Source organism: Physcomitrium patens, chromosome 10 (assembly GCF_059467195.1).
Source record: "Physcomitrium patens ecotype Gransden chromosome 10, ASM5946719v1, whole genome shotgun sequence".
NCBI lineage: Eukaryota > Viridiplantae > Streptophyta > Bryopsida > Funariales > Funariaceae > Physcomitrium > Physcomitrium patens.
The window spans coordinates 13,629,691-13,701,779 of record NC_143419.1 but is presented as its reverse complement, the minus strand read 5'-3'; the positions used below and the strand labels follow the sequence as shown (position 1 = coordinate 13,701,779).

General features: G+C 33.6%; 2 protein-coding genes and 1 pseudogene across 8 annotated transcripts; 1 reads left to right on the top strand and 2 right to left on the bottom strand.

Moving 5' to 3' along the window:
* Positions 1–7,920: 7,920 nt before the first annotated feature.
* On the bottom strand, positions 7,921–14,853 carry LOC149988294 (DNA polymerase I B, chloroplastic/mitochondrial-like; annotated as a pseudogene). Its single transcript, XR_016505206.1, has 12 exons — positions 14,789–14,853; positions 13,307–14,592; positions 12,851–13,039; positions 11,671–12,368; positions 11,223–11,421; positions 10,743–11,009; positions 10,306–10,404; positions 10,047–10,139; positions 9,734–9,900; positions 9,076–9,381; positions 8,832–8,921; positions 7,921–8,602 (listed from the first exon to the last, which is right to left on the bottom strand). The product of XR_016505206.1 is annotated as a DNA polymerase I B, chloroplastic/mitochondrial-like (transcript).
* A 26,158-nt stretch (positions 14,854–41,011) lies between these two features.
* On the top strand, positions 41,012–61,297 carry LOC112287626 (callose synthase 9). The gene is made up of 50 exons (XM_024530811.3): positions 41,012–41,586; positions 42,227–42,324; positions 42,821–42,990; positions 43,289–43,499; positions 43,630–43,737; positions 44,155–44,289; positions 44,617–44,721; positions 44,908–45,002; positions 45,294–45,405; positions 45,802–45,954; positions 46,137–46,213; positions 46,389–46,464; positions 46,693–46,848; positions 47,062–47,176; positions 47,462–47,585; positions 47,788–47,977; positions 48,128–48,180; positions 48,377–48,437; positions 48,613–48,694; positions 48,831–48,880; positions 49,253–49,339; positions 49,776–49,865; positions 50,220–50,323; positions 50,577–50,676; positions 51,006–51,232; positions 51,492–51,612; positions 52,027–52,121; positions 52,275–52,365; positions 52,602–52,795; positions 52,940–53,103; positions 53,515–53,667; positions 54,251–54,319; positions 54,729–54,903; positions 55,127–55,247; positions 55,454–55,573; positions 55,955–56,070; positions 56,319–56,402; positions 56,549–56,661; positions 56,839–56,891; positions 57,318–57,494; positions 57,632–57,679; positions 57,859–58,017; positions 58,260–58,373; positions 58,500–58,588; positions 58,798–58,956; positions 59,133–59,235; positions 59,459–59,578; positions 59,847–59,897; positions 60,375–60,566; positions 60,849–61,297. Exons 1-50 carry the CDS (start codon positions 41,151–41,153, stop codon positions 61,083–61,085), a joined length of 6,333 nt encoding a protein of 2,110 aa, XP_024386579.1. The 5' UTR covers positions 41,012–41,150; the 3' UTR covers positions 61,086–61,297.
* Positions 61,298–61,847: 550 nt separating this feature from the next.
* LOC112287627 (mitotic checkpoint protein BUB3.1) lies at positions 61,848–64,899 on the bottom strand. Of its 6 annotated transcripts, none has more exons than XM_073536691.2 (8): positions 64,358–64,899; positions 63,860–63,942; positions 63,447–63,673; positions 63,143–63,218; positions 62,919–62,999; positions 62,628–62,706; positions 62,298–62,382; positions 61,848–62,072 (listed from the first exon to the last, which is right to left on the bottom strand). In XM_073536691.2, exons 1-8 carry the CDS (start codon positions 64,681–64,683, stop codon positions 61,986–61,988), a joined length of 1,044 nt encoding a protein of 347 aa, XP_073392792.1. In that variant the 5' UTR covers positions 64,684–64,899; the 3' UTR covers positions 61,848–61,985. The 6 variants fall into 6 exon arrangements, with proteins under 6 accessions (XP_073392792.1, XP_090109929.1, XP_073392797.1 ...); XM_090253803.1 differs by having other exon boundaries at positions 63,143–63,205; positions 63,533–63,673; positions 64,358–64,859; XM_073536696.2 differs by having other exon boundaries at positions 61,930–62,072; positions 63,143–63,231.
* Between the last annotated feature and the right edge of the window lie 7,190 nt (positions 64,900–72,089).

Sequence of the window (72,089 nt, the reverse complement as noted above, 5' to 3'; positions counted from 1 at the left end):
GTATTCAAGTTAGATATGAAAAAGTTGTAATTGTTCTCTCCAATGATGATGCTACAATTTCATATTTTCTAAATGTAAATCATGTAGCAAAGATCGATAGTCAATCTAAACAACCACTGACTTCTCTAATAGATAATATCGCCACACCTTTATAGCGTATATAATTGCTAATTGCTCTCGATCAAGTGCAGTGTAATTATGCTGTCGTATTACGTATTATTTTTCTCAAGAATGCACCGGGCACATAGCTGTGGAAGGTGAGATTGTGTGTTTCATAAGTAGGTAAAAAACCCTAATAGATTTTGTCCATACAAAAAGAATATAAACTGAATTTCAATTCAAAAGTGCTTAAAGCACTCTTCTAAGTATTCTTAACCATACATAAATCCCAATTACCTTATTACTTTCATATTTAAGTAATTTAGATTTTTCTAGTAAGCCCCAATCTTAATTAGTGAGCTTTAACAAGCTGTAACATCCAATCCGACTATCCACTTGATATGGAATTTTGCAAACAATTGTCAATATAAGTCTTCTATATGCTCAAGAATTTTTAGCTCAATCCAACTTGCAGATTGTGGAAAAATCTCCAAAAATTGTACTAATGTCACTTAGCCGCCAACTTAAAAGGTGAAGCAGAAATCCCAACAATGTTTTCTCCCTTTCCAATCGTTAACTTTGTCTCAAAATTGGTATATAGCTTGATCTTCAATTCTTTCAATACCATGCCAATTTTTACCTTAATCTAACTAATATATCTTCAGATATCATAGAAACCCTACCCAACCTCAAACTGCCGCCTTCCAAAACTTTCTTGTGCTAAAAACTAGATATCTCTAAACCATGCTATTAGATTATCACAAAATTTTGTATAAACTTAGTACACCCAATAATCCAAATATTTTCAAGTTTTCAATTGTAGATGTAACACCAATTGCACAAACTAGCTAGAATTACTAGCCTTAATTATATTATATAAAACCCAAATCACTGATACAAACCTTGATTTTGAACAACAATTTTTAAGTCCTCCAAAACCCTCTCAAAACAATTCTTATGTCTTTGAAAAGAAATTCAAGCTAGCTCTCAAATCTTAACCTTCGATCTTCAAATGAATCCCTAACTTGCCCTTGGCAATCATTTTAGTGACCAAAGTTCTGATTTCGACATTGTCTCACAAATGGTCGACCCCCAGGTATCAATTTAACTTATCTTAAGGATTTTTTGGCCCAATTCTACCCTTAACTTGACCTTAGTATCAACCATACTAACTATTTATCTATTCTATCATAATTTTATCAATTTATGGTCTTTCTAAGGTAGTAGAAGAGTCTCTACAACCTAGAAGGTAAAATTACTAACTAACCTTAAACCTACTAACTATTAAGATAAAAAAATAACCTAAGAGAATTTTATAAAAGCCATGTTAAGATACCTCAAATTATAATTGAACTAAGATAATTAGATATTAATTAGAAATTTAATTTTAATTATAATTTTACTATATAGTCGTATTACATCACGATAGTGCTCTGCCTTTTTGGGCTTCCGTGATTCATATTCCAAAGATTGAAGGCCCTTACCAAAGTCTTGTTAAAAGACCATTTTAATAGCAAAGTCGAAAGCATCAATATCAAATGTACAAAGAAGATTAGAATCATACGGTTGCAATATTAGAGCAATAATGTGTGCCTCCTTGAACTTATTTAAGGCATTTTGTTGCTCCAGTTTCCATTCAAATTGGGCACCCTTCTCCAATAGATTTTTCAATGAGGCAGCAATGTGAGCAAGTTGTCGAATAAAATAGTAATAGTATCCAATAAGGCCTAAAAATGAGTGAACTGCAGAAGCATCCTTGGGAATTGGCCAATCCTCCAGTGCTTTTATCTTATCTTATTCCATATGCATGCCTTCGGAGGACATCACATGGCTCAAAAAAGTGACTTCCAACTTTCAAAGTTTATATTTTGATTGCTTGTAATAGAAGTGGCTATCTTGTAACTGACGTAACACTTTTTGTAGGTATTGCTCATGTTCTTTAGGAATTTTACTATATACGAGGATATCATCAATAAAAAAAATTACATACTTGTCCAAAAGGTCTTCAAATTCTTTTGGTGCTAGGCAATAAATTGGTCGACTTCTTGGTTTGGCTCCAAGTAATAGTTCTATTAGAAAGGACACACCTCAATCAAGAGGTACACCACTAGATAGGTCGATTGGAAAGACATTCTGATATTCTCGTATGAGTTTCTCTACTTGTTCTATCACTTTGGCTATCTTTTTCACCACTAATGCAAGATTTGGAACTACCATATAAATCGATTGCTCATATTGTATTTGTTTCTTCATGAAGGTTGTCTCTACGAGTAAGTCTTTGGTTACACATTATCTTTTCTCTTCACTTGATCTAGAGGTGCAAAGAGCCATCTTACATCCTCCATCTTCAAAAGATATTGTCTTTTTTATCCAATCAACTTGATTATTTTCCATCTTTAGCTATGGCATACCAAAGATAACATCATACTTTAGATTTGTCACCTTCAAACTCTCTCTTAAGATGTAGGCATCTATCAATTTCAAGTTTTTTTCTTCATATGTTTCACTCAATACATTCTCACGGTCATTTGCAAGGTACATACTTTCTCCTTTGATTTCCTTAGTTTTAATTGTAAAATAATTGGCAATTTCAGTTGAGATGCAATTTTTTGTAGATGCACAATCTACAAGCACTTGACATGGTTGTCCTCTTAGTAGTCATGTTAGATGCACTAGTTGACTCTTTTTATAGTTGTTCAAGGCCATACCATTTGTCTCTATGAGATCGTACCTATTCCTAGTACTAGCCCTTGATGCCTTTACTTATTTATACCTTGTCTTATTACCTTGGACTTTCTAGAATGTTCCTAAGTGGTGGATTCCACCTAAATAATTATCTTAAACCTCTTTTCTAGAAGGTTTTATGGTAGACCCCATCTAAATAACTGCCCCAAATTCTTTCTAGAATATTCTATGGTAGATTCTACCTAGTCCACTAACTTAACTTCAATTCTAGAAACTTCCATGGTTCTAACTATCTACACAATTATCTTATCTATACCCTACTTGAATATAGGTAGAAATTATTATCTACCAATTAATATCACTATTCACTTCAAATATTTCTTTTATTTATATTGCAATCTAATTCAAATAATCTAATTAATTAAAAAATAATTTTTGTATTAATATATATACAAATTGGTTAAAAAAATAGAATAAATAATTATATATGACAAGAAATATATTATGTAAAGGTTAACGAGCAAGCTTAGATTTATTTATTTGAAATAAATTCAATAAAAAAAAAAATTAAAAACCAATATTAATTTAAATTTGGTTTTAAATATTACATTCTTGAAAATATAGACAAAAAGAAAATTGTATTAAGGTGAAATTAATCTAAACTAGCTTAAATAGATCCAAGTTTATTTTTAAATTAATTTTGATGAAATAGAATCATTCTTCAGAGAGAAAGAATTAAATAATTATTCATAGAATGATTTTGGAAGTTATAGTCTATTTATCTTATCTACATTTTTTTTGAGTTTTAGTTTTTTCTGATCAACTTTATTTTTAAAAACATTGATTAAATAAATTTTAAAACATAGAAATTATAATCTTACATTAAATTTTACTAATAATATATATTTATGAATTAAATAAGAAATTTAAAAAATATACTTTAGTCATGATATATTAAAAGCTATAGACCTAACTTGTAAAATTTTTGAACAAAAATAACAATTATGCTCCAAATCTGGCATTAAAAAAATATTTAATCGTATATCAATTTATTACTAATGATACAAGTATTACTACAACTAGAAATTAGACTGAAATTCATGCACTTCAACAATTTCAACAAATTTTAAAAAAGATTTAATCAATGCAATTTTTTTTATTGGACCATAAGATTTAAAATAGGATTTAGAATATTTACATTTATATACATATATGTGTATATTTATATAAACAAAATAATTATATAGGAAATTTCATATAAATATTTAAAAATAAGATATTAAATAATTTACTTACAAAAGTATAAGTTAAAAATTAATTAGTCAAAATTAAAAGTTGAATTATTTATTTTAAAACATACAAATCAATAGTTCCATAATAAAATTATAATTAAAAATTTTCGGAATATTTATTTATTTTAATTAAAATTTTATTATGGAAAATTAATAAAGAAATTTATTAAATAAATTTAAATATTTATTTATTATTATAATATAAAAAAAATATTTACGCAATTGCCTCTACAAATTAATTTCAATTGTTGGAGAATTAAAATATTAATGATTAAAGGTTCATAAATTCTAGTTGAAGACTTTTACTAAAAATTTGATAAATTATTGGGAGTTATTAATTTTTGGAAGATTAGTTATTGAGGGTACAACTATGTATATATATTTAAATACATCTAAAAATTGTCTTTTGATATAAAGATAGATTTTTAAAAAATATAATAAAAAATAGAAAAACATTCAATAATATAATTATAAAAAGGTCATTTGTATTAAATAACAGTCTTTTAAAGAAGACTTATATTTATATTTTAAAAAATTAATAAATTAAGGTTGGTATTTCTACTGGTATTTAATATTAAGTGTTAAAACATACTAACTTAGTTTGTACAGTACAATCTACAAATTGGTCTTTATTATTAAATAACATGTATCTTTTTTTTTAATGATAGAAGATTCACTTCCAAAGAAAAATTAATTTGGATATTATGGCTAAAAATAGGTTTAAAATAGTTTTACTATTTTATGTTTCTTATTATTACTATTTTTTGTATCTTACCACTAAATTAACAGAATTTCTTTGAATCTTGATTCTGAGATGTTAAGTTGATTGAAGTGCAAAAATAACAAAGTCTTATATTTGTAAAATATAAAAGATTTTTGTTTTTTTTTTTTTTGTAATATATGATATATATGAATATTTAAATCTAGTTTAATGCAAGAATTTAATAATTAACACACTTGATGTAAATCACATTGATATATTTTATTTTTTTTAAAACAAAATTGATAAAAACATTACATTGCAATAATGTGTAAATACTTAATTAATTTTGAGTTGTACCTTTTTAAATACCAGAGGTGTAGTATATTTCTAAATGAAAGATAAAATACTTTTTTTATACGAATGTTTTACTAAAATATAAAAAGAAGTCAAAAATCATAAATAAATTTTATAAAGAGAATTCCAATCAAGCTTTTAGAGATGATTTATAAAAAATGATAAAATTGAAATTTTACACACTTGATTTGATGTACATGTCATAAATTATTAGTCAAACAAGTAGACATTGAATATCAGAGAGAAAAAAATTATGTAATAATTCTTCATTAAAATAAAGAGTGTTGATAGGTCCAAAACATATTTAGTGTCCATGATTAAGTTGGTACCCTGTATGTTACACATGTAAGAGTGACTCAAAGAAAGACATGATAGTTTAAATAACAAAGATAGTAATTGTTCAAAAATAAATAAATAAATAAAATAAAAAATAAATTGTTCACAATGTTTTAGTGTAGTGAGTGTCATTACTTGAGCTTAAGCTTGGATTTTGAGAAAGTGAAGAACAATGTAGAAGCCTTACTAATTCTGAATTCTTTCCTAAAACATATAATTGTCTATTTAAAATAGTAGTTTGATCAAAGTTCACAGCCTACTTATTATTGCTAAACTCAAGACAACAAATAAAACAAATCCAAACTTAATTATATAGATAATAATTTGGTAGAAAACATTCATCTACAAATATGGTGTTAGATAAAAGAATAAATGAAGGCTATTATATATATTTATATATATATATATATATATATATATACGAATTTGTTGAAATATTAGTAAAAAATTCTTTAAAAATCATAGATAATAGATAAATGAAAGTAGATTTTTTTTGTTTGTATTCCATTTTTTTATTAAAAAGATATCTACTTACTTTATAAATCTACAAATAAGGCAAGACATAGTAGAATAGACATAAAATTATTACAAACATCTTTATATGGAATTTTAATGTGGTTTTTAGCAAAAATAATCTAAGAGAAATTTAGCGTGATATCTAAGGAGGACCATTAGTGAAACTTAGTCAAAATCAAGTCCTATGACACAAAAAAACATCCATAGATAATGTGGATTTTTTTTGTTGATTAGAAAGTAGGATTAGAGAGGATACTTGAGAAGAGTTTTAAAAAAGATACATTTGCAAATTCTTAATTTGAAATGAACTTGTAAGAACTAATCAAAGTTAGAAGTTATTTTTGATAAAAATGTTATCTAACAATAAATTAGAAGCTATATTTTTGGCAATATTATAAACTTTGTAGTTAATCCATTGTTAAAATTTTGTGAATTTGTGCATATACTTGATTTGAAAATGTCTTGAATTTTAACATAGTTGATTGGTTAAATATGAAGCTATCAAGTTTTAAGTGTGTTAAAATATTGAAAATTAGTAGTTTGAAGATCAACAAATATATGAGCAATTTGTAAAGATCTACCACATAGATTGAGCCAAAACTGTGTGAGCTAATAACTAACATGACATGTAAGATCCACCCTACATTAAAATACAAACTAACTATAGACAAAAGAGAGCTTGGTGCTAGGAGTTTGACATCTAAATTACAAAGAGATATTAGGAGGTGTAATTAGTCTTTTTCTTAATTAGTTAATTTAATTCTTATCAAATATTGTGAACTTATTGACAACTAGCAAATTTAAAGGCATGATTTTTTATTTTTTCAAAATCAACAATTAATCAAAAAGTTACAAGATTTTGAAGTTATTTAACATATAGGATTTTGTCAAAATTTGATAAGATTTCTTCAAGGTTTACCTTGGACTTAATAAGATTTGATCAAGATTAATTTATAGCTTACCTAAGATTTTTTAGATTTTTTTTAAAGTTTGCTTAAAATTTACTTGAAATTTATTTAAGACTTATGTAAGATTTGTTTAGGTCTTTATTAAAATTTGTTAACAATTTCACTAAGTTGTTTATGATTGATTGGATTTGTATTTTAGAGTTGATAGAATTTAAAATTGATTGATTTGATACTTCTAAAAATATCAAGTTTGTAAAGGAAAGTATTCTATTCACCTTAGTTACAAAAAAAAAAAAAAAAAAAAAAAAAAAAACTTTAGGATTTAAATAAATCTCTTTCACAATGAAATGCCCAAATCATTCTCAAGCAAAAATTCACTTAATACAACAACAAAGTGGAAGTGAATTAGCAAAATCAAACAATATCCAATATGTGGCAATCCAGCATTGTAGAAGGTTATGACAAGGGTCATTCTAAACTTCAAAAATTAGATGAAGACTCTAATTAACACCAAACACTTGATAATAAATTGAACTTAGAACCATAAATCTGGACGGTTCCTGGAACATAGAACACTAATTCAGGGTCACCTTTTATTTGTATAATTTTAGTTGCAGCATAAAGTCAAGTATTCAGACCTTGTGTTTCTCCAGATCTTGCGTCTCCAACTCCAATCTCAAGCTATTTTCACATTCTGAGTAGGTGAGTGAACATCACATTCATGAAATCTTAGGACCAACCCAACGCCATAAACAAAAAAATTCCGGACAATACGTCCCTTGTACGCCAATGAATCTGACGACACCTCTGGTGTGTCAAGGCACACCCATCACCAACAACAAGGCTCATCGGAAATATCTATTACCTGGTAACCGAACAATGTAAGTTTCGGCAATCACTACAGTAGCGTCGAGCTCCGCTGCAGACCTTATTCGGCAAAAAACGAGTACTGTCCAAAGGAATGGTTCACATTGTCACGAACGAGATTTGACACATTCATCCACTCAGACACAATTCAATGCACACCTCCTGCGTAATCGACTCGAGAATTTGGATTAAATGAAACAAAAAGTAAAACAGAGTCCACCTACAATCCACTAATTCGCCAATTGTACTCTTTTCCAGGCACAATATCCATTCCTAACGTTAAGTTCACAGCTGCTGTGAAATGGGGGTATTTTCCTACTTGGGAAAATTCACAAAAATCTTCCAACTGTGATAGCAAGCCAAATAAAGTGGGCACTTACAATGACCCTCAACTATTCTAGAGGACTTGTAATATATATACAATCGATGCTCCAGAAGGGTTCAGGGTATTCATGCCTAAAAAATCAAGCAATAAATCAACCTCAAGTAAAGATACAACAAATCTCGATGACTAAATCCGGGTCTGTCCACAAACCAGTATAACACCAAAACCTTGAACTGGCGAATTTGAGCAAAAGATATTTTGTGTTCTTCTTCGCTACGACCACGCGTCAGATTACAATATACTACAGTTGAGACATACAGGATGTAATATGGGCAGATAGCTTCGACGAATCCTGTCACTTCGCAGCATACCAACTCTCAGCGTATTTGCCGTCCACAGCCAGCTCAACATCCAGAAAATTTTCACCCTCGAAAGGATACATCATGGATTGTATTACCAGTTCTTTGGCTTCTTTGGCAGACTCTGACGGCCCTTCGAGGATGACTTCGTCATGTACCTGCAGGTTTATACACTTCAAGTCATTCCCATGCAAAAATGTAATGAAAAAACGTTAACACATTAATGTGCCTCGAAAATTTAACCTTACTACCAATCTCGTTAAGTTTTCACTACGAAAGTTGACTACAATAACGGTCTTGTCTGTAGAAGCTCCTGTTCTAAAAAACTAAGAAAATCCACATGCAACCCTCTAAATCTCGACAAGGATACGGTATCAAATCCCTGACCTGTAGTAGGAGTTTCCAACCAAGTTCATGAAGCTTTGCATTCCGTTGTATCTCAAGCATAGCGCACATTGCGACGTCTGCCGCACTTCCCTGATGGAACCAAACACAAAACCAATCTAGCTGTTGAAATTTTACTGTACTTCAATTTCGATTTTCAAGAACTACATTATGCAGTGATACAGAAATACAAATATAAATTCATATACAGATATCAACGCAAATGTAGAAACAAACGTTAACCTACCTGAACGGGTGTATTGATAGCAGCGCGCTCCATATGAGACCGAACTAATGAGTTGGAGGAGTTTACATTAGGAAGATGGCGTGCCCTCCCTAACAATGTATGTACGCAGAGGGTTTCGTGAGCCTCCCGTTTCCGCTCCATTTGCCAAGCAAGCACTTCGGGTCTATCACTGTACCAAAGGTCCACTGTGGCCTTTGCATCAGCCAGATTTACCTTCCAATCCTTGGCAAGTCCCATGGCTGTTTTACCGTAAGCAATCGAGAAATTCAGCATCTTGGCTTTTCTTCTTTCTGATCCGAATACGTCCTACAGTACACACGCCAAACATTCATGCGAGTGATTCAGAATGAGCACCTGTGTTCAATATTTGACGAGGGTATCTAAGTGCTTGCAATTTTTACACTAAGTTCGATGTTTTGATTGTTTAGTTCTGCGATCAACAGCTATGGCTATAAACCGTGGCTCCCTTTGCTCAGTGCCATTTTTGCGCCATGGTCACTTTGTAAGTTTTAGGTACACAAAGACAATTTAAGATTTGAAGCTTGTTGGTGACTATGATAAATATGAAAGGAACGCATTCTTTTTAGGTTTCGTATTCTGGAGGATCGAGATGTTGACAAAATTTTGTGCTTTACAACTCAGGCTGAAAATGCCTTACTTTCAATAGTGGAGCAGGTGGTTCCCCTTGACCTTCCCATTCCAGCAGCACCCACGAACATGAGGATACATGTTCATCGCCGTCCTTGAATGAAAATCACCACCAGCTTTGAATGCTGCTTTCATGCTCTTGCAATCAGCTAAATGAGCAAGTAACCGTAACTCCAGCTAAGGCAGGGAAAAGCATAATTCAGTTTTAGTTGGTGTCGTCAAAGACAGCAATGGGATCAACTAATATTCCATTCAATTGTCTAGATTGTAAGAGCTAAAGATGAGAAATCAATTAGCTAGGCACTAATGGTGTAAAATCACACCTGCCCATAATCAGCCACAACAAGACTCTTTCCAGGAGCAGCAACAAAGGCTTGACGGATCCTATAACGATCTTTCTCAAGAGCTGGTTGATTCTGTAGCAGGAACAACACATCAGAGTACCTCCAGAATGCATTTAGAAAATCACCATAACCTTCGGTGGATAGCTGGTGTACAGTCACAACAATCTAACGACCAAATTAGAGTTTTAAAATCAGAATACACTAGCTTCTTAAAACTGACGACACAGTACTCACTAACCTGCAGACTTGGTCTTCTTGCAGACAACCGCCCAGTTTCAGTGTTGATGTTTAACGAACAATGCACCCGACTATCAGAGGCACTCTTAATATCATTGCCCTGCAAATTATCTTTCACGTCAAAATGGAAGAGTCTGGCGGGAAAAAAACTCTTAGAAGTATATACAAGCCGAGATCTATCAATGTAGCTGAAAGGTTACATTGTCTAACAGTATTCTATTCTATTAAGTGTACTTCATGTACCTTTAATTGGTGTTTTAGCATCATGATACATAAATAATATTCTGTTGCGAAGTAGATGTCAAGGATTACGACCTTTAGACAACACTTCAAGAGAAAGACATACGAGATCAGAACTGATGTAAAATGTTGAAATTAATGATTTCTTCGGTTCCAGTGAAGTCGAGACCAAAAAACAAAAACAAACAACCCATGTACCTGTAATGGCTCTATGAAGTTGGACAACAATGTGTTAATCGCAGCAACTTCACACAACGCAGCCAATGCCATACATGCCTCCTTGCCTACTCGACCTTCCCCAAAGGCCTTATAAGCCTTGCCATAAACAGACAAATCTTCTTCGAGTTCCGCTTCCACTCCAGCTGAGGTTAGTAAACCCTCAGATTCTTCGATATCCACAAGAACTCCTTCCTCAGAATCAGCTTCAAGGGCAGAATAGTCAATTGCAACTTTGCCTGCAAGTACCTTCGGTATAACAGACATCACAACTATTCAAAGGTGACCACAATAGATAAAACCATTACATAACGCTAATCCAACGGTAATCAGCAATTCCAAAAAACTTCACCAGAGGATACAAAGGATGACCGAAAACTAACGCTACAACTTTCACCTAATTGTTCGTACATTCATCAACACTAGAAATCATCAAAAAAGATGCAAGAAACGTCTTCTCACCTTAATTGCTGCACCGCCAACTGCTGGCCAGCCAGAAGACGTATAAGTTTCAACAGGTAATTTGATACCGAAATTTGCCAGCCCGGATATCACTATGGGTTTTGTCTTTTTGGCAACCTTTTTGCCCTCCTCAATAAACCCATCGGTGTTAGGTACACTGAAGACGCGCTCCATAGGCAGTACTTGATCTTTATCTTTCCTGAAATTACACGAATTCTCAATATCCTCACTCCTAACGTAATGAAGTCAAGCTAACTTTAATGCAATGACCATACCTCTTAAGCACGATTAGATTACATCAAGGAATGTGATGTCAAAACTCATTTGCAAGAATATCTAAATTATTTGACCTAAACACTTGAGATGTAACTGAAACACTCAAATTCACTACTCTCTTTTTTTAAGCAGCAGCCATGGGAAACAACCATAGGAAAACAATGGCAGCTACCTGTTCGCAGTGCCTCCATATAAAAACTGGCGAATCTGAGCATCACTACCAACATTCATTTGGGCAGCGTCAGCACAATATTTTGCAGCCCACTTCCGAAAGCGGCTAACTGATATTTCTTGTTGAGCCTTTGCAACTTTCTCAACAGTGGCAAGGTGATTACAATCCACAAGCATTCCATCAGCCTCCATTTGGACCAAAACTTCCCCAAATGGCCTCCAGTACTTCTCATAGAAGTCATACATAGATCCCTTTTTCTTCAAGTCTGCTACATTCCATGGAGTACTACTCAACTTTTGCTGAAGACTTAGAAAGAGACGCCATGTACATACTGCATCAAATGTAGAGTAGTATATCCAAGCATCTCGCAATTCCTCATCTCTTTGCAATTCGTGAACCGGCGGTATCGTCTTAATTTTACCAGGTGTACCATCTTTTTTCAAATTGGCTTTTCCAAATAACTCTTTCATGGACTTCTTCCCCGCTAACACAGACTCATCCACTTCAGTCGAATGCCTTATGTAACCATCCATCACTTTCTCATCTGCACTCAATACCTCAAGCGAATAGCCACCTTTGGCGCCTCTCCTTGCTGAATCATATAGACGAGCCAGATGTATAGTGTCTGCATGGAAACCTTGAGGGTGTATTCCATGTCTACCTAGTACATGTTTGTCAAAACTATAATTGTGCCAAACCTGCGCACACCAATCATACAGAATAAATATCTAATGCCAACTACCTCAAGTCCTGAATCTCCTAAAAACACAAAGTTTATCCTAAAGAGTCAGCCAAGGAGAACGCTATTAACCACAATTGCCTAGATTATTGATCAAATACAAGGATATCTTAAGGACTGCAAATGATGTTCATGTAGCTGAAACGTGAGAAAGAAGAGGAAATCAGGTCTAATCAGCAAAGCCTATGTATTATAGATTTGTACAACACAAACAACCAGCATGCAAAATACTTCAAGATCACCGAAATACAAGTCAAACGACTCTTTCCAAAGGAAAATTAGACAATCTGATTGTTGTGTAGAATCCGAGTCTCATTCTGCTTCAAACCAACAGGAAAGCGCTAATCAACTCATTACTTTTACATTTTGTAATCTGCGATGTTACTTTATCACTCGCAGTCCATACTACATAAGCGAAGTGCAGGTAGCAGTAGGACCTACCTTTTTGATGGAGGGACTCTCAAAATAACGCTTAAAGACTTTCAAAACATCCTCACCACCATCTAGCACATCGATCCAAAGACGGTTCTTGCCATCTCCAAAATCCGCGGTAGGTCCACAATAGATACTGAAACATGTGATTCGCCCGTGTCCGACTGGACTCTCGTTTTTCACATCTATTTCTGTAACCTGGAGCATCAAATCACTGAGTTTACAATCTCGATTGACGGTACTTAACAAGAAAAAGAAGTACTAGAGCTGGTGTAGGAAGATTGTGACGACACATGAGAGAACAGTCAATTCTAAATCAAAGGCCCAGCGGAGACCAACCGTCAAATAGCAGACGTAATCAATTACGCAAGGGGATTGGGGTAAAAACAAAACCAGCTCAACATGACCAACAAAAACGAGACACTAAAACAATATGAAATCATTCCAGAATTGGTAAAAGCACACCTCGGTATCGCAAGCATGCACCACATCCTTGTACTTGCTCATCAGATGCTCAACAACCATCGAAGCCTTTTCAACACTATCAACGACCATAACAAGGTCATTGGAAAATGTCTGTCGTTCCTCGGGCTGCTCCGTGCTGGGAGATTCTTCTGAAGGCATTGCCGGAACAGGCACATCATCTCTGACATTTACTTCAACCAAATCCTTCTGTTCAAGTTGTACGGGGACAAGTTTCTTCCTCCCCTTAGTTTTGGGCTTTCTTTCACCAGAGATACCATCGGCACTAGCTTTCTTGAGAGTGCTTCGAGCCTTCTCAACTTTGCAACCCAAAATTCGATCAGCACGACGCCTTAATTGATTTTCCTCAATTACTTGTTCTGCTGAATTAGGAGGTTCTGACATTACCTTGGGTTCATATTCAATCGACTTCAGAGGCTCTGACACATTTTGACGCTCTCTCACAACCGCCGAATCGAACACCTCCAACTTGGTCTCATGTGTACTATTCGAATTGTCATCTGTATCCACCGCTGTGAAAGAGGACGAATAACCTTTCACAAACTCGACCTCAGGGAATGATGCTCCTGTCTTTAATCCAGATGCACTTGCTGGCTTCGCTAGCACTAATATTCCCAACTTTTGAGCAGCCCTTTCCCATGCTTCCCCAAGACCAGAGTCCACAGCCTTCGAACTCTCTCCAAATGCTCCCACACCCACATCCGGCGTAGGTTTGGATGCCAATAAGGGCGAACCCTGACTTTGAGCATGTATCTTACCGACACGTCGAGCGTACTGAGGAGGGGCAGACCCATTGGTTGAATGAAGTTCTGTCTTAGATACGGCCTTAAGAGCAACTTTCACAGTCCTCAAAACGGAGGGCACAAAATTAGTAGGTGTTGAAGTGAACTGGACTGAGGTATTATGTTGTGCCTGGAGTGATGTGCCTGTTCTGAAGTGCCTGATCTGAAGTGCTGTGTTGATTGTACTTGGTAATTGAACTTGATCCTTTGTGTATTGCGCACTTATTACTGAACTCAGTCGCATTGCTGAAAGAGTTCCGACCCTCGCAGTGTACGGGTTGCTGTTGGGTCTCGAGACGAATTCCTCTGTTACGGGACTTCTCCAAGCACGAGAAAATTGAACATCTGCATGACTAGAAATTAAATAATGTGAACGGGAATAAGGAAGAGAAAATTTGTTATTCGCTAACCCTGTAAAGTCGCCGATTTTGCACGCCGTTAGGACCTGTTCCATTAACTCAGGATCAGCGTCTCGAAGTAGTCCCCCTGAGCAGCCACACAGTCATAAGTGGCTGCCAGAATTCATAAATGGTGTTGCTCAAAAAACTGATACACCTTCAAATATTACCAAACTAAACGTCTACGTGCCTATAATTTGACAAGTGTCCAAATACGAATTGCCGATGTAGAAAGACCATAAGCGATGTGTTGTCTTTCTGCATACTGCAGCAGAACTGCTCACCTATAAAATTGAGTTCTCGTCTCCTTCTATCCCGCTCATTAGGAGGCAGTGACTGTCCTCAAAAATAAAACAAATCCAAACTTAATTATAAAAAATAATTCATAAAAATAATTCATAATAATAAAAATAATTCATAAAAATAATTCATAAAAATATTTCATAATGATTATTATAACATTATAATAATAATAATAATAATAATGATTATTATTATTATTATTATTATTATAATATTTTTAATCAAACTCAAAACTTAAGGCATCCCAATATATATATATATATATATATATATTTGTGGAAAAAAACTAAATAAAAAAAATTCAAAAAATAAAAGTTCTATTTTTTGTATTTTATTCATTTCAGAAATATGGTTACCATCATAAATGCCATATTTTAAAACAATTAAACAAAAACGATATGTTTGAATCAACCAAAACTATAAATATAAGATCTTAAATTTTAGCTAGTTATTACTCAGATATAAATATCCAAGTTTGACTAGGTATGTGTACCGCCTGTTGCTATGTTATGAAACAATAAATAAATAAATAAATAAATAAATATATATATATATATATATATATATATATTACAATATGTTTTGAGAATGATAAAAGTATATAATAGAGAGTTTTTTTTTTTTTTTTTTTTTTTTTTTTTTTTTTTCAAAATATTAAGGAATCTAAAATACACTACTGAAAGAATGCCATAAATGAAGAATTAGTTAATTCAAATGATTTGCAATTGAATACTTGTATCAATAGTTCCCTTGTGGTAAACTTTTTCAGTGAAAAGATAAATTTGAGACTCTTTTGCACCATATGTACATGTATATTTATTTTCTCCGTTAGCTTAACATGTATATGATTATTAACTCATATATGTCTCAGAAAATATGTAAGAAAAAATATCAATAAAGTAACAGAAATTAACTTGAAATGTTTTGAAAAATTCAATAATTATTGTAAAAGAATAAAAAGGTAAAAAAACTATAAACTATAAATTATAAATTTTAATCAATCATCAACTAAAAAAAGAAAAGATACAAAAGACAGAAGGTACAAAAAAAAGATACTGGTGATAGTTTCAATTCTTCCTAGTTTGAAGTAACACTTTTTCCTTAAAATAATAATGTATACTTGAATTGAATATTATTTCAAATATATTTGGTGATATTTAAAGAATCATTAATTTTTTAAAAATAATGTTTTAAATCTATAGTTAAAATTATCTATCAATGTACAATATTTCTTATTTTTAATTATATAATTTGATTATAAGAAGGAATGTGTAAGACTAAAAACATTGTACATAGAATAATTAATTTTAATACGTTCTTACTTTGAAGTAGTTTCATTTAATGTATGTTTATTTCTTAAATTTTTAAAATATATTTTTTAAAAGACCTGTTTATTAAAATTATAAATTTTAAAATTATTTAGAATTTCATATGATCTTATTATATTGGTTCAAAACCTATTAAATTAAAAGGACCACTAGATAGATACTCTTCTTTCATTACATAGACATCTTCTTCATTTCTTCTTGCTATATTAATAATGTACTATTACTACAAGTTTGTTAATAAGCTAGACACTAATGAAGTTGAAATTTAAAAAAAAAAAAAAAAAAAAAAAAAAATCAATTTACAACATATGAATATCAATGATACAAATGTTAAACAAAGCAAATAAGTAAATAGAAGTGTCTACATAGCAATTTGGCTAAGAAGACATTCATCTTTTATTGTATATTTTATATGTTTTAATTAGATAAAATATTGCTAATGTTCTTACATTAAAGATTGTTTTTTTTTTTTTTTTTTTTTCTATTTTTATACTTTCATCCTTATTAGTATACAACTTATTAAAAACTTATAGTAGTAGTATATTGTTGATTTTGCACAAGGGATATTTGCATAGTAAAATAGTGGAGGTATCTACCTAGTGGTTTTGTTAAATTAATTTTATTAAAAAAATACTTTGTTGATACAAAATAGATATATGTTTATAGAATATTGGCTAAAATAATAATTAAAACTATTACTCATCAAATTATTTTTATTTTTTAGTATGAATTTGATTTTTGATTTATTTTTTGTATATAAGATATAGTATTATTTGTATGTTATTTTTAAATTAAAAGTTGTTTACTTAATAAAATTTATTTTGATGTTCATATTAGAATTTGTATATTATGATTTGATTTTTATTAAACTATTATCTTTATATTTTATATAGTATAATAAATATATCAAATTTTATCTTTAAGAGGATTTTTTTTTAATTCTATTTTAAAATTGAAAATTTTAATTTACATTTTCAATTGTATTTTTTTTTTCAAATAAAAAAAAAATTGAACATGAACACAACTTCTTATATAGTGGCTTCATTGCATAATGCAATTAATGTTGTTTCTATAAATACAATACTATTGAATGTAGCATACTTTACCAAATGGCCAAGAAATGTATCACTTATTAGGAATAAAAATAATCTACTTCAACATGTAATTCTAACTTTATCATTATCAGCAATAATTTAGCATTTAGTCCTAATGGCACACCAATGATTCCAAATCAAAGAAAAAACAATTTTTTTGACAACCAACATATACAAGCTTTGCTTAAAAACTAGTATAATATATTTTCTAAGACTAACTAATGTCTTTGATACATGAAAGAGCCATTGGGTACCACACAACATATATACATTATTCTTTTTGGATGATGCTCTATTAGAAATTTCAATGACAAGGTAAAGAATTTTTAGCCATAATAGTTCCAACAATTATCATAAAAAGTAATAATGGTGCTTATATAATACTACTCTCAATATATGTCGCTTTTCCTCTCATTACCTTCTATCTTATGCAATATTAAAATACACTACATAATTATTAATTACATTAATTTCAATAATATAGTGTTCTCCCTAAAAATTGAACACAATTACAATTGATATATAATATTCAAATTCATATACAAATGAATCTCTACACTACAACTTTTAGATGCAATGGCATAAGAAATTGAAGATTAAAGGCATTGCTTCTTCATTGACACCACTTCTCTACATGACCTACTATTCAATTTAATCACTTCAATGGTAATTTCAAAAATCCACATTCAACCAACTAATTTGTATACTAGTGAAGGATCTATTCACACCTTGGAAGCAACCTCATATAAATAATAGAAGCATTAATTCTTGCTTCTTTGAATCTTTAATGTTTGGACTATAAACAAGTTGGCGTCCAAAATCATTGTAAGATCAAGAATTTTTTTGTAAGAACTATATCAAGGTTCACTGTTCTTTTAATCCAAGAACATAAATTTTTAATATTTGAATGTTGATAAAAAAAATACAAAAATTGGATTTCTTCCATGGTACTATTCTCTAAAATCAGGCTTGGTATTCAGCAATAAGGAATTCTTTCACAAGAAGAATCAATAAATTACTCTCTAAATAATTGGTTGCACAAGCAAGTCATCATGAAATTATAGATTTCAAAAAAATACAATATCTCACCTTTCAACTTTCATGTATCCTCAAATTAGGAATAATAAACATATATAAGTACAAAAATACATGTAACTAAGCTAATTTCTAAAAAAAGATCAAATGATATCTACTTTTTTTTTATATATTATATCATGGCAAGAGATTTTAATTATTTGAAGCAAGTAAATAACAAGCATGGTAATACAACTATAATTAATCATGGCCAAAATAAGATCATTATTTGAAACAATCTCATTCTACATCTAAAGCTATAATATTGCTTTCACAATGGTCACTTTAAAAAAGCATGATAAAAATTATTTATGCAAAATAATAGTCATAAAATACTTTATATTATCTACTCTCAACTTAATCAAATCTGCCTTCTAAGTGAGATCTAACACCTTAGCAATCTCATGAAAATATAGCCCTTTATATCACACATTCTTCACTATGTACCTATCTTTGTCAAGATCCACATAGACATACCTCTGTCACCAAAATCACCGTATTTTAATACGAATATAGTCAAAAAAATCAAAGATTAAGTGTTATTAATAAATGCATGGCAATTTATCATCATAGAATTTACCAAACAAAATTAAAACACTTGCATTGCAATTACAATCAAGGTAATCAAATAGACTAACAATTGTAAATCAAATATAAGAAGAGAGAACAAAACACAAATTTAAAAATCAATATATTAATAGCTACAAAGCTAAGGTGGTCCTTAAAAACCATTGGATGATATAAAGGTACATGATAAATTAGATGAAGTCCAAATAAACCTACAATTCATCCAAAAAGCCAAAATAGAATTTAAATATAATAAAAAACTAGCAAACTAAACAAAGGTAGAAGATTGATATAGGAAAGAATTATTTGAATTTTAGAATAGCCTCCAAAAATCAACAATTTTCAAAGCCTTTACCAACAATAGCTAAATTCTTATAGATTCAATCAAAATGACTGTGTATATTGATAACTATTATTCTTAATTCTATTTTTTAAACCTAGCAATAGATAGAAATTAATTAGTGCAATAGAAATATCTTTGCAATGTCCTACAGAAGTGTTGAAGCTCAAAATCAACACATTATTTGACTACTATAACTTTTGGAGTTGTAAGAGACTATTAAAACTATACTTATTAGCTATGTAAGGAGGCCTAATGTAGTTGCAACTAAACTCTACTATAAATTCTTCTCCAAGACCTCAAAAAACCTCTTCAAATTATTTTAGGAATTAAATATATTACATTACATTAATCAAGAATTGGACATGAGCCAAATTGTGTTCATATTCAAATCCAACAACCTTATCTTTATCACAAATTTCTAATCTATCTTATTTTTAGATTATATATATAAAATCTATGCCAAATTATTTGCTATCTATCTTTAAGAAATTTTCTTATTATAGATTCAAAAATCTAAATTACTTTTATTTCTAAATCAATCTATTTTTAATAATAAATTTATAGCCTATGAGACAATGCATTGAGCCAAACAAAGCCAATATGAACTTATTTTATCATTATTGAACTTTGAAAACATCTATGACCAAATAAGTTAGTTCTTTCTCAAAGCCACCTTATTCTATATAGACTTCAATTGATACTGGATTAAAATTATCATAACCTTAGATATCCAAGCATCCTTTGTAGTAGACTTAAACGGTTGACTTGACTCAACTTTTGCATTAGAGTACTTTATAAGGTATAATTGCTCATTAATATATTACTTGTACTTACTTTTGAGGAATTTTCTTAGCCATATACTTAACAATTGGAGCCAAAATATATAAGATCTAATCTTATTCAATGACACAATAATTACCAATATTAGCTAAATTCTTGATAACTTAGCTTTCTATCTATATGGAATATAAAAAAAATAAATTGTACTATAAATGTACTTGATACCTTTTGCCTATTCTTTGGGATAAAACTCAACTATCAATTTTTTTTGATATTTGGTGTACCAAGTCAAGACAAACTTGGCTCTAGCACAAAAATTTGAGCATTAAATGACTTTGTCTAAGAAATAATATCATATATATATATATATATATATATATATATATATTTTTGTCTCAATACTAAAGATTTGAATAACTAAGTTATGTTAATGCTTATACATGCACTCACAACCTAAGAATCCAAATTCATCTCACTTGCATGCAAAATCATGATAATTAATCAAGTCTTCTTCACAACTATTTTGTACATATGTTCCTACTCCTACATGAATGGTGTGACATTTAAAAAAATCTAAGCAATCATTTGCAACTACATCTAAAAAGCTAAATCTGATAATAATACTCAAGCTAAGGTAGCATGGTTGATAATCATCTAAGTGGTCATACACAGAGACACAAAACTATTTGATTTAACCACACAAACTTCAATTTTCTTATTGAAACTAATAATATAAATTCTACAATAAAGCTATGAATCTTAAAAAGTCCTTGAATGTCACAACATCTCTAAAATCAAAATTACTAGGGCTAAAATATGGCTGCCAAACCTACACTAACTCATAAAAATAAGACAACTTCCTAAAAATAACTCTTCTTTATGGAAAATAATTTTTTATACATAAGCACAAATCAAACTTAGATTGCAACAAAAATAACCTTAATAAAATTAAAAAATACTTTGTAAACAGCTATTTGGCAACTTTCTTGTCAAAAACAATTGAAAAATGGAGCGATATATACATTGGGCATTACAATATGGAACATGAAGACTTAACCAAGTATTCCACATAAAAAACTTCTATAATCTAAATATCCAAGGTTGGCTCTTAAGAAATATTTTAGAATATAAAATTAAGTTATAGAATATTCACTTATAGTGCAACAAAATAATAAATAATATTTCATGAATCTCAATGATCATTTTTTCTTGTAGGTCATATGAATGAATCACAATGATAAATATAAGTCTTATCAATATTATACATGACATTCTATAAAGAAAGTAAAAAGCACATTACTATAATCTTGCTAATACAAAAGAACTTGTACAAACATTGAATTGTACTATTCAAATTCCTTCTGGAATCCTCAAATATGTTCATGAAATTTTGACCACTTTTGCATGCAATACTACACTTGCCAAAAATCCTGCCACTTCATCTATTCTACAATAAGTCTAATATTTTAATATTCCACCTATACTTCATCTATCCAGAGATTTTATTGACTAAACTTGGAAATCCATAGGCACCATTAATAGTGGCAATTTCTTCACTTATATTTTAAAATTTAATTATTATATAGGATTAACTAAGAAATTTAGCAATATACAAGCTATATAATACCTCCATGATATGAAATAAAATTCCATAGAAAATCCCAACTTCCTTCACAATGTATAGTATCTAAGGTTTCCACAAAAGATAGCTTTAATCTACTAGCTTACATTAGCAAAATATCTTTCAATAGACCATTGGAGACAATATGTCAGATTATATAACCAATACTAAATTTATAACAACTCTATCACTAAAACTATGAAATGTGTGCTCATGGCATGTATGAACTTTACAAGAGTACAGAAATACTTCTATATATTATACATTAATGCATGCCTCATTGATTTTTATACTACATGAATATGTATGTTATTTGGTCCTTATTATGTGATATGGTATTGGATGCCAAATCCCATTGGATATATGTAGTTTAGTTTAATTAGTGGTTTTTCATCCATTGAAGAATTTTTTATCATTTGATTTTGTTTATGTCAATTAAGATTTGAATACCTGAGTAGAAATTAGGATTTGAATTTTTATCAATTGACATTTTGAATTCTTGTCAAATGAAGTCTTTTGAATAATTTTGAGAGTGAAAGAATTTATTATAAAGATTTGCTTGGTTATGGTGTTTTAGCCATTTTAGTAAAGTTTTAGGATTTTTCTTATTTTTACACTTGTATTCTTAGATTCCACCTTTGTGATATAAGAGATAGCTTGATTTTATTTAGTATAGATTTTTAATCTTTTACTTAATAAAAATCTCTCTTTTTCTTCAATTTATAGTATAAAAAGTTAAAATGAAGTAGATTATACATATATATATATATATAAAATTTAGATTTTTTTTGCTAGGTGTCAAAACCTAGTTGGATTGTACTATTGAATTCTTGTATACAACTATATTAGTCATCACAAATACTTTGCAGTATAGGATACTAGAGTGAAATTATATTAGATTGCATCATTGAAAAGAGTGCATCAAGATAAGGTTGTAATGTTGCATGAGAGGGTCGCAAAAGAGACATAGTTATAATATGGAATTATAATTTGTACAAGTCACTAATTTAGGTCACAAAGCTTGATTACAAAAAATAGTACAAGGCAAGGAGCAAGGCAAAGCTACAAGGGTACAATGTTGATTATTTTATTTTTTGGAAGGTTTATTGGGAGACTTGTTTTGATTATAATAAGGTGCTATATTCTTTGTTTTTGGCATTAGAAGTAACATTGGAATTGTTTTGAGGTACTTTATACTATATAATGTGATGCAAGAGCTTAGTACAAGTTTAAGAAATATATCAAGGATCCGTGGTAGTATACAACAATTCAAATTATCAACATACAATCAAATGTCCAAGGTAATAGATTCTACACAATCATAGATCCATGATGTATAGATTCTCTATAATCATAGGTACATGTTTTATAGGTTTTTTATGATCATAAGACTATGGCAATAGGATTTGTAGTCATAGCACCACAATGATAAATCTATGGTCATAGGCCTCATAATATGCTTATAGGATATTTAAAAAAAAAAAACAAATTATCTAAAATTCTTAAGTATCTTATTTGGAAGCTCACTCCAAGTACATATGGAGTCCAAATTTGATTATTTTTTGATCAATTTTATGTAAAAGAGATTCAAGAAGTTCATGGTCTATTCAATTTTTAGAGTGGAGGTCATTAGAGCATTGAAGTGGCATTTATTGAACCTTGGTTGCTTTTTAAGTAAATTTTTGATTTTCTTTCACTTCTCCATATTTCATTTTATTGAAATTATCTTTTATTGTCATAAGTTCTATAATTTTTGACCATTAACTATAGGCAAATTCTAATTGCTTTGATTCACCTTAATTTTTGCTTATGTTTTATCAATGTATATTTTTGGATTTCATTTTTGGTACCTTTTCATAATTGCAAGTATTATTTTTTAAGATTTTTTGTGGTTATTTTATTTTCGATTTGTACTTATTTGTGTTGATAGGTGTATTATAAGGATGAAGTTGAGTTGATGGCCAACGAGTTATTTATGTTTATAGATATTATGGAATTATAACAATCTGAAAGTGATAGTTGATGAATTACAAAGCTTAATGATTTTGCAAATATAAGTTGCCCTTTTAGCCTTTAGATAGTTGCAAGTACCTAAGTAGTCCTTTTATGGTACATATTAAGAGTCAATATTATCAATTATTAAGGACTTTAAGCCAAAGATAGATACTAACAAGGCTTTTCAGCCTATTTAAATGTTAGATACTACTTGGAGGCTTTAGGTCCCAAGGATGGACACATTTTACAACATAGAAGATGACAACGTAATAAAAGATGGAGTGAGGAATACTTATTTGAATTATTTAAAGTAGAGCATTATTGGAAGGCATACATAGAATTTATTTTAGCTCTTAAAGATGATACTATCTCAAGTTTCATACCTATAGCAAAGAAAGAAGATCCACTCCAAAGAAAAGGTGGTATATCTTCAAAAAATAGCAAAAAAAAGAAGAATAGCTACTTCTTTAAACAAAATTCCAATTACTTTGTCTTGCATGGCTTAAGCAATGAAGGTAGATTTATTTGCAATAAACGAGAAACCATCATTTGAACTTCTCCAAATATTTATTTTACAATATAAATATAGAGATTTTAGGCATGATCAGATGCAATGCATTCAAAACTTCTGTTGTAAAAAAGAAGATATTTTACATATTATATATACTTATTTAGCTTGATTTGTAAAAAAATTAGAGGATGTATTTGCTAACATCCAACTTTTTAAGTTTTTCTTATTTAAGTTTGATAGAAGACTCTTAAATTAAGACACACCAAGAATTATTCTCATTTATGATTGAAGGCAATATTGGCACAAGCATTTATTTAAGTTGAAAAATGTGATAAGATACTTTGTTAATATGATGCTATTAACATAGTAGCTTGGATGATGGATGTGTCTAAGTCGAAGAAGATGGCAACTGTCATAAGTAGCTTGGCAAAAATTCAACCTAAAAAGACTATACATTTTTGGAGGTGTAGTGAATTTAATCAAACCAAGAATGATCTCAATTTTTTCAAAAAAAAAAAAAAAAAAAAAAAAAAAAACCTTACATATAAAGTATTTTAAGCTAAAAGTTGAACTGGCTAAAATAAAAGATAAATCTAAAAAGAAGCAATTAAAGTGTACACATTGTAATAAGCTTAATCACAATAAAGATAATTGCTTCATATTACATCTACACAAATAGTGTCATGTAGTAATATGAATATATGGTAAAAATAAAAACATGGATGTTGTTATAGAAGAGTCTAATAAGAAGATTTAGTTGAAAAATAAGGATAAATGATAGGAAAGTAATAAAAGTTATAATCTTAATGTTGCCTTTCAAAAAAAGAGCTTCTATTTGCTTTGTAACAGCATAAATAGCTCAAATCAAAATAATTGAGATAAGTAATTAATATAGACATGTTTAATAAACCTCAAGAGACAAAACTACTTACCTATAATGACTCTTTGATTCTTTGAGAGACTAAAGATTGGAATTTGAGAGAAAACTTGTAAAAAAAATAATTGGGCATTGGTTTTATATCAATTGAGTTAATATTCAAATTTTGAAAGATTTTCTGAATTAATAATGTTCTTAATTGGATTAATTTTTTTTAAAATAAAATTATATTTACAAAATTGAAAGTCTTTTGAGTTCTATAATGTGTATACAATTGAATTTTGGATAGTGTATTGGTATTTCATTGTTAGTATTTGTAAAAATTTAGAAGTCAATTAAACAATCAAATCAAAGTATGTGAAGGTTTTTATGGATTGAGGTCTTAGAAATTGGAATTTTAAGGTCAATAAGTATTTTTAAGATCTTTAGCAATCTATAAATTGGATTGAAGTAAATTTTTTTGTAGAGACTAGACGTGATTTTCAATAGTTTAGATGAATTTTGGAAGCAATTTAATGTTTCAAAAAGGAAATATTAGCACTAGAAGTTCAACATTTAGATTAAAATAAGAAGCCAACCAATACTTAGGGAGAATATAGGATTGATCTTCTATTTGGTAAATTTGATCTTCTTCAAATTTTGTGTTTTTATTGCCAACTTAGTTATTGAAAGGTATATAAATTCTTAAATAAGATCAATGGTATAATCAATAGATATTGAGGTTCTAAATTAGCTTAGGATTAAGTTAATTTGATTAAAATTTGATTTAGGATTTAAGAATTACTTAGGATTAAAGATTTGTTTGAAATTTAGGATTGTTTATGATTTAATGAAGATTTAATTTAAGATTTAATTAAGAAATATTAGAATTTTAATTAGAATTAAATTAATTTTTGATTGAAATTTATTTAAGATATATTTAGGATTTTATTTTGATACTTTAATTGAATTTTTTTAGGATTTCTTCATACTTCTTTTGTAATTTTTTAAAGATTTTGATTGGATTTGATTAAAGCTTGATTAACACTGTTAAGATTTAATTGGAGTTATTTAGAATTCTATTAGAACTAAAATCTTATTGTTGTAATTTTTCCTCTACCTTTCTTTAGCCAAGTACTTAGTGCATTCTCAAAGAAGGCTTTACATAATATAACAATGACTTGCTTCAAATAAAATAAAGATCTTAGAAGCTAAAATTGCTAAGCTAAAAAAGAGGGTTAATAGTATAGCTTCATTAAGCCAAATCATTGGATGTCGTGTGACTTCTAAAAGTAGAACAAATTCTTCTTTTCCAAAAACTTATATGTTTAATGCATCGAGATAAATGGTAGTTGGAGGTGCCACAAAAGCCCAAACAATTACTAGGAATATAGTATCTATAACAAGTGAAGTACTAGAACCTTTGTTAGGCCATCTAAGTAATCATGTAGATCCTAATACTCATGTATGATTGCCTTTATTTTTTCTCCTTACGGATGTTAATTCTTTACTAAAGCCTTTATTTCAACTTTAATATAAGATAAAAATACTAGTATTAAAAATATGATACATACTTTGGCTTACAAAATATTGGATATGTCTATATTTTCTAGTATTGACTTATTGGATTTAAAATTTAAAGTATCAAGGATCTCTCAATTGGTTGATAAAATGTTGGAAGGCAAAGTGCTTATGCCATCATTACATGGAGCTCAAGCAGTCACAAAGCCTTCAATACAAGAAAATTTAGTTAAGTTACAAACAAAACTTGCAACTAAAGCTATTACTATATTTGATGATAGTCACTTAAAGGCCACAAATATAAATCCTTCAAGTAAGGTACCATTGGCTATAGAGATAACATTTTTATTTGATTTTGTAGCTAGATTTGCTCAAAAACGTCAAAATTTACATCCAAGAGTTGTACAATTAGTTAACGATAATAACATGCTGATTCTTAGCTATACTAGTAGCAATAGCACTTATGCTATATTTTTGGATATTATATTGGATTTTAATGTGTAATTAATTATGATTAATAAGCAGCTTATTCAAAAATTAGGTCTTACTCCTACAGACTTGAAACCTTATTTTTTTGCCATTGTTATTTAAATAAAGGGTATAAAATGAATTACTAGTTACACTAAGCAATCTTTGAAATTAATATTTTGCATTAAATTTGATTCACTTTATTCACACTTATTTCTAAAGTATACAATAACTAATGCCACCAACTATGCTATTTTAGTAGGTCAATAGGTTTTTTTCTCTATTTGATTTTGGCCTAGATAATTGGATTGAAGAAACATGGATTTGATTGAGATGGTCTACTACTGATGAAAGAAAAGAATTAATTTTAATCATATTTGCAGCCAGTGGTATGATTATATCAATTGAAACCGTATTTAATTGTAGTGCATTAGCATTTGATTTACCTTATGGAGCAATTCTATTAGAAAAAAACATTAGCGTTTATATTCCATTCTATAGGACCAACTAATCCACCATCTTTAAAAATTCATACAAAAGATAGAAAAAGATCTATCTCCTTTTTAAAAAACATGTGCAATTTTTTTTTTCAATATAAAGAGATTGTATCTTTATTGAATATATTGAAGATACCAAAATATTTTTTCATACCTATCTTTGTTCAACCTATTTATTAGCATCCACTAAATGAAGGTATTATCCTTATAGATTTTTTTGCATGTATTGGTACAAGTTTGGCAGTAGTATTGAAAGGTAGACTTATTGTTTGATGGTACATTCACATAGATACTGAAACTATACATAATTGAGCAATCCAACACCATTTCTAAAGATTATTGGTTATGTATTTCAAAAAACTAAAACTTCTTATTATTATTGGTTATTTTAGCTAAGTCCCTCATAATGTTACCTTCATTAAAGATGAAGATTTGAAGAGATTATGCCACATAGACTTATTAATTTTTGGATAGCTTTATCAAAGTCATTCACATGTAAGAATATGTCATAGGTTAAACAATCCTTGATCTAGTTTATTTACAAATTTAATGTGACTTATATAATGATAGTTCATACATCAAATTATACCACTTGGATATATTTTTGAAAATGTACCATCATTGAATAACATTCAAATATAAGTATTGAAGTTTTATCAATATATTGATAAAATCCTTGGTCTTTCAACTTTTGTAAATGTTGTGGCTTTAGGCTCTTATGTCCATTGACCTTGTTTGATTTGGACCAACTTGGTATTGTTTTACATGCTTATAAAAATACTTTCTAGAATTAAATGACCTCTAGGATTCTATAATGATGATATCTTGAATGATAACCAAATTTCTAAAATTGTCTTTAATGAACCTTCTTTTGCCTTAGTTAATAAGATGGAGGCACCTTGTGGCATATTTCCTACATTTGTGACATTTCTACTATCATTTGTATTTTAAGCATATGGTCTTGATATAGTTTGGGATGTCAATTTACAAACCCATGAAAAAACTAATGCCAATGAAAGGAAGCATGCTATGGACTTTTTAATTGGTACCATAGCTACTAATGATCTTATTGAAAGAAAAATTTGTTTTTTTCTCTTGGCAAGCTATGGATTTCAATACTTAATTATGAATTTTTTGCATATGCCTTACTGTTCAAAAATATTTTTATGACCACATTAGTATTTTGAAGTCAAAAAATAATAGTTAGAAGGCAATAGATGCTAAACTTACTAAGATTGAAGAATCTGAGTCATTTCTTTGCTTATAGAGGTATACAATTCTCTTAAATAATTAATTGTATACCTCTCTTATGGATTTTTTTTTATGGATTTTTTTTTTAAAAGATACTCTATGTTCTAAAAATATTTCTAATTCACAAAAACATTGTAAAAATGGAGCCCTTCATTTGGTTAAAAGTAAGCATGTTGAGGGTAGAGGAGATGTTTCTTCAATAGATTAGTAGTTAAAGGCCTTATTAATGTCAAAACACAAATGATACAAGCTTTTATTTACTCATATTACATTTATTTTGTCTTTAGTCTTAAAGATCTTAAAGGTTATAAAGGAAAATCTATTCACATCCAATTGAAAGATGATCATCTAATCTTTTGACAATCTAATAAATTTAGAGCCTCAAAGAAAGTGGATGTCTAAAATTGTGATCAAGAATTATTAGCTATACGCTTGATTGAGCTTCCTAATGGTGAGAATGTTTGTATTATAATCATGTCTTTGAAGAAAGGTGTTTTTGGCAATAAAACAAAGAAGCAGATATGTGGAGACTACCATCCAATTAATCATAAGACTACATGTAATTGATATCCAATACAAATGTTAGTAGAAATATTTGATGCAGTAGGATTCTTTTAAGTATCCAACACTTTGGATTTAAGATCCAATTATTACCAATTACCATTATTTGTTGAAAATCAAGTGAAGAAAATATTTTGAAGGAGTAATTAAGATGACAAAGATCAATTCTATTAATAAAATTTCTTTCTATTTGATCTTAAGAATGCACTAGTTAAGTTTCAATATGTGATGGACAAAGTTTTATCTAGCTTGTTATTTATTAGATGCTACATTTATAATGTTATCATTTTTAGTAGCACCTTATAAGATTATGAGAGATATTTATGAATAATGTTTGAACAATTATCGCAATAGAAATTGTGTTTGCATCATAAAAATTATAAATTCGTTTATGAATATTTATCATACTTAGCTCATATGATTATCCCACGAGGTCTTAGCATATAATAAGCAAAGATAGATGTCTTGTGAAAAATCCTGATACTAAGTATTGTTTTATAAATTTGGAATTTTTTAGGATTTGCAAACTATTATCAAAGATTTGTTAAAACCTTAAGCATCATTCCTAAGCCTTTAACTATTCCAACAGATAAAGATCAACCATAGACTTGCAATTATAAGCAACAACATACATTCAATACATTGAAGCAAAAGTTGGATTCAATTTTAGTGCTTCGATGTTCAAATGCCAATAAACCTCTCTAGCTACATACAAATTGGATTGCAATAGGATTTAGAGCAATCTTAATATAAAAAGATGATATAAAATAGAAATATGTCATTGCATTTTCTTTTAGAAGTAATAACATTATAGAGTCAAATTACTCATCTTATAAATGAGAAGCTTTTGCAATAGTTTAGGCCATTATTTATTTAGTATATAAAAAACTTTTTTAATATGCCAAGTATATGAAGAACTTGAGCATTTTAAAATGCATAGGATACATTCTATATTGCATAATTAATATTGGCGGAATAGTATATATCCATAAGTAGCTACATATGTTTCTCAATACAAAGTATGTGATCAAATTAAATCAAGATTTAACACTTTATTACCTCAATTAAAGCTATTATCTATTATGGATTTATATTATTATTGGTCTTTGGACTTTGTTGGACTATTTGTTGTTACTTCATGTAGAACTAAATATGTGTTGGTGATAGTAGAGCATTTTAGCAAGTTGATTGAATTTTTAGCCTTTCTAAAAAATTCTTTAGAATTGGCAACTATGACTTTTTTTAATCAAATATTTGCATGATTTGGAGTACTTGCTGAAGGCTTAACAAAACAAGGAAGAAATTTTCTTGGAAGTTTTAAAGCTTTATGTACTAAAGCTTTAATAGATCATTGTACCACATCTAAAAATCATCTTGAGGTAAATAGCTCAGCTCAGCAAGTTGTTCAGACTATATTAAATAAGACCAAACTCTCTCAAAAATGTAAGATCCTTTTAATCCACAATAACATAAATTCTACTACAATGTAAGACAGAGCAAATTACAACAAAAGAAAATAAAAAAAGAATTGAACAAGAAGATGCAAAACCAAACTTTATTAAGAGATAGGGTGTAAGGCCATATCTGACCAAATATCCAAATGGCCCTAGCTCGTTCTATTTATACTTTGTTCATCCATCTTGGAATTTTTTAGAATATTTTTAATGGTAGATTCTATCTAGATAATCATCCTAAGTTTTTTCTAGAATGTTCCATGGTGGGCCCTATTTAAATAACTATCATAAATTTTTATAGAATATTCTATAATGGATCCTACATAGTCTATTATTCTAGCCCAAATTCCAAAAACTTCTAAAAACTTCTCAAATATGGCTCTAACTATCTATTTCTATGCACCACTAATATAAATATCTTATCTATATCTTGTTGCAATTAATCTCCCTCCACTAATATAGAATGTCTTTGTTTTCGTCTCAATAATATTACCAAATTATTTCTTGGCAATAGGTGAGGTTTCATATAGGTTTTTATGTTGCATCATGGATGGAATAATCTTTCCAAAAGATATTATATTGAAATTGTAGACATCCACTACAATAGTAAAGGTAGTGATGCTCCAAAATACTATCGACTTTATACTCTTGTTGATCATTAAGTATAACTGGTGGTAGTAGTGGTAGTTGGTGGTGGTAGTAGTTGGTGTTAGTCCAAAAAGTGCCTTAGCTCAGTATGAAATTTCTTGAATTATGAAACATAAAAGATCGGATGGATGCAAATATGTGACAAAAGATCAAGGTAGTATGTAACATTAGAAATCATTGTAAAAATATGAAAAGGCCCAAGCTGTAGAGGTGCTAGTTTATGGATTTGAGTTGATGTAGCAAGTGGTAAATTGGTATTGAAGAGTAATACTTGATCACCTTCTCAAAAGGTCTTGTATTGTTGGTGGTTATCCGCACATTGCTTTTGTCAATTCTATGTAGTAAGCAGGTAATACCATACTTTCTATAAGGCCATTTTAAGCCATTGTATAAACTCCTCTATTTTCAGATTATTGATATTAATGAAACAATAGAGAGTTGCTAACATAATTTGATGCTGATCAGTATTAAAAAAAAATGGTGAATGATTGGTACTTATTTAAATATTATTATTATAAGCAAACTTCAAGGATATCAAATGTTCATCTCAATCATTATGATGAATTGCCACAAATATCCATAGCAGATTTTTTAAGGTCTGATTTACATGCTTTATTTTTCCATTTATTTAGAGATAGAAGAGCATAGATATGGCAAGTTGTGTGCTCAATAGCTTAAAGAAGGCTTGCCAAAAACTTCTTGTGAAGCATGGATTTCAATCTAAAATAATAACACAAGATAATCCATAGTCACAAATGACAATATTGAAGAAGATTCATGCAAGTGTTGAGGCATCAATATCCAAGTGTACTACAACCAAATGAAGTTACTTTGAGAGTCGATCCACAAAGATAACAACCACAATATAATTGTAAAGCATGTGCAACAAATACTTAATAAAATCCATAGTCACCTATTGCCATCGTACCATAGGTAGTAGAATTGGCTACAATAGTCCAAGAAATACTACGTTGTTGTGTTGTAATACGACTATATGGTGAAAATACAAAGGAAGAAGATTTTTATTAATATTTAGTCATCTTGAATGTTAGTAGTAGCGGCCAATTCCAGTGCCAATATTCAAGGGCTAGTTACTTTCACCTCGTCGCAGTCAGTCGGGGCATACTCATTAGTAATGAAATGCTTCGTTTAATTCCAATAATAGGAGTCAGCAGAAAAGGAAAGGACTAATTCAACGTTGAGTGAACTTGATGTGAAGGGCCAATTTGATCCAATTTCAGAGACATCCAACCTAGGTCCTGTTATGGTCTTTAATCTCGTATGAGACCTGACTCGATTGGCAATCCGATGAGGTTCTAATACGGAGACTTTGGCTCCATTGTAAGCTGTTTTGTCGACTGCAGTGCCAATTCGGGAAGTCCAAGGCGGGAGGATATTAGACCCCATGGAGGAGGGGGGGGGGGGGGTAAGTTGTTCCGTTGGCTGGACCAATTCGGGAAGTCTAAGGGGGGAGGATTGGACTACATGGGAGAAAAAAACTTTGTCGGCTGGACCAATTCAAAAAGACCGAGGCAGAAGAATAGAGGACAGACGGGCTCAGGGATTTTGGGAGAGATCGGAGAGCCGAATGAAGGGAATAGATGGGTAGAGGGATTTTGGGGAAGATCGGAGAGCCAAATGAAAGAGGCAAACTTGTGGAGGAATTTTGGGACGAGAGGTGATTTCATGTCGTTTGGATGAGTATTGAATTTTGAGGGATTTTCAAAGAGAGTGATGTTCTCTGTGATTTTAGATCTTTGAGAAATACAACCGGTTTACAAATTTTTGGATTTCGTGATTTTGTAGCATTTTTATAGATGAAAATTTAGAAACTTATTGGTATGCTTGTTGTGAATGTGTACAAGAGGTTTGAGGTCAATCGATTGGCTAGATCGATACATATGAAGGTTTTGTGAGCTAAGGTCTCAAGATTTAGGGTTTTGAGGACCAATAAGGTTTTCTTAGATATCTAGCAATCTGCCAGTTGGATTGGAGAGATTTTTGGTTTTATTAGTAGAAGACTTGATTTTCTATATGCAAGTAAAATTTCGAAGCAATCGAATGGTGAAAAAAGGAGATATTGGTGCTGGAAGTTTGGCATCAGATTGGAGAAGGAGAGGCTGGCCGACGTTCGAGCAAAATTTTGAGGTCATCAACTAATTGGACCTTTTGTTGTAATTTTCTTTTATCTTCCACAGCTAGGTGCCTAGTACATTTTCAAGCAAGATTTCATGTAATACGACAATGTTGTATACTTTTTTTATATTAGTATGACTCATAAGAGTGAACAATAGCTCAAACATCACAATCCAAATTTGTCCAAATCCATGTTCTTAAGATCCATTCTAAAGTCTTCTCATGCCCTAGATGTCTAGATATTGGAATGTCACGTCCCTCTTAAAGTATGCACGTCCAAAATATAGCATTGTCAGGTACATAAATCTACTTCTTGAAATAAAACAAGCTATTATTAAGACTGTAATTTTAATATTGTAGATTACCTACCTTCATCTGATCACTAATTATCTTGAAATAAATATCTTAATACATAGCTTTCTTCCATTCTATTTCTTTGATTAGGTTTAAAATGACACTATTAATGATAGCAACTTCTACATTGTCTTTTAATTTGGACTTCAAGTCTAGTCTCCACGATAAGTTGTCTAGCACAATATGTTGTCGTCATTGATTGAACTCAAGTTAAATGTCAAAAAGTTGTGATTGTTCTTCCTAATGATAATGTCATAATTTCATATTTTTCAAATATAAATTGTCTAGTACAGATTAATGGTCAGTCCAAACAATCATTAGTTTTTCTAATAAATAATGTTGCCAAAGTTTTGTTGGATGTACAATTACTAATTGCTCTCTATCATGTATAAAGTAATTGTGCTTTGTCCTTTTGAGCTTGCATGATTCATATACCATAGATCGATGGCTCCTACTAAAATCTTATTGAAGGACCATTTTAATAGCAAAGTCAAAAGCTTTAATGTCAAGTGTATAGGGAAGGTTGAAATCAAATGGTTGCAATATTGAAGTAGTAATAAGTGCCTCTTTTAATCTATCAAAGATATTTTGTTATTCCAATTTCTATTTAAATAGAGCATCTTTCTTCAATAGACTTCTCAATGAGATAGTAATATAAACAAATTGTCAAACAAAATGATAATAATATCCAGTAAGGCCTAAGAAAGAGCAAACTTTAGAAGCATTTTTGAAGGTTGACCAATCTTTTATTGCTTTCATCTTATTTTTTTCCATGTGCATGCCTTCAGAGGACACCATATGCTTCAAAAAGATGACTTCTAACTTCCAAAGTTCACTTTTTTATTGCTTGCAAAAGAAGCAATTATCTTACAACTGATGCAACACTTCCTACAGATATTACTCATACTTTTCAAAGATTTTACTACAGATTAAGATATCATTAATGAAAATAATTACATACTTGTTATAAAAGATCCAAAATAATCTATTCATGTATCATAGACATACACATGTAAGCCAATAATTACATGTATAAATAGGTAGAAGTAAGTAAAAGTAGATAAAAATAAGTTAATTCTATAGTATTTGCTATGAAAGCTTTTTAGAAGCTTCATAGATGTTGCTTTGACTTTATAGGTGTCTTTAATTGACTTTTTGGATTAGAAATGTAGTCAACAAGTTGGCCATGTCCCACACATGTTGTTAGCTTGAAATCCAAGTTAACTATGTGGTCCACACATAGAAAAATTTGCCTTGTAAGTCAAGGCATGTATCCTACAAAGTCAACACATATTGGAGGTCCTATAGAACGTCGCCACGTAACTCCTAGTTAGATAGTATATATAGAGACAAGAGTGAAGCCTTTTTCACTCTTGTCAACTCCTTTCTTGCTTCCAATCTAGTTTCAAGGATCTCTAGTTTTCTTGTTTTTTTGGCAATAGCCATTCCAGTTTTTTTCTTAATATATATATCAAGTTATTTCTATTTTGTCATCTTTCTTTGAAAGAAGTCTCACTCATTTATTTGTCTTTATCGTATTCTTGTCTTTGACATCATGTTACCTATGAAGGAGAATGGAGTATTGGTGAAACCAAAAGATAAAACAAGCCATTCAAAATACCCATAGTATATATGAAATGCCATCTTTTTTACATCCTTTCTTGTGATAGGTATCTGCCAATAGCCACTTCAAAGGTCTAATTTATTAAAAATAGTTATACCTTAAAATTAGTCAAAAAGATCGTCGACATGTGGAAGTGGATATACATTTCTAATAGTTTGCTTATTGAAGCCTTCATAGTTGATGCAAAGCCAAATTTCACTATTATTTTTGGATGCAAAGAATATGGGTGGTCTCTACAGTAATGTGCTTTCTTAAATGACACCCTTCTTCAAGAATTTATCTAATGTCTTTTGTAGCTCTACAAGTTTATTTGGTGCTAGGCAATAAATTAACTGAATTGCCAATAGTTCTGTTTGGAAAGAGGCACTTCAATCTGAAGGCACGTTAATAAGTAGGTCAGTTGGAAAGACATTCCAATATTCTAGTATGAGTTGTTCTACTTATTCTATTCCTTTGGTTGTCTTTTCTACCACCAACACAAGGTTTGAAACCACCATATATACTGGTTACTTATGTTGTATTTGTTTCTTCATAAATGTCATTTCCACAAGTAAGTTTATAGTTGCAAATCATTTTTTTTCCTTACTCAATGTATAGATACAAAAAGTTACCTTGCATCCACCATCTTTGAAGGAGATTATCCTTATAAGCTAATCAATTTGCTTATTTTTCACCTCTCGCTATGGCATACCAAGAATAATATCATATCTTAGCTTTGTTATCTTGAACTTCTCTCTCAAAATATAAATGTCACTCAACCTCAAGGTTTCTTCTTCATATGTTTCATTCAATACGTTGTCGCGTTGTAACACGAGTATACCGTGAAAATATAAAAAAAAAGGACTTTTATTAATATTCAGTTACCTCGAATATTGGGAGCAATGACCAACTCCAGTGCAAATACTGAGTGGTCAGGTTCAGTCACCCCGTTACAATCAGCTGGGGCATACTGAAATGCTCCGTTCGATTCCAATAACGGGAGTCAGCAGGAAGGGAAAGGACCAATTCACGCGACAGGTGAGCCTGGTTCGAAGAGCCAATTGGATCCAATTTCGAGAATCTAATCCGAATCCTCTTACCCAATATGAGACTTGAATTGGTCGAGCAACCCAATGCAGTCTGATTACGGAAAAATCCAGGTCTTACTACGGGTCCTCTTATCCAATATGAGACCTGTATAGATCGGGCAATCCAATGCAGAGTAATTACAGGAACATCCAGGTTACTACGGGCATCTTACCCAATATGAGACCTGCATTGGTCGGGCAACCCAATGCAGTCTAATTACGGGAAAATCCAGGTCTTACTACGGGCCTCAGGGAGTCTGGTTCGAAGAGCCAATTGGATCCAATTTCAAGACATCCAATCCGGGTCCTCTTACCCAATATGAGACTTGAATTGGCCTGGTAACCCAATGCAGTCTAATTACAGGAAAATCCAGGTCTTACTACGGGCATTTTACCCAATATGAGACCTGAATTGGTCGAGCGACTCAATGTGGACCCGAGTACGGGGTTTCGATTCTGTTTCAGGCTGTCCTATTCTCTGTGCCGTTTCAAGGAACGTTGTTTTTGGTAAATGGATCTCTTAAAGGTAAAAATGGAGGAGAAAGCTCTGACGGCAGGAGCCAATTTTGGATCTAAGCTCTGACGATGGGAGCCAATTCCGGATCCAAGACGGAAGATTGAAGAAATTCAGAGGATAAGGTTAGGGGAAGAATGAGATCAGGGGGGAGGTTTTTTTTGGAGGGAAGAGCTAGCTTCAAGCTCTTTGCAATGTTACTAGTTCGTTTTCATTGGAGGTTTTTAAAGATCAAGGGAATTGGAGAGGAGCTTCATGCTTCGGATCGGGGAAGAAAAGACGGAGAATTGAATTTTTCTTCTTCATAGAGTTTTGGGAAGACTGAGGCAATCGTTGCTGAAGTTAGTGTTGCAATGGTGAATCGGGATTTTTTAATGAAGTGGGTTTGATTACTCTTGACTGTTTTGTGAAATCAAGTTACGTCTGTGATTGAAGGATTAAAAGGGTGTCTATAGGATTGAGTATGCGGAGTGAATGAAATTTATTGGGTTACTCTAACAAGACAGTCAGTGGATACAAAATCGTAAGTACAAAGCGGTATCGGAGATTAACAGATTGGATTGTTCGGGGTTCTCTGTAACGTCTAGAGACCTACCGACTGAGGCAAAAAGGACTTCGACAAGCAGTCGAAGGGCATCTGTATAGATTTACGGTGTATTCTTGCAGTCGTTTATATTCCAGCAGTCAAAAACTGATAGACTGCTTGACTATTGGCGAATCTCCATACTACCTTCTACAGCCAGACGCCCGGCGCATTCTCGAGCAGGAAAGCACGTAATATGACAACATTCTCTTCGTTATTTGCAAGGAATACTTCCTCCTTTGATTATTTTAATTTTAATTCCAAGTTGGTTGAAAATTTCTATACAGATTCAATTTTTTGTAGTGCCACAATCTACAAGCACTTAACATGGTGGTCTTTTTAGTTATTTCGTTAAATACACCAATTGATCATTTTTACAGTTATCCAAGGCCAAGCCATTTATTTCTCAAAGGCAACACTTATTCCTAATACTAGCCCTTGGCACCTTTACTAGAGAGGCTCGTTTCTCTATTCTATTTTATTATCAACTTAATGAGTCTCAAGATTATGAACCCTCGTTCATCTATTGGTACTTGAATTTTGATGTTTTAGACAACCTTCGATTTCATGGCCTAGCTTCCTATAATAAAAAAAGAATCCCTTTTGTACCAATATTTGTTGTCTTTATAGTGTCAATGATCCTTGGAGGGCATCAATCTCTATTGGCATTGGTTATTATATCATAATATTAGATAGTAGCATAGAAGTTTGTGCTATATATCATATTCCACAATTTCTGAAATCTATAGTATTGATCCTCTCTACAATCCTAATTGCTTCTTTAAATGTTTGTAGATTCTTTAGTTCCACCTCTTGCTGGATTTCAAGTTTCAATCTTTGTAGAAATTGATCCATTATCTTTACCTCTAAAATATTGTTAATTTAAAGACATAGGGATTTGAATCAAGTGATATAAACTTACACCAACCTAAATTGTATAAGATTTGTCAATTGATTACAAACTATTTTTTTGCATTGATGAGCCAAAATTATTTCTTCAACTCGGTCTCAAATTCCTTCTAATCGCAAAATCTATCTTAAGCTCCATAACTTTAAATTCTATCTTGCCACCAAATGGCTCCCCTTTTTCTTAAATAATTCGCTGCATATATAATTCATTTGTTGGTATTTGCCTCAAATAATTATAGATATTGTTACATGCAAAAGAGCCATTGACATACATCTTCTTGCCTTGAAGTCTTAAAGTATATATTAAGCTTACTCAATTTGACCCTAGCAGATGTCAATTCCTTTATATTAAAGACTTCCATTTGTCTTTGCAAAGTAGCTATGTGGCCCAAGAATGGTGGATCTTATCTAAATAACCACTCTAAGCCCTTTCTAGAATGTTCTATGGTAGATCCTACCTAGATAATTATCCTAAGCTTTTCTAAAATGTTCTATAGTGGATCCTACATAGTCTACTAATCTAGCTCCAATTCTAAAAACTTCTATAAACTTCTCAAATATGGTTCCAACTATCTATTCTTATATACTAACAATAAAAATATCTTATTTATATCCCATTACACTTTCAAATGTGGATTATAGAAATATGGATTAGTTTATATCAACTATTGTAATTGAAACTTAGTATTGTCATGGATTACTATAGATTATTACTTTAGTAGAAAAGCATCTTTGACATCTTGTAATCTTTATTAAGTGTTGTATGGACAAAAGCCAATTCTACTCAACTTATTATATGAGAAGCTAGCCCCAATTGTAAACCTAGATGATCTTGAGATTTAGACTCAATGTCTATATGATCAAGCAAAGTTCTTTAAATAAGTCATATCTATGGCTATGGAAAGCTTATCTATTGCTTAACATTCTGACACTTTGCAATATGGTCACAATTCTTGTGGAGCTTATCAACCCTAGTTGTGAAGATTGTCTAAAAGAGATTATATGTATTTGCGATATGAGCTGCGTACAATACTTGATGTTAAGGCACATCGTACAATTATATATATAAAGAATGTATTATCTAGTGGTATTTTATTGTTAGAAGGCAAAGATGGACAAGAATGTTAGAAGCACTCAAAAAATTGTGCTTCTTGTCAACTTTCTATTGATGATTCTATATATCTTAAATTGGCAGTTGTACCAATTGATTTTTTTTTGTTTTATATGTGATAAGAAGAAAGGAGTTGCTACCATGTTTTTTATGATCAATTAGAGACAATTGTGGCTAACACAACACCAAAACCAATCATCTCTCCTCTCCTATACCAATATACTTTCTATATATAACTTGTCTAGTTGATACTATAGAGATAGAGTTATGATCCCGATTGGACTTAATACTATACACTCAAAAAGAACTCTCCTAAATTGTGCAAAAAGAACTCCACTAAATTGTGCAAAAAGAACTCCAAATTGTGGATGCAACTCAACAAGCAAACTTGTCAATACTCTCTTGTGGCTTTGGCAATCTACATAGCCATTGCCCAACATCTAAGCAAATATGATTACTAATAATGGATGGTAGATGGAAGGGGATACTTTTCACTTGGCAAATGCCACCCTTTATAGCAAACGATCTCACACTCAAACAAGGAGCAAGGTCATAACAAGCAACTAGGAGAGTGCTTGGGTGTGCAGTTTCACACTTGAGCTCCTTCCACACCTTGTAACTTGCTGTATGAATTCATTAGCGGCAGGTTTGATCAATAGTCCAAAGATATCATAATGCTCAGAGTATCATACTGACACAACGCAAAACCAATCCAATGGTTAATGCAGTGGTTTGCATACAACAATTCGGCCTATGGGCGGGCCTCTGTGCAGTGTAATTTAAAATTACTTTAACCCCAGTGGGATCCCGTCGCGAGAGCGAAACGTGGGGGTGAGAGGGAGGGAGGGTGTGCGGCTGGATCCCCGACTGGCGCCCAGAAAGTCAACTAGAGCGACGTAGGGAAACGCCATAACGCCCCATCACAATATCACGTTATGTCCATGAAAATGTTATGGCCGCCACACTTGCCTGCTTCATATCCTCTTCTCCTTTCCTTTCCTTCCTTCTTCTTTCTTCCTTTTCTCCTTCCCTCTTCTAATGTTGGGTTGGCACTGGCGCTCATCGCGCCGACACTCCTACCTCGTGCTCTCTCTCTTTCTCTTCCGTTTGGACTCACGTTGCCTACTTGCTTGCAGACTCGACCGACTATGGACCAAAAAATCGGTAGCCGGAACGGGTCTTCAACCCCGCGTCCCCCCCTTTCCTGAGTCTCGTGCCCAGCGTCATCCCATAGCGTACTTCTTGCTGTGGGGATCACTCTCGTTCTCGATGCAGCTGCGCTTACACCTCTTATGTTTCAGTGTTTCGTCATTTGAGTTTTTCTTGCGTGGTAGGTGGATTGCAGGTGGATCGTGATGGATTTTTTTGTTGTTTGTGTTTGGCGAGATTCATCGTGTTGTTTTGGGGTGTGAAGGAGTTGGGGTGAGTTGTAGGGAGGAATTGCGAGGGGGTGTGTGAGTGAGAGTTGGGGTGAGGATGGAGAGGCATCAGGGCGGGAGAGAGAGGAGAGAGAGGATCGAGAGGGGGAGGTCGGAGAGGTCGGAGAGGACGGAGAGGTTTGGGAGGTCGGAGATTTCCGAGGAGTCGGAGGGGTCGTCGGTCTCGCGGAGGGGGAGTGTGAGAGGAAGTGAAGGATCGTCTCGTTTTCGCATGAATGTGGTTCGGAATTGGGAGGAGTTGGTGCGAAAGGCGTTGTGGGCGTATCGGGAGGAGTCAGACGAGTTCGATTCTGGTAGTGATGAAGGAGAAGAAGAGGATGAGGAGGAGAGCGTGGTGCGGAAATCCAGTGGGTGGCGTCAGAAATCTCAATCTTACTCAGTGCCACAATCGCTTGCTCAGCAGACCGGCATTGATGCTGTCATGGCTTTTGCCGAAGAAGTTGATAAGGATCACAGCAACGTTGCTCGCATTTGTACGTGAATCTCCACTCTTTACCCATGCGTTGGTTGAGTGTGGGTTTGGATTTGAATCGTGTTAGTTTAGAGATTCATCCAAAAACTAAGAGGATCAGCCAATTTTCTTCATTTCCGAGGGTTGTGATTGCTAAGCCTTATATATCCTAGTATTTCCTTCTTGAGACAAAGTAAGATGGAGGAAATTGAGGATTCGTAATGTGAATTTTTGTGTCCGCAACTGCATTGGACGACACAGTTCTGTGAGCCTTCATCTTGATACTGATCTAACCCGCATTTAATGAACACGATCTTCTAAAGATATGCAGTCCACCACGATATATTTATTTTTTTATTTTTTTATTTTTTTGCGTGTGTGCTGAAAGTTAAGTTTGTGGAGTGCAATGTGGGCAGTTGTTTCGTAATACATGAGTCGAAATCTGCTTAGTTGATCTCATTTTCTTATCCAAAGGGCACCCTATCTAAGATATGTTCCTCCTTGTCTGTAAGTTAGAAAAGAGATGAAAGCCTTAGTCGAGAGTCCACAGAAAGAGAGCCAGTTTCTCGTTGGTAGTGTCGCACACATCAATACCCCACATTCGTGAATACAGATGTCGACAGAGGACTTGTTGTTAAAAATATTGAGTGGGTGTGGAACAGTGTTTGAGTATGCATACAATTTAACTCAACAGATGGATCCCATGAATCAAGGACGAGGCGTTCTCCAATTCAAATCGGCTTTGAAAGCCGTTCTCATTGTAAGTCATTATACTGCCGCTGAACTTCTTTTGTACGAGCTAATTGCATGAACTTGTTTATGATAATTCCATGGCGAATGCACCTTTTACCCCAGTTTACGACTACGCAAGACAGTGAGCACGAGTGCAAGCGCGTTGTTGCCGTAATTAGAAGTCAATTCATGTGACCCAGAATTGAAATTTAAGAGTCCGATTATGTTGCTCGTTTACATTAAATGATTCTTGCCTACAAAATTACTACAATGCCATCAACGTGGCTAATATCGGTACACAACTTTTGTGTCTTTGTGTTTCAACTATATCGAAGTTTATCATTCCTAAGTTGACACAATGTGATGTCCTTACATAATTTGTTAGCGTCCAGTGGTCTGTACTCTGGAGTTACAAGGATCCCTAGAGTTCTAACGCCTAGGCTGGTTGCAAGCTTGGTAAATGAATTTCCAAGCAAGATACTTACACTAAGTAATTATAATTTGGAATCTTTGGAACAATACAGACCAATCGAATAAAAGCCAATCGCCCGACGCAGCAGACTGACCCAAGTCAAGATGTCAAGATCCTCACTGAGTTTTACAGTATGTACAAGGAGGCACATGACATTGATCATCTTCAAGAACAAGATCGAGCCGCTCGAGAAGGTCATATTCAAGACGGGACTGATGAATAGTATGTTGCTGATACCTATTTCTGTTGATGAAATCTGCATGTTCGTTACGTATGGATTAAAACAAACTGAAGTTTCATATTGCAGTTTGATGCTTGTAGCTGTGTTCTTAGCAGCTGCAACATATTACTATGGGATGGTCGTTTCTTGTTTCAAAACTATCCACACTTTGTTGAACCGGTTACACACAAGCTGATTTTAATTGTATGTGAGCCTGTCATGAAGTGATACATAATGACGTGACAGACGATAAACCGAGCTGCTGCCGTGTGATTAAGCAATGTGGTTTGATTTCCGCAGTCAAGAGTGGAGAGCAGGCAAGCTCAGAAAATTCTATGAAGCTTCAAAGATCTTGAATAGTGCGGTTAAGTACTACCGGCGGTTGAGCGAGTCGGATGTTTCAAATGTGGAAGTAGAACCTCAAGTAGGCTCCAGCATTCGTGATCGGCCTAAAACTGGCCCCACAGCTCCTATTTCATCTGACGTAAAGCCCACAGGTTCTTATGCAGCTGTAAGTTTAATCTACGCTCTGTAGTGCCAGTAGTCGTGGGTAATGCTTTATGTTCATAGTAGAGGCGTTGTGTTTTGAAGGGTGCTTTACTAACGATGGGCTCCGTGAATTGTTTTGTTTTTGTCGTCAGGAAGCAGCATTGGATATTGATGCCAAAAAAATTGATCAGTTCAAAGCCTATAATATATTGCCCTTGGAGTCGACTGGTGTCCCAAACCCTTTTCAGAGTTTTGCCGAGGTTAGATTCTATTTCTTTTCTTGAATTGCAGATTGTTGGATTTGAAAATGATTGAGTTTTGTGATGAGATGTTTGCACGATGCACTTCCCAAGTTGCTTCGGTTACGCTATCGCCTTCTACCCGTGTATACGCACCTTGAATATTAGTAATAAATGTTGTACTCTGAGAACCTTGCTCCCGCATAGTAAACATAACTTTTACATTATTGATTTGATCCGAGGATGCTTTTGGATCGATTCACCCCTCATTTCGCGGGGTTAGAATCGCATGCAGTTACTGTAACGCCCGAAAGGGGTGTGTGGCTCCTAGTGTGTTCACTGTGCTCTTCTAGGGAGTGACTAAGTGTGTCACACAAACTGACAGAAGTTTATTTGGATTAGATGTTTTTGCATTGAATTTTATTGGCATGCCTCCAGGTAGTTGCTGCTACAAAAGCTCTGTACACAACCGAATGGCTGCAGTTTCCACAGTTTGACCGTGGATACTCCAAAAAAGTCGGCAGAGATGTCTTGGACATTTTTGATTTCTTGCACTACGCTTTTTGTTTTCAGGTAAGTGCCCACAGCAAGTGTAAATGCACCTGAAAATATATGTTACTACCATGCGTGCTCAGTTGATGTTTGTTTAGCTACATTTACTGGCTAATACCTCTCCGAACGATTTTCCCTGGATTAAATTTGTCAGACGTAGTGAGGTTGCCTCCTTTCTGTGAAAATAGAGCACAAAAAGAATGTGTATATGCTTGCGAAATTTCAAGTTCATGCATGTTAGGATGTGCAGAGGAGGTTTGCGTTGATGAGTTCAAGCTTCCACAAATTTGTGTTGGTGCATCCTGAGAGAGACATTTTTCTCACTACATCTCCTGTCAATGTTTTCAGAAAGACAATGTGTCAAATCAGCGGGAACATCTTGTTCTTCTCTTGGCTAATGCAGAAACTCGTGCGGACAAACCCTGTAACGGGGCTGCACCTCACAATGCCAAGGTATTTGGTACATTTCTGAAATGTTACTGTTGTCTTCTCAGCCTCAGTTTTACTTTACATCAGTAAGATCATATTTGAAAGTGTAAATTAATAACACCTTGTCCTGAAATCTGTTTCGAGAGCTAGTTGTTTTCTCGTTGGCATTGGAGTTAACAAATCTGAGATATCTTTCATTGTGTAATTAAGTTGGGTGAGAAAGCTATCGAAACAGTTCACGATCGGATCTTAGCAAACTATATGCGGTGGTGTAAATTCCTGAACTTGAACGATCATACTAAATGGTGAGATATTTCTACTTTTCTTGAACCTGGACATCCAGGACTCAATTATTTTCAAATCCAAGATGCTGAAAACTATAATAAAGTGTTTTGTGGTAGTGAAACGTCAGCATCCTTTCCGTGCCTCGTCAATGATAAAATTGTCTGGTAGCTTATATTTACTGTTACTATTTAATCACACCATCTTTCAGGTTATTTATATTTGATGAAGCCATTTATAGTCTGCATCCCAAACTTTAAAATTCTTCCAACAAGGTCAATAATTTTGTTAAGGTTATTCAATTCGGAATGCAGGGCGTCGAATCCTCAAAAGAAACTCTGCTTGACTGCACTTTATCTATTAATTTGGGGTGAAGCGGCGAATGTTCGCTTTCTTCCTGAATGCTTGTGCTACATATTTCATAACGTAAGCTGCATTCAGTTTTCTTCGTTGTGAGCGGAAGTTTTCATAATCATTTGTCTGCAAAGATTAGCGTGTGATTGCTTTTAGTTGCAGTATGCTTAGAGGCTGGACTGCTCGAGGATCATCCAGTGTCTTTGGTCCTCCCTACATCCAATTCAGGCCTGTGGAAAGGGTGTGGCGATGTTAGTTGCATGAACACCCCCTTGGTACATAGTTTATTTCTCGTGTTCGTGATGTCACTCTTGATAACAAGTCGGGATTTGAGTTCGTGGCTTGTTCCCAACATTCTCATTTCAATAGGTTGTAAGCCCATTACCGTGTTTTAATAGCTTTAATTTACATTTAAGTCCACCCCGTTTTACTTAAAAAGCATCATTTGTTTTTGATATCTCGCAACAGATGGCAGATGACTGTTTTTCATTGCTGGAAAAAGATAAGCCTGCGAGGTCAACGGTTACACTTAAAATTGAGGATATTAAAAACTCGGTAACAAATACCGAGTATTTATTCCTTGAGCAGATTATTACACCAGTTTACGAAATTGTGGCTGCGGTAAGCACTGTGGTGCGCTGTACCTCAAATAATTATTAATGTGCCTCATGTACGTGCTAAGTTTAATGATGTCAATCGAGTGCGCCGAAGGACGATTTTTTTTTTTTTTTTTTTTTTTTTTTTTTGTGTGTGTGTGTGTTTTACTTTCGATTCTCATTCTCAGACGTCATGGTTTCATTCAGGAGGCCGCAAATAGTCAACATGGGAAAGTACCACACGGAAGCTGGCGGAATTATGACGATTTTAACGAGTATTTTTGGTAAAGTAATCCATTTCTTCCTGCTCAGAGAACTAGGAAATATTCCTCGCTCTTTTTCCTGTTTTTAAAGGATTGCTCTTCTGGAAATACTGGCTTGAACATTTTGACCGCCGCAAAAGTTCTCCTTCACTTGTTAAGTGTTCTCAATGCATCAGTCTGACTTTGGTGAGTGCAGGCAACCATCTTGCTTTGAACTTGGTTGGCCTTGGAAATTAGAGGCATGTTTCTTCACGAAGCGTGGTGACAAAAAGGTTGGTCATGCTGATTTTTTTCGAGATGTTCATGAGTCTTTTTGTTGTAGCTTGTGCGTTACCTTCGTGTCCGACAATACGACGCCCTTGAACTCCTGCAGCATGCGAAATTTTTGTAGTCATCGAGAGAATTGTTTTGAAGATATCAAACGGCGTAGCTCAATTTGTTTTAGTGTTTGGTATGACTTTGTATTGCGGGGACTAACTTTTATTCTTGATTATGCGCAGACAATCAATTCACGGACAGAATTAGATCCATTGTTGGGGTCTGATTCTCGGAAGGCACCTCCTGTTGGAAAGATTCATTTTGTGGAGCACCGATCCAGTCTCCATTTGTATCATACCTTTCACCGGCTGTGGGTTATGTTAGTTTGTATGCTTCAGGTAATCCTTCCACGTAGAACATAGTTTTTTCTGTCTCAATTGGAGAGTGAGCTTTGATTCCCAAGTAGGCTTTTTTAATCTCTATACCTGAACATCTTAATTTCTGTCGTGATCTGCTTCCTGCATGAAGATAAAAGAATTGCATACTTACAATTTTTTTGTCATGCCTTTCATCTTGGTTAACGATACCGCTCTTCTGGCTTATCTATTCAGATTTTGGCAGTATGGGCATTTTGCAGCGAAAATAGAAAATTAAACTTACATCTTCGAACCATCAAAAAAATGATGAGTGTCGGCCCTACATTTGCTATCATGAAGCTTTTTAAATGTGAGTGGTCCCAGCTAGTAAAATTTGTTGAAGATTACCAAAGAAATATGCAGTCGTGACCTGTATCCTCCTTTTAATCCTCTGTAGCTGGTTGAATTGGTAGTTGATGTGAGATTTTATTGTATTTTAATTCGAAGTGATGTGTTCCCATTTTTCTGACCACTTCGATTCTCTTGCAGAAGATCTGTTTGTTTGTTTTGTTTTGTTTTGATTTTTAAAATTTTTAAATGCTCAACTTTTCGACAGAAAGTGTACTGATTCAAATCATTGCTTAAATTTTTTCAGCAATTTTGGATTTTGTATTTATGTGGGGAGCCATGAAAAGTACTCGGAAGCAGATCGTCTCACGGATGCTAATACGACTGATCTGGCTAATATGCGTATCCAGTGCTCTTGTATTCCTCTATGTGTAAGTATACTACCTTTATATTGCTATTCATCTGCCTTCTTAGTACAAAACATGTGCGTACTGACAAGTTGACTTAGAATGGTTTACACAGTCTTTGACAATATTGTTGGTTATAACAGGCCTGGTATAGTAGGCACAGTGATATTTTAAGACGATCTTAGACTTGTATATCTTGGTGCTGATCAAGAGATTTATTTTGCAGGAAAACTCTACAAGAAGATGCAAGGAATCATTCCTCTACACCTTGGTTTCGACTTTACAGCCTTGTCCTGGGATGTTATGCCGGAGCTCAAGTGTTCTTTGCGTTTCTCTTGCGTCTGCCATTTCTCCGAAAACAATTTGATAGCTGTTCAAATGTTCGAGCGTGTCAATTCATCAAGTGGATTCAAGAGGTACATGTAACTACGTTATATTTCAATCAAGTTATACAGCTACCTCATCCAGTAATATTTCATCTATTGTTTGTTTAAAAGTATTTGAGAAATTAAAGTGACGTTGAGTATGACGGTTTTGGCTGACAAGTACATCTTTCTGTTTATCAGGAAAGATACTATGTTGGACGTGGCATGTATGAAAGAACAAGTGATTACCTGAAGTAGGTTCATCTGCTCAAATTTGCCTTGTTGCCGTCTACGATGTCATTTTAAAAGATACCCTTCGCGTTGCAACGTGACATTCAAATGTGACCTTCATACATGATGTATGTGTAATGTATAAAGGAGATAGGGGTACAACACGTTTTGTGATTTTGATGGAGAGATTCTTTGTGGATTTGTTTTGAACTTGGGTAGGTACTCCCTCTTCTGGATCGTTGTGTTAGCTTGCAAATTTGCATTCACCATGCATTTTCAGGTGGGAATCATGTCCATACTTTTTCAGAGCTCTGTCTACCTGTTAAAACATCTGAATTTCTGATCTTCTTGGCCTTGTCCCTTTTGATGCTCAGTTTAGAAGCTTCTTCCTGAATACATTGAGTTTTGTTATGGAGGGTTTAGAAAATTTGTGCTGTTGGTTCTACATGATGCAGCTTTTGCCCATGGTGGAGCCCACAAGAATCATAGTTGGATTTAAGAATATTACTTATTCTTGGCACAGTTTTGTCTCAAAGGGTATGTCGTTCGTTAATCCACAATATCGAAGTCCATGTATATTTCATTTCAAATTGTTGAAAACGTAATTTCAAGCAACTGCCATAGCTGGCGACAAATGTTGATAATGACTATCTTTGTACTCATGGTCTGGCAGGTAACCACAACGTATTCACTCTCGTATCATTTTGGGCTCCAGTTATAATGGTATATCATTCTCAACAGGGTTTTCTGGAATAATCAGATACGATTTGTTCTGTTTCTTAATACAATCATCTGATGTATTGACTTTCTACAAATATGCTCATGTAAATTTTTTGATGCCATTTTACGAAACTTAGTGATATTACGATTTATCGTCATTTGTACCATGTTAGGTTTTGTCCTTTGTAAATTGTGGTATGTTGCCTGATAATTGATGAAAATGTAGTCCTGTACTACTGTTTCGCAACGTGGACTGGTCAGTGCTCTTTATTCTCCTCAAGGAAGAGAACTTTTGAATTTTGTTGTATTCATGTCTACCATGGTGATTACGCTACATTGGCTTACGATACTTCATTTCCATCTGTTTTTCTTCAGATTTATGTATTGGATGTGCAAGTGTGGTATACTGTAGCATCAGCATTGCTGGGAGGTCTGGAAGGTGCAAGAGACAGACTAGGCGAGGTAATTCCTAAGCTCTAAATAGTCCTCGTCTTTTGAAGTTCCTGAGCAAGTGTGAGGATAGGGATGAGGGTGAGCAATGACTTAGACAAAAACTAGTTTTCACTTCTTGAGCGGGCAGCCTCCATAAGGAAGAAGCTGGGTTGAGTGCTCAAATGTAGCAGGTAGGGTGCCTGATCTTTCTTTTAAAAGAATTGATGAAGAGTCTTTAGGCTCATGACAAAGACTACAGTTGTTGGATCCTTCTGGTATCTTGCAACTGTTATCTATTAACAATTTAGGGGAAGGAATTATTTACAGGTGTTGGGTAGTCTATTTTTTAGTGTCATTTAGTTCTCTCTTACTATCTAGTCAGGGTACAACCTCGTTACACTACGTATCCGGTTCGTAATGAATAAACTAATTTGATCTGTATCATGCTTCCCTTTTGGCTTTTCAGATTCGATCGCTGGACACATTGAGGAATAGATTCCTTTATTTTCCTCAAGAATTTGTGAAAAAAATGGACGCGACCATGGGGGGAAAAAAGGTAATTCTCCTTTTAGCAATGTCATTTGTCTCTGACTAGCTACTTCTCAGAATCTAGTTGTTATATCAAATGGCTCTGGTTTTTTGTCAATACCATCACAGCTCTATTGCTAAACAGCTAACAACAAGACAACATAAGAGAGATACATGTAATTCTCTCTCAGATCTTTATAGTAGATATTAATAGTTGTGGTTTTCCCTGTTCTTCTCAGTTAGCAAATCTAGTGGCACAATTGGATCTCATTATGTGAATCATCTTGGAAATATTAGTAACACTATCATTTGTTCTTGGACTGCGGTGGAATTTCTTTTAATTTTTAATTGGAGATTTCTGTGATGTGCAAACAATATCAAGGCTAAGAGTCGGAGTATCTCGAGTAAGGATGATGCCAGAAGATTCCTTCCCATTTGGAATGCAGTTATCGAAAGCCTCCGAGAGGAAGACCTCTTGAGCAACACGTATGTTGGACGTCACTTTGCATCTAATCGTGTGTTCTTAGTCGTTTGTAGTTGTCCTTTGCTGTCGAGTACAGATGGACCTGCTTGTTCTCGTTGGATTGCTCATGAATTTCAGAAATTTGACATGAAAGAAGATCCCGTTCTAAATTTCTGTAGATATCTTTGTTACTAGTAAAGGTTTTCTCATTGATCTGCTGGAATAGTGTCCAGTTTTTCTGAAAATAGATGAAGCTGCTTATGCTCTTTCTTGTAGTGAACGCCTTATGCTGGAGATGCCACCAAATAGTCGCACTTATCCTAACGGAAAAGAGGATACTCAGATGTGCTGGCCGCTATTTCTCGTTGCTAACAAGGTATCAAAGCTATAGTTGTCTTAGCGCTTGTATTTTCCTGACTTTGTCTTTGAGTTCATTTTAATGATACATTTTGTAAGTCTTTCTTGTCTTTTGGTTGTTGGTGATAATAAGATATTTAAAAATGTAGCATCTCAAGATTGCCATAAAACGTTCTCAAGCTTGATCATATGCTCCGCTTTACATATGAACATAATTTTTCAGTATTTCCACTGTATTATGCTTGAGTCTTTAACATGTAGGCACTACACGACAGTATTAATCTTTTTGCGTCATGAAATTTCTTATCACCAAGATAATTTAATGGCCATGTGTTTTTGAGGAGGCAGGTTCAAATCGCAGTTGATACTGCTGCTGATGAAGTGAAGAAGAGCAAGGAGAGGGATTTTCATCTTGCTCCTAGTTTTACTGAAGTGAGCAGGGGTGACTATCAAATCGAACTCTGGGAGAAGGTTTCAAGTGATGAATTCACGAAATTTGCCATAGAGGAGAGCTTTCATACTTTAGAGCAGCTGTTGCTTTCTTTATTCAGAGAAAATGACAATCCATGGCTATGGTAAATACTTGAAATATCTAGAGCATTGTCTTTTGAGAGCTATACTGGTCAAGGAAACAGTATAGTAGGTTATGTATTATTCCTTTTTATGTTTTCTTGATTGAATTCAAATATATTTAATTTCTTGAATCATACTTGAAACAAATTGAACTTGAAAATCGAGATTTTTAATCCAATTTCTACCTAGTGAATTCAAGTTCGTGATTGGGATCGTGCAGGGAAGAGAAAATTTTGATGTGTTTTATTGTGATTGATCCAGGTTACAGAGACTATTTGGAGATGTCAGAGCAAAAGTTGCTGCTGGAGGATTTGTAATTCAATATAACATAGAGAAGCTACCCTTAGTAGTGAAGAAGCTTGCAGACCTGACTAAACATCTGGTGAGTGATCATCGAAGTGAGCTTGTGAGCAACAACTTGTCACTAGCCTCACACATCCGATTATCTAGAAATACCATCCGTTTGTTTTCTGGTTTTTCTAATTTCATCGCTGAATTATTGACTTGTGCTAACTATGCTAATCCTAGATTTTGCATTTTTGATGATTATGAATTCCATGCTGAAACATCAATTTGGTAATTATACAATTTTAGAACTTGATAATTGATGAAGGATGCAGTGTAGCCCAGATTTAACTGTCCAAGTCAGAACAGGATTTGTCACTGATTATGGACTCCTCTGTTGTTGAGATTGTTGACGTTTAGAAGCTTCCCTTTTTGTGAAAGCCATGTTTATGTTCGCATTGTTATGCCCATTTTTTCTGTCCAGCACAAACCTGACAGAAATTGGTTGCAGGCTGGAGAAGAAAATGAAGAACGCCGGAAGGCGTCGATATCATTGTTGGACGAACTTGCCAGAATTGTGATGAACGACATGCTAAACTTAAACGGGTACAGTACAGTGAATGGTTTCATCATTGCTTATCAGTTTTGATACTTTTTCAAAGTTTATTCAAGGATGTAAGATTCATTTGCTTTTTTACATGGAGTAGTGGTTTTGCGTATTAATTTCTGTAAATTATTGCTCCTTTTCTCTGTTTGCAGGAATGACATACCCTCTGATTTCTTACGTTTCAAAAAGCTTATACAGGAAGGTCGATTTTTTAAAAATTTGATCTGGCCTGACGAAGCATGGGTATAGTCATTCTTGCATTTTGGAAGCTTGCAAATTTAGTATAATTTTTTAGTAGCTGTCTATTCTTAAGAGTTTTATTTTTCTCATGTTTTTATTTGTTTATTTATCTTACTCTCATTAGTAAAGCGCTCCGATACTTGTGCGTAGCCGTTTGGGCCGTTATTTCTTTCTCACCTTTGCTTTGCAAGTTATTATTCACTGAAATTCTCATCATTCAACTCACCATTTTGATTCAGCGAAAGCGAGCAGATCGACTTCAAAATATTTTTAAAATACATACATACTTTGACAAGGATCGAAATAAGAAGACCTACGATACACATACTGTTCCCAAGAATTTGGAGGCTAGGCGTCGCTTAGAGTTTTTCACGAATTCTCTGTTTATGAATATGCCTGACGCTCGACCTGTCGCCAAAATGTTCGCTTTTTGGTAAGTACTGAACTACGAATGAGTACAAGCATTTTGATTATTTGTTTGGCCCTCAGGTTTGAATTGAACTTTCTTTGAATTCCAGTCCTGTCGTAGTCAGAGATGTAGAAATAGAGTCCAACATTTGTGTGGTGATATGTGCAGTGTTTTCACACCTTACTACTCAGAAGAAGTCATGTTTGACATCAAAAAAAGGGATGGCAAAAAAAAGTATGATAAGCCCAAGAAGGACTCTGACATCAAAGAACTTGACGTAAAAAATGAGGATGGAATCACTATACTGGAATACCTTAAAACGATATACCCTGGTAAAGTTCTGGTCCCATCGAATTTTATTACGATTGTCATTAGCAGAGAATATCAGCTTTTCAAAAAGTCAGGCTTTAAATAATTTTGCATAACCTACTAAACTAACCGCATTCCGTCCCCACAAGCCAATTACATTCCCCAAGCTGGAAACTAGTCATTGTGCAATTAGAAGGAAGGATCTATCGTGTCACCAATTTATTCCTGGCATTCACTATTTCGTGGTTGATGCCTATACACAAAAGGAAGACCACAAATTTACGTGGCTTGTTTACAGAAATTGTAACAAGGTTATTTCTATTCTGCATGCAACACTTTTGTGTACTTTTGTCACTTCTAGACCATATAAGGATCTTAGATGCATTTCTTATCATTTTATTGCAATTTTGATAATCTCTGTTGCTCGTAAGCAGACGAATGGAAAAATTTCCTCCAGAGGTTGGGACTCACTGAGGGAACGTTCCACTCACACGTGTGGCCAGATTCTGCAAAAGGGCAAAAATCTGACACCATACTGAAATTACGGTTATGGGCTTCATATCGTGGTCAGACTTTGGCTAGAACAGGTAAACCCTTCCTCCAAGTGCTAGAACACCTCAAACGATTCTTTTTTAATCATTTGCAGAATAAATTTGGGTCAGCATGAATATCTCTGTAAATTTTAGATGTAACTTATTCAATGAAGCTTCAGTGGTCAAATTGATACTTCACTATTTACTTAAGGTTTATCTAATGCTGAAAGATCCACTGAGAAAATGGAATTATACTTGGTGTCAAATTAACCTTGATAATTCATATCTTTGGAAATCGCTTGTGTTTCGGTTTTACAAAGAATACGACATGGATAAGTTAATGGAACACATCTTACACTGATGTTTTCCATTGAGTATTGGAATCAGTACTATTTGGAAACTCTTGAACTGCAGCCCGTTTTGCAAGAAAACCATTGAAGTACCTGAAGACAAAGTATCGAGTACAAATCTCTAATTTATCTGTTCTCTAGTTTCTAACTTCGAGAACTATTATTCAATTATTCCCGTTTTTTTGTAATGTGTTATGTGCATTGTTAGTTTTTAGGAACTGCATAGCATCGCTACCTACAGTATGCATCTGATCGTCTGTTTTGGGTTTTGGTGTGGTGTTTTGTAGTTCGAGGCATGATGTATTACAAAAAGGCTTTAGAACTTCAAGCAGAGCTTGAAAGAAGTTCTGTTTCAGGTGCGTTCCTCAGCTTTGATGTTCTCTTGAGCGAGATCGCATGTTTATCACATGGTTTCTATATGTTTTTACTGGTCATCTGTATTTAAATTGACTCCCTCGACCTGCAATGCACTTGTTCTCCATGATTGTGGAGATCATGACGCCCATGAAGTGTATTGAGTTTTCACAAAGTACAATATTTTACATTTTGTAGTGTAGTTTCTTTTCATGCGTAAATTTTTCAGAGTCTTGCCATGTCCCACCTTATGAACTTAGAACTTTTTATGTGAAAAAGTTTTATGTGCGTATTGTGTGTTCGTGTTGATAGTCACGTGTCAACTTTTCATCTCTGCATCATCTCATTCACCGCACGTTATTTTTTGCTTCAATGTAATAACTCGAAACTGGATCGTTTTGAAACATGCAGATCCTGAAAGAGGAGTGCCCTCGTCATCAGTTCATAATCAACGTGACTTGTTGCAGCGGACCCCCCAAGCTCAGGCAGACCTCAAATTCGTGTATCTTGTATCGTGTCAGATATACGGTGATCAAAAGCAAAAGGGCCTCGCTCAAGCTAAAGACATTCTCTATTTAATGCAACAGTAAGTTTCAAAATGGATATTAGAGGATCTTAACTTATACTCAATTCTGTCAACGACTTAACGATGATACTTGAGAATAAGTTCTATTCACGATTATGAATTTCCTGGTCAATTATTTTCTTCATTTGTCTTACACAGATGTGGTGTTACTTTGAATTCACCTTATTGACATAACGGTGAATTAAGCTCATGGATGCTAACATGGTTCGTGGATTTCTACTAGGAATGAATCCTTGAGAGTCGCGTACGTAGATACTGTCAATGGGGAATTAGGTGCAAAGAGCAAGACTACATACTACTCGAAGTTGGTGAAAGTAGACAAAATGGATAAAGGAAAAGATCAGGTTATTTCTTGTATTCAACTACTTGTATTTATCTTTGGTCCAGCCAGTACACACAACTGATTGCATAACGGAGAGTAGACGCTTCTTCTCCTCTTTAGCATGTATTTGCCTCTAATCTTAACCCAGTATTCAGTGTGTTATTATATTGTTCAGATATGAGATGACAATGTTCGTTGTTTCTCAAATATTTATGTACTGGGTTGCAGGTAATTTACTCAGTTAAGCTTCCTGGGCCATTTAAACTTGGAGAGGGAAAACCAGAGAACCAAAATCATGCCATTATATTCAGTCGGGGGGATGCTGTTCAAACTATTGATATGAACCAGGTTTGATGCCCTTCTTTTCTCCTTGTCCTCACTCTCTTTGTAGATGCATCTAAATTTTTCTCTGGATTATGGTAAATTTTTTTCTCTAAACATCGATGGGGATTCAGCATATAATTCTCTGAAACCGCGAAATTTTACATTTTGTGAGGGTAATTCTAGGCAGATGATGATTGGAGGCATATGTAGACTTTGTATTTCGATTATGCAGAGGATCTTTAGCTGTGATAATTTGTTCCTTTTCCTTGCGTATTACGGTCTCGTATTATGTCTACTCTGGGATAAGCATTCAAATAATTGTGCATCTTGTTATCCTATACCTTTTAGTTTCTTAGAAATAGACTCTTCATTAAATCTTTCAAGTCTGATCGTGATGCTACATAGGACAACTACCTTGAGGAAGCTTTCAAGGTGCGAAACTTGCTAGAAGAGTTTGATAAGGTTCATGGGCGAAACCCCCCCACAATCCTCGGTGTTCGTGAGCATGTTTTCACAGGAAGGTACAAATAGCATTTAAGCTGGTGATCAGCAATCTTGTGTTTGCTGTGTTTTTTGCAGTTATTGTAGTTTGTGACAGAATTAGCTTTGACTTGTAAAAGTATGTCGCTCGCAAAAATTTCCATCACCAGAAATAATTGTAATCAATTTGAGATATGTGGTTGATTTGAAATGTGATGGACTCCACGTAGTTGTGACATGTTCTCCTATGCGTTCTACTTGGTTACTCATCGTTGACTATGTGGTTCAGTGTTTCTTCACTGGCGTGGTTTATGTCCATGCAAGAAGCCAGCTTTGTAACACTTGGGCAGCGAGTGCTTGCCAGACCTCTGAAGTAAGTAGTACATGATTCTGTTTTACTAAATTGATGGAAGCATGGTGTTTGACGCAACAAAGGTTGTTTCATTGCACTCACTTTTCAAATTTCATAAGCAGTAGACTTTTGAATGCGCTGAGCTTACGGTTAATAATTAAATTCAGGGTGAGGATGCACTACGGCCACCCAGATATCTTCGATAGGATTTTTCATTTTACTACTGGTGGTGTAAGTAAAGCATCATGCGGCATCAATCTTAGTGAAGACATCTTCGCAGGTATTGCGTCAACGCTCTTCGCAAGGCTCCAGAGGCCGGCTGGCCATCCCTTCTGTGAGACGCATTATTTATCCTGTTCTTGTTCTATTTGGATCATGCGTGCAAGTTCTGAGGGTGACATTCATCAAGTGCAGCTGGTTTAATTTTACCTTGTTTATGACTTCAAATTCTTTTCAGGATTCAACACTACTCTTAGACAGGGCAACGTCACTCATCATGAATACATTCAGGTTTGTCTTCTTTCCATATTGACTTCAGAGATGCGCTTAATTAGTATTCATCCTTAAAGCCTCAGTGACCAAGCTGGTCACTATTTAAAGCTGTAGGTCAGCAAGTTTACATTTCAATATAAACTTGGCCTTGTCAACCCATATTGCTAAGTATGAAGGCCCGACGAGTTATCCAATCTTTGGAAATTCATATGTCTAGGTGCCTACTAATTTGAAACTTCCTGGGTTGCCGCATTTTCTGTTCCTATCACATGATAGTTTGAGGTTTTACGGCGTTGAAGGTCTTTCGATGTCCAGCTACTTTGTAGTTACTTGCCCTTGTTCGTTTCAACTACGCATGTGGTAATGCAATCACTATTTTTCCGTGTAAAGCATTAAAATAGAACGAACCACCAGCTACGTTTTATTGTGATTTTATTTGTCCAGGTTGGGAAGGGACGAGATGTTGGTCTGAACCAAATAGCTATGTTCGAGGCTAAGGTGGCTAGCGGAAATGGAGAGCAATTACTTGCCCGTGATCTTTATAGGCTTGGCCAGCTGCTTGATTTCCCTCGTATGCTTTCATTCTTTTTCACATCAGTTGGCTATTATGTCACCACCATGGTATGTCCCTTTTCTACCATATTCATTAGTTTCTTAGCAATCTACTTCTATTTGGTTAAAACGGTCACATGGTATTAATATTCGTGGAAACTTAACGTGTTGTAATACTAGACTCTTGCAATCTGCTTGTGACACAGATGACAGTTTTGACGCTATACGCCTTTTTATATGGGAAAGCTTACTTGGTGAGTCATTTACCTTTATATTTTGAGTTGGATTTTGGCTTGAATTGTGATGACCGTCATCCTTTTGTTTCCATGGAAGCCTGTGTTGCCTCCGTTTCCTGCGAGAGTGTGCATTTATGAGAGAAAATCAGTTTCATTGTGTAGCATTCTGATGTTTTTAAATCTGCTGTGTCTGTCAGGCACTATCAGGTGTAGACGCATCTTTGAAATCCCTTAACGACATTCTCGGAAACGAAGCATTGCAATCAGTTCTGGCCTCTCAATTTTTATTTCAGATTGGAGTGTTCACAGCAATTCCTATGATAGTAAATTTAGTACTGGAGCAAGGCATACGAAAGGTGCGTGTTGGAGTCATTTTCTGCCCCTTAAGACATGGAGCTAACAGCAGAGTCTGCGAACAACTAAAAATTCCCAACATATGCTGTGGTTGAATTGCCATGATATGGCACTTGGTCTGCATGAAGCGCCAGCTGCGTAGATACATATGACTCATAAAGTTGTAATCAGGAAATAAAGGGTGAGAATGATTCGATTCTAATCATTGAGGCCATGAGTACTGACCTTGGGTGGTCATGTGCAGGCTATTATGAGCTTCTGTACTATGCAGCTACAGTTGGCATCAGTATTTTTTACTTTCTCCCTGGGCACTCGTACACACTATTTTGGGCGTATTGTACTCCATGGAGGTGCAAAGGTATCAACTATTCTCAGTTTACTTCGCTTTTCTGATGGTTTTTGACTATGTGGTATCTATTCATACAGGTTTTCGAGCTTGATGATGTAATGTTTGAGAATAAATAGTAAAGCGTGGGCTATGCAGTATCTCGCGACTGGACGGGGTTTTGTTGTCAGGCATATCAAATTTCGAGATAATTATCGGTTGTTCTCTCGCAGTCATTTCACTAAAGCGTAAGTGTCTCTAAGCGTGAACTTACTGATTACTGGTTTAGAATGGATCTTATTTTATTTCATTTTATTTCCGTGATTGTGGAAAATAATTTTGTTTTTATGGCTAATAGCTATGAAGAACCGTAGTTCTTGTTGAAGTATTGGACCACCTTAAGGAAGTTCATTTATTCTGCTATTATGGTTTCATCTGAGTTTTCTGTTGTTTGCAGGTTTGAGATCATCCTGCTCTTGGTCATCTATCTGGCTTATGGTGCTCAAAATCGTTCATCAGTTACTTACATTTTGCTCACATTCAGTTCCTGGTTCCTGGCGCTTTCGTGGCTCTTTGCGCCATATGTTTTCAACCCATCTGGCTTCGAATGGCAGAAGTAAGCACTACAGCTCTTGTTTTCGTTTTGTATTGATCAATGTCATGATGTCTGCCATTCATTTGTAAGCAACAAGTGTTACATGATAGTTTGTGTCCTCTGAGGTCTTACGTTGTAGGAGTGGTCTTTCGCTCAATAATCTATTTGGTCTTACAAAATGTAAAATTTTGATACAGGACAGTGGACGATTTTGGGGATTGGCAAAAGTGGATTCTATACAAAGACGGTATTGGTGTGAATAGTGAGACTAGTTGGGAAACTTGGTGGCTTGATGAACAGGTAAGATGTTCCTCATGGGTAGGCTAAATAAATGACTGTACGACATCTTATCGCAGTTCGCTGACATAGGTGATACCACCAAGTCCATTCTACACCTGCCCGCTGGTTCTGTCGATAACTAGCAGTCACATGGTTCATAACTTTAAATTTATGGCAATTCCACACTAGAGAGTTTACGAGAATGAAAACGAGAATTTAACAATGACCATGGTTGATTTTTCAGTCCCATCTTCGCACAACTGCTGGAAAATTTTGGGAGATCGTTTTTTCACTGCGATTTTTCTTCTTCCAGTATGGTGTCTCCTATCATCTCGATGTATTCCAAGGAAGCACCAGCATAATGGTATAGAGTTCTTCAGATGTTAATTCTCATTTCTATTTTTCATTTGTTTTGAATGATTTTAGTGTCTATCAATGCCATCCAAAAGATTCATTATCAGAAATTGCGAAGTACGTTAGATGGACCTCGCATGCATGACAGTGATGGTTTTAGGGTATGATCCAATGTAGAAAAGGCACGGCATATATTATCTCCAATATATTTGTTTAACCCGGACCTCATCATTGGATTATCTCGTATGTAATTTTTTGAGATACTGCTGGCACTGCAGGTGTATGTTTACTCTTGGATAACGTTGTGTGGTTGCGTGGCGATTTTCACGGTATGCTCTTTTTTTATTTTTATGTAATCATGAGATTCTTCTGACGTTATCCTTTAGGGAATGCCACTATGATGTCATATCAGCTTATAAATGGTTGTATGTAAATTGGTGCAACACTTGTAGTTTTCAACTTTCTTGGTTTAATGCATTGGAGCCTTATTGCTCAATTTTTAGCCACATTATCTCTTACGAGAGGATTTCTACACGAGAGATCTCTTACGAGAGCATGCCCTAATAAAAACATGTCAGAGTCGATCCCTAGTGCGACTCCATATGACTTTGCTCATGATTCACAGTATCACTTCACTAATAGCATATCATGGGAATTGCATTGCCTAGTGGAATTGATAGCTCGGAAACAAACTACATAATGTTTTGGACATTTTCAGACTATCCTGAGCCGCCTTCATAGCCTCTTCCAGGGACTCATTGTGCTGGTAAAATCTCATTCTTGACAACTCATCTTGGAGAATGCAGGTATTTTCTTCAAGTACAGCCATTGCATTAAAGCATTCGCACCGACACTTCACCGTCCGGCTGTTTCAAGCGGCGCTGTTTGTGCTCCTTATTGGAGGAGTAATTGTGGCAATCGCTCTTTCTCCTCTAGCTGTCACTGATTGTCTTGCTGTGGCCCTTGCGATTGTTCCAACTGGCTGGGGTATTATCTCTGTGAGTTATCTTACTTCTCTCATCCGTCACTTATTATATCGAACTCATTTTCATAGCTATACACCAGTGTCTCATTCCTGATGGTTTTGGTTTTGATTGAATGGTATCCACAGTTTAAATCGAGGTACCTGAGGAATGGATGTTGCTACATTTTTAACAGTTTTCTTGATTTTTATGCTTGTACATCAAGGGATTCTGAGAGGAAATGATTTGAATGAACTGGGACATGTTCATGACGGCTGAAAAAACGTATTTGGCTAATTCGCTTTTTGATATGTACAGATTGCTGTCGTATTCCAACCTCAGTTGAAGGGCTTTAAAATTTGGTATTCAGTGAAAGAGATCGCTCGGTTGTATGATATGTGTATGGGTTTGATCATTTTCATTCCCATTGCCGTATTGTCATGGTTCCCCTTCTTCTCCCTTCTCCAAACGCGCCTTGTCTTCAACCAAGCATTTAGTCGAGGTCTTGAGATTTCTCTCCTTTTGGCTGGTAATCGTGCGAATGCCAGTGTTTAGATCTAATTTTTAGTGAATAGTAGTTCACTAGATGAGCTACTTTTCTTATGTGGACTAGCTGCATGATCATTTTTCTTTTACTGGATTTACGTAGAATGCAATTCAAGATATCCAGTGTGTGGCTGTAGGATTTATTCCAGGTAAAGCAGCTGTTGTTGAAACATTTTCCTTTCACATGACTAAGCACTCTAGAGAGGACTATTTTGCCACAATGGATCCTGATACGGTGATGCTGAAGAGTTCTGACTATTGTTTCACACTTACGGAGCACGAACTTTTGTGTTTCCGTTTCAAGCATGTCAAAGTGCTCCGGGAATGTCTCATCGATCAAAGTGCTCCGGGAATGTCTCATCGATGGATGTGACGCATCCATGATAAGTGGCATCATCACATGCAGACAAAAGCATTTTATAAGTTCTAAGCACAAAAACATGTAGATGAGTCTCACATCTGAAGAATGATTCCATAATGTGGAAACATCTCTAACGTTGTCCGAACAACCATTCAATGTCTAACGCGTTTTGACAATTAACAGCTATAAGCTCAATAAAGTTGACCTCATTCCTGGATCCAGTGAAGGGCCATATTCAATGTTAAAACCAGTACACAGCCCTTTTCCACAGGAAGGTGGAACTATTATAATCAACAAAATGCCAGTGATAACTTCTTGCGGATGATTGGAACAGTGCTGCGCTCAAGTCAAAGCCACCAATTCACTACGCATGACTACCTTAGAACTACCTTCAATTAATTTGACACGAATGCCCTGGTCACATACCGATACCAAGCTAGATGCTCTAATAACTAACGCTCACTTCAAGGCTATGATCTAATGCTCGCTTCAAGTTTATGATCAAATGCTCACACTTTAGTAGGCAGGTATTCAATCCACCTCTCTATTCAGGGAGCAGACGTATAAGCCTTCGGTTTGGGTTTAACTTCTGACTCATTTACACTTCGCACAAAAATAGCATCAGGTTCATGCCTGCACAATGTCAGTGTTCAAATTTAAAACATGTAGGAGTAGAAGGAGAGTTCCACAATGGCGAAATGATTTCAAGTACTGAATAAATCAATATGCTAAACAAATTACCAATTGAGGTAACGGTATTCAATGACATGCACTCCAGACATAATACATGCGTCGTAACAAGGTTGAAGACATTGGCTATATTAACAGGGAAAAGATGACTTAAGGTTTGTCACCCTCCTCAAATGTATAACTGGATGCAATGGCAAGTAGCCGACCATCTCTGCTAAAAGATAGTGAAGCAACACTGGAAGGATACCTTGAGTACTGCACAATGGCGAGACATTACTTGCGAGCATCAGCTTTAGCAAAATCATTAACCCAACTTAAGACAAGAATAAACTAGTACCAGCTGATTGATAGTGCGTCAATGCTATTTCCTCTTCCAAATCAGTAAAATTACAATCAAAATTTAGCATAATCAAACGTCACGATCAATATCTTGAGCAATTGAGGCTGCTAATTGTACCAAATACCTAGTTGACTCATTCTCATATTACTCATGACAATACCTGGTAAAGCCGCTTCTTGTTATTGCCATCCCAGATATTGACATAGCCATCGCAACCACCTGTTGCAAACGTGCCATAGCTACAACGATGCCAAACAGAAAACCACATTCCCAGAAGTAGGGATATACACGCTGAGTCTAAATCGTGAGGTCTGGCTTTCGATGACATTGTTACTTGAACACATTCGCAGATCTCCAAACTTATTATGAGTAATGAAATAAAGAAATTACAAAAAAATTAAACCAAACACTAATTGCCACATAAATGCAGAGTTTGACCACGATAACTCACATTGGATGAAATGCGATAGCGTTAACAGGATAAACTGTATCTCGCCCGGCCTCAGATTTTCGATGACACTTAAAGGCATATCTGTATAGGATTGCAACCAATACAATTTGAGGCCCGCTAAGGTAGACAGATACCTCCATGCAATGCTTAAAACAAGGAAAATGAGAAGATTACATTTTCCCTTACACAAAGAGACGGTGTAGGGAGTAATTTGAAACAATTACTTTTTAGCTTGGCCTGCTTCGGACATATCGAAAAACTCCATAGCAATACGACCTTCCACGGAGCTGAGGGCGTAACCTACCAGGCCACACTGCATCTCAAAAGCCAGCCCAAGCCTCACAAACCGCATTCATAAGGTGCATTCAATTTTGACTGGCTGAAGTGCGCAATATAAGAGGTCCTAACGCACAATCACCAAAACATTAATGATCAAACATACTAGGGAACACTGACAATGCAATAGGTATTATTAAAGTTATAGCAAGGGGCAAGCCACGTCCCTGTGCCGATGGGATAACAACGTACACAACGAGTTTGATACTTTAAGGACGATTCTCGAGTCTGTTCAGGACGTTGCATGAGGCGCAAATCATACACGGTAATGTGTCGACCTGCAGTGGCTACGACAAGTCGGTGCCCGACTAGTGACATACTGTACACCCGTTCAGGTTGTGGATAAGTCCCAACCCCAGTACCCCCTCTGGGATCCCAGCATCGGACCGTCTTGTCCCAGCTTCCAGTCACTACATGACCTACAACCTCCTCAATTACCAAGAAGCGACTTCCATAAGCTTGCGCAGGACACAAATTTTTTTTTTAAAACCGATGCATGACTACGAGCCTGCAATGATCTGCAAACCTTGTAAAAATACTCGAGTCACAAACAATAGGCAATAACTCCAAAGTATTGAATTAAGGTACATAAACATTTTTCTCACCAGTTGCATGCGAATACTCAACACACCTCACAGGAGCGTCGTGTGTTCCCAGAGTATCCTCGCCACCTGTATTGAAATCATATCTGAAAGAGATAGAACATGTACACGGATCACCACATGAAAATTACGCGCATCCTAATAAGTATAATTATGGATCTCAACTCTTTTAGTGACTTTCCTCAGCCAGCTCCAATTAACAACAACTCCAATCCTCAAAATCGCCCCCGCCGAGTTCCATTTGGCCGCGGCAGAACCAGGACCCTATACAAGACCATCCACCCATAGCCAAGCCTCCTCAATTCCAAACGATCGTTCCGACAATTCCACCATGACCATTGAACGGGATTGAAATGCCAGCAGAAAAGCACTCCATTCCAACACGGCTCCAGCTCAACAGCTACTCATCCCGTTGTAAGTGTCAGGGTTTGGGAGGGGTTTAACAGAATACGAAAAACAGCGAAGGAAAGAATGCGTCGAAATTGGAACGTAGCCAGCTACCTACAAACGGAGTGGTCCGCGGAAGCAGTGAAGCAGGAGGAGTCATCGTGGAAGCAGCAGTCGAGAACGGGCGCACGATGGCTAAACTGGCCCATCAGAACGTTGGCAGATGCATCGTAGAGGCGGACCTTCGCATCCCAGGAGGAAACAAGCAGATGGTCGCTGTAGTTGGAGAAGCGGAGGTTAGAGATGCCGTCTGCGGGCGGCGATGCAAGCTCCCGGCCTAACACCAACTGCGCAGGCTGCGCATTCGCGTCCATGTCGAGATAATGCTGGTGCTGCTGTGAGGGAGGTGGAAATAGAGGTGGCGCACCTCCTCCCATCATCCTCTCCCTCCTTCACTCCACTCCACGCTACTCCACTCCCCGCTGTGCTGTACGCTGCTCTTCTCTCCACTCTTCGCAAATTCCCTCTCGCTCCCAATCCACGCTGCGACGGTAACAAGAGTCCATCCCCCGTCACGCTCGCCTCGCGTCGAGCGTGGCAGTGGCGGGAAGGCAAGGCAAAGACAAGCAGCTGGGCGTGACATCCGATACAGGATTAGGAAGTTTGAATTCAAGCGGGTAGACAGCTGAGTGAGTGCCTCCGGGAGAGGGGAGGGGGTGCAGGCAGTTCCCACGGGTGATCCCGGGGAGCAAAGCTTGAATCCGTGAAGCCCAAATTCGAAGCAATCACGCACACCATTGCGGCGGAGTCTGCGAGGCGCCGTACGGGGGGGGGGGAGCTCCACCCCTTCGCATCACTTCATTGATTCATGAATGTAACTGTAAAAAACTAAATTTGATGGACACATTCAAGGCTCAAAAAGATTTTTTTATTTCAGAATCCGAAATGAGTGTTCGGTACTATTTTAAAATATATATAATAAAAATATCATTCCTAAATTGGCAAAAAAATGTTGTCCAAATTTTTATATATATATATATATATATTTATTTATTTATTTATTTTTATTGTTAGTATTTTTCACATCTATGATGTTATTTACATAGTGTGTCCTTTTTTTCTTAGCAATGTTCTTGAACTTCATATTTGCTTCTTTGCTTCTGCATCCTTAGCAATATCTTTATTTGTAGCACTACCTAAGATGTTGTGTTATTTAATACATTCCACTTTCATGTCCAATACATGCCTTCTCAACATGTGAGTATTGTCCACAACAAAGGTTCTTTCTTTCTCTGCAAGAATATTGGCACATCCAACTTTTTCAACCATTGAACTTCCAAGTGTCTACCAATATTTCCAAGTCTCATGGCTTCTGTTTTTTTTTTTAAATAGAACAAAAATAGTAGTAAGTTTTGGATGGTAATTATATTTTATAATATATTTTAAAAGATAAAAAATCATTAATGGAACATCTTCCTCTCTCATGTAGACTGTGGTAAACTTTCCATGACTTTTATAGTTAATGCTAATGAAATAATCTAGAATATAAATAAATTCTAAAAGTAGAACACTACCTTGCATTTGCACTATCAATTAGAATCATATATGTGCATTATAATTGACTTAACTTTTCATCGAATAAAAAACCTATATATAATCATTTACAAATTTAATCTGAAAAAAAAAAAAAAAAAAAAAAAAACTTTGTCAATATGCAAGACAATTATAGAATTGTTGACATCTTAGTTAATGTGATATTTTGGTGAAGGTTGGATGTAGAATGTGTTCTCTACTTCTATAATAAATAAGATCTATTATTTATAATCTTAGCATAGTACCACAAATGTGTTATCTTTTTCTGATGTGTTTCTTAGATCCATTTTAAGCCACTTACTAAAGTTGGTTTATATCTTATTAATTTTGGCCATGTAATTCAACTTCTTTTAGAAACACCTCAATAATCAATTTTTGAAGAAGTAATATTAGCAATACTACTTGAAAAAAATAAAAAATAAAAAAAATGTGATAATATGTCTCAAATTAAGGTTTTGAAAGAAAGTTATGTCTTTTTTTAAGCATGTATATACTTTTAATCCTTCAAGTTTAATATAACATCCATTGCTATGCAAATATATATATACTGTAGAACTTGACTATTAAGTCTAAGTTAATAAGATGGGTGCAAGTCAACTTGCATTTAAAATTAAACATACATCCTAAGAAAATGTTAGTTGATGTAATCATAAATATTGGCTATTAATTACAAGAAGAGAAATAACGTATTGGTGATAACATTGAATCAAATCTACCAAGTATATAAATAAAGTGCATTTTTAGGACAAGATAGAAAATTGTTCCTTAATATGTTTTAGTTCTTAAGATTAATCTAGTGAAATAGAGGTATGACAAGATATGAAGAAAATAAAATAAAATAATAAAATTATGAGAATAGATTTGTTAGGAAGAATTTAGCTTTGACGTCTTTCTAGCTTTTGAAGTCTTAAGCCTTCACAATACTAGGTACATCGTAAACAACATCCATAATTTCTGCTCTAATCAATTCTTTAGAAAGAATATATTATTAATCTTAAGATAAAAGGTATGAATTTTTTAGAAATCTATGCAATAGTTTATAACACCAATGATGTAAATTGACTAATCTTACTAAATTAACACCAATATATTATAAATCATATATAATAACTACTCTTTAATCTAATTTTCTTTTTAAAGATAATAAAATAGTATTATATTGATACTTCTTAAAAAAAATATATTTAAAAAATATGGTTTTTCTTAATAATATACAAAAGAATTTAAAAAAACTAAAAATATGCTAGAATATTGCAATCTGTTGGTACTAAAGCTACAAGGTTGGTCCTTGACTATTTGCAACTTGGACTTTTTTGGAGTCTTATCTTTTAATTTATCTTACTATTATCTTTTAATTTATCTTATTTTTGTCTTATCTTTTAATTTGTCTTATTATTATCTTATTATTTATCTTATTGGGATATCTTTTTGTTATATATTTAAACAAGGTAAATTAAAAAAAAAAAAAAAAAACTGTCTAAATTCTTGAATATATATATATATATATATATACTAGATGAACCCATGTCATTGTCATGGAAAGTTTGACTCAATTGAAGCTATTTTTGTGAGTCAAAAAATATTTTTTAAATTCAAATATAATACAATACAAATAGAAAGAAAGAAAAAGAAAAAAAGAAAAAAAGAAAAAAAACTACATAGTGGAGCTTTCATGTATGAAATAGGATAAATAATTTCATGTTGTAGTTACGAATAAAAACTATAAATGTAACTAGAAAGATAAAAAAAATATAAAAAATTATTCTTTTCTGAAAAATTCTTTAAAACAAAAATTAAATAAAGAATAATAAAACTAAAAATAATGAAAAAATAACTAATCAAATTTAAAATTTAATAAAATAAAATAATATAATAATAATAAAAGAAGATATGATTTTAGAATAATAAAATTATAATAAAATAAAATATCCTCTTAAAAATAAAAATTATAAATATTATAATTTTATCTTAAAATTATAAAATATTATAAATAATAAATTATTTTTGAAAATAATAAAATTCAAAAATCCAATTTTATGCACACAACTTCAGTCCAATCCACATTATACCAATCCAACAACAAATCCAAACATAAATAAAATAAATAAAACAAAAACAAACAAACAGACAAAGTCAAAACACAAAACAAAAACACAAAAACAAAGTACTATATCATAAACCTGTGTCATTGTCATGGAAAGTGTGACTCAAATGAAGTTATTTTTGAAAGATATGTTTGTAAGCCAAAAAATATTTTTCAAATAAAAATACAATACAATACAAATAGAAAGAAATAAAATACACAATAGAGCTTTTAGGTATGAAGTAGGATAGGTAAACCCGTGCTGTTGTTATAGATAATATACAAAAAAAGTAGTAAATTTTGTTCAAGGAACTACTTGTGAAAATATAAAAAAAAAACCATTAAATTATAAAATATTAAATCATAAAAGTATGTTAAGACATTCAAAGATGTATTAAAGTTAATAAATTAATAAATTAAAAAATACTAATATTTATATAATTAAAACTTTTAGAAAAATAATATTTAGTGTAGAATTTAAATTATTGTTTCTAAGAAGAAGAATCTTCATAGAATGAGAGGAAGTGCATTGAGATAGTGCTACATAAAGTTGACCATGGAAAAAAAATATGTTGTCGTAGATCCAAACCAACATGCTATACTAATTGTCTTTGAGATTTATTTATTATTATTGCAAATGTAAGACAGATGAAAAATTACTTTTTTTTTTTAGAATAAACAGAAGTTCTTTTGTTGTAGAAGTTAATATAATTTGCGGAATAAACACCAAGTTTCTAGCAAATTTTCTTCTAAGAATTCTTGCTTCAAGAACTTGATCCATTAATCGTGTAATTACCAATTCGATTCCATTGAAAAGTCCTTGGTGAGGAGTAATATTTCTTAGTAGCATCCTCGGAGTCTCAATCCTAAGACAAAGCCTTGATCTAGGCATTCCAGATGGATTAAGCGACTTGATGAATTCAAGTGGATAAACATTATTGTTGTCGATACCATCTTCAACAACAACTTCATCAACGCTTAAATATTCTTATTCTTCTCTAGAAAAATGACCATAATCTTCTTATTAATATCTTCTATATCATCATTTCATTCAAATAAAATGATTCTATCTCTAAAGAAGGCATCATTTGCTACACCATCTTTTGCCAGTCTTAGATAAATAACTTCTACCAAAGACATTAATTGTTGATCAACAATCATATAATCGGAAAGCTTAACTATATTATTGAGTAATAAGTTTGTACTATTTCTAATTTGGTAAGTAACAAATAGAAATATTAATCAATAATAATGCAACCATAAAAAATTCAAATGTACTACCATCTATATATACAATGTGTATGTGCATTCTATACATAAAGAAGCCAATTAGCAAAATCAATATCTGCTTGAAGTGCTCCTAAATTCAACATCATATTCTCTTTTAATGTATGGATTTTTATTTGAGGCAAAAATATTGAATGTCAAAAAGATACTGCTATAATTTCCTCTCGAGTTCTTTTCACAATCAATGTCAATATTTGGCAAAAATCTCCACCAAAAACTATTGTAGCTCTTTCAAATGGGCGATCAATATTCCGAGTGTGTCTAAAAAAATGATCAATTGCCTCAAGACAATAATAATGTTGCATTGGAAGTTCATTCCAAATAATAAGGAAAGTTTGGTAAATAAATTCAACATGGTCAAAATTCTTAGTAATTGAACAAAAAGAGTCTTCATTACAGTCTAATAGAATCTTGAACGTAGAATGGGCAGTTCTTCCTCTTTTTAGTAGCAATGCAGTAATTCCTAATGATGTAATACATATGACAATTTTTTGCATCAATCAAACTTTAGTTGCTAAAGTATTATAGACAAATGTCTTACCAGTTCCTACGTGTTTGTTTAGAAAAAAACATGCATCCATGTTTTTGCATTATAGATGCCACAATATCATCATATGCCTTTTTTTATTCAAGATTCAATTGTGAAACATATAGCTCTAAATTTGCTTGTAATTCTTGAATGTTCCATGCTCTTTTTTCAGAAATAAATTGATTTCTATTAACTATTACATTCCAATTGTTTCTTGATAATAGCATTAGAGAAAATTGTGCAAGCATTTTGTTAGAATCGTGCAAAATCTTGTGCAGCAAGAAAAGTCTAAAATCCTTAATCTGTTTTTCCATTGAATTGTTAATTCCATGTTTTCTTTACAAATAGGTATTGAGATCATCCAAGATACTTTTCCTAAATCTTTTTCATATGTTTAATGGATTTATTGGATTTCCATGCAATAGAAAAACAACAAACAATGCCCTCAATTGAAATCCAATTTGTATTCTTGATGCTTCTTCCAAACATTATTACCACTCTCTATTACTTTTAAGTAATCCTAAAGCTGCACATGCACTTTTAAATCTTAGATGGAAAATCCCATGAATAGTCTTTAAGTGCTCAAATCATTATAGACCTTTAACATGGATTATAAGAAGCCTCAAATAATATCTTTTTCCTATTGCACGATTTGCAAAATATAAACATTCAATAGCAAATCTACATTTTCTTAACATCTACATCTTTCTAATCTTATTCCAAATGAAATTTTGTGAAAATTTTTGGTATGTATATTGTCTTGCTACTACAATTGCTACACATATCTCAAAAAATAAAGTTAATGTTTTCTTTTCTCTTTCAACATGTTTTAAAATTGCAGCTGCCTCGTCATTTGGATCATATATCACTTGATACATTCTTGGTAGATGAACAGCCAAGCAAATAATATTTGGCATTTCTTCATAGATCTAAATGCCAAATAGTTTCCAAATAGCCTCCGGAGTTCCAATATATCTTACATTCAAACATTATTTGATCTTGTCTTGTTGGTTTTTAAATTACATTGTAATGCAATCATGGCCCTTATAGATGTATTTGTGGATATACTTAAAAATACAAATAGATATACAAACCTCAACATTAATATGTCAATTGTACTTCTAAGATAGTTTTGAATAAGATAGAAAAATATCCCTATTATCAACAACCATTCCTCAAAATTTAAATGTTCTTCTATCATTTCTTTGTTGATATTGGAGATATCCACTGGCATCCATTGTTATTTCTTTTGCAAATACCTTTGGATACATCTTTGTACAACAACCCTCTTCTATGTAAGATGCTTGAAGATTTTACATTCCATATGGACCATGTACAATGCATTATAGAATAACTTCAAATAGCTCTTGGCCATTGTCTTTATTTGGAAATTCTACATAAACCATATAATCCACATCTCTAGTACATTTAATCTTATTTTTTCTATCTAAAAAATCAAGATATACATATGATATAGACTTCTCTTTTGAAACTCAATGGTATAAACATGTGCAATAACATGACCAAAGACAACTCCTTTCTTTATATCTTCTATAATTGCATGTCTCTTGAGCTCAAATACATAAGCAACTAAATCTGGCAAGTCACTTATTTGTTGTTCTTGAAGCAATTCATTCTGGATATCGGACCATCTTGGATTTGTTGTCACTATTATAAAAATATAAAGATGCTAATAAAACCTTATAATTGCCATAGATTCTTGAAGTATTTCTATCATATGTCTTGTACTTCCAATATATGATAATGGAAGTAAGATCCTGCACCTTAAATTATTTAATTCATATTGTTCTTCTTCATGCCCAATATTTTGATTAGTTATAATAGTATCTACTAATCTTTGGTATAAATCAGCACATAGATTTCCTTGATTGTAATGTAGATATCACAAACGTGATTGCTCAATTGTTGCCCATCCAATAACCATAAATTCTTGTAATAGCTTTCTTCCATGCAAAAATGTGGAATACTCAGTAGGCCTTAAAAAAGTCGATAAGAAAAATAATCCATTTGTGTAAGGTTGTTGTCTCTCCAATCCTCTTGTCTAACACCTTCTATTTCTTCAACAATATCCATCACTACATTTTGCGCCCTTAGGTTAGGATACCATCTAAGGGTTCCATGTAGAATAAATAGAACATAATAAAGGAGCAAATAAGCTTAATGAGCCTCATGAATCCTTTCTAATAACTCATTCCTACATAGGCAAATAATAATATTGCAAAGTGCATTGTGCTCTGATCCATCTCTAGACAATATAATAGCAATTTCTTCAAAAGTGGTGGAAAGATTATATTGGTGTCTATTGCTCTCATTCATAAAGTGCAAAGAAACAA

Coding starts and splice junctions, on each gene's coding strand:
- LOC112287626 (XM_024530811.3), top strand. CDS start 41,151: ATGGAGAGGCATCAGGGCGGGAGAGAGAGGAGAGAGAGGATCGAGAGG. Junction 43,500..43,629: donor CCACAGGTTCTTATGCAGCT/GTAAGTTTAATC, acceptor TTTTGTCGTCAG/GAAGCAGCATTGGATATTGA. Junction 59,236..59,458: donor CTTGGTGGCTTGATGAACAG/GTAAGATGTTCC, acceptor TTGATTTTTCAG/TCCCATCTTCGCACAACTGC.
- LOC112287627 (XM_073536691.2), bottom strand. CDS start 64,683: ATGATGGGAGGAGGTGCGCCACCTCTATTTCCACCTCCCTCACAGCAG. Junction 63,219..63,446: donor TAAAGTATCAAACTCGTTGT/GTACGTTGTTAT, acceptor GTGGCCTGGTAG/GTTACGCCCTCAGCTCCGTG. Junction 62,073..62,297: donor TGCATCCAGTTATACATTTG/AGGAGGGTGACA, acceptor CTGACATTGTGC/AGGCATGAACCTGATGCTAT.